General features: G+C 38.4%; 3 protein-coding genes and 1 long non-coding RNA gene across 5 annotated transcripts; 1 reads left to right on the forward strand and 3 right to left on the reverse strand.

Moving 5' to 3' along the window:
* The first annotated feature begins 514 nt into the window (after nucleotides 1-514).
* LOC104240501 (WEB family protein At3g51220-like) lies at nucleotides 515-2,598 on the forward strand. Of its 2 annotated transcripts, none has more exons than XM_009795362.2 (2): nucleotides 515-879; nucleotides 1,912-2,598. In XM_009795362.2, exons 1-2 carry the CDS (start codon nucleotides 736-738, stop codon nucleotides 2,416-2,418), a joined length of 651 nt encoding a protein of 216 aa, XP_009793664.1. In that variant the 5' UTR covers nucleotides 515-735; the 3' UTR covers nucleotides 2,419-2,598. The 2 variants fall into 2 exon arrangements, with proteins under 2 accessions (XP_009793664.1, XP_009793663.1); XM_009795361.2 differs by having other exon boundaries at nucleotides 517-879; nucleotides 1,906-2,598.
* Nucleotides 2,599-2,838: 240 nt separating this feature from the next.
* LOC138886513 (uncharacterized) lies at nucleotides 2,839-9,522 on the reverse strand. The gene is made up of 2 exons (XR_011405357.1): nucleotides 8,737-9,522; nucleotides 2,839-3,110 (listed from the first exon to the last, which is right to left on the reverse strand). It is a non-coding gene; the product is annotated as an uncharacterized lncRNA (long non-coding RNA).
* Nucleotides 9,523-37,604: 28,082 nt separating this feature from the next.
* On the reverse strand, nucleotides 37,605-37,982 carry LOC138885111 (uncharacterized). The gene has a single exon (XM_070166010.1). It carries the CDS (start codon nucleotides 37,980-37,982, stop codon nucleotides 37,605-37,607), a length of 378 nt encoding a protein of 125 aa, XP_070022111.1.
* A 2,724-nt stretch (nucleotides 37,983-40,706) lies between these two features.
* Nucleotides 40,707-41,712, reverse strand: LOC138885112 (uncharacterized). The gene is made up of 2 exons (XM_070166011.1): nucleotides 41,551-41,712; nucleotides 40,707-41,327 (listed from the first exon to the last, which is right to left on the reverse strand). The coding sequence occupies exons 1-2, from the start codon at nucleotides 41,710-41,712 to the stop codon at nucleotides 40,707-40,709; spliced, it is 783 nt and encodes a 260-aa protein (XP_070022112.1).
* Between the last annotated feature and the right edge of the window lie 30,377 nt (nucleotides 41,713-72,089).

Raw genomic sequence — 72,089 nt, forward strand, 5'->3', positions numbered from 1 at the left:
TTCTTGATGTCCCTTTCGTGAACTCCTATGATTTTGATCGGAATTAAGCATGAAAATAGACCATATACATATCTAGTTACAAACATATATACGTAGTTATATATACAGGAAACAGTTGCCGTATATAAAGACAGAAAAATACATATTGAATTGGATCATAGGAGGAAGGTCAATTTCAGAAAAAACGAAGATTGGGTCCCTTTAAAGGTCCACTTTTGGTGAGGGTGGCGGCACCAAGACTTCGGAAAATCTCTTTCACAACTACATTGATTTTTTCTTTTTCTAATTCTTATCTCTTTGTTTAGGGAAATTGTTATTGCTGTAAGATTTAGTAGGCATTTGAAATGTGATGGTGCAACCACCAAACAGATCATTATAAGCAGTAAATATCACCATCAAATAACAAACAAATCAAATATATATCTTCTAGTGAAGTGAACGCGAAGAAATGAATCCCCCCACCTCCAACACCCTTAGCTCCTTCCCTAAAATGATTTTCATGACATTCTTTATTAGGTAATCCTAGAATTATCCTACCAATTTGTAACAAACAACCTCTTTCTTCGTTCTCTCATATATAAACCTAAATTTGACAATCAAAATGACAATACAAAATTTCGTCGTCAACTTCATTAATGCAGTTGCTGAGGAGTTTCTAGTTTCCTTTTAATTAATTACCACTGCACAAATAGAAAAGAAGAAGTTCAGTTACTTTCCTGCATTCTGAAAAGGAAAATGGAAAGGGAATTAGAAGGAGTGGTGGTGAGGGGACGTGTGGAGATCGACATGCGGCAGCCTTTTCGATCGGTAAAGGAAGCAGTTATGTTGTTCGGGGAAAAGGTGTTGGCTGGAGAGATACATGCTAAGCAGCTTAAAGAGGTTCTTTTTTCCTTCATTTATAGCTTTTCTGTGTTAACCTCTTTCTCAAGTTCTGATCGTTGAAAGGCTTTGATCTTGAATAAGCCCCATATATAATTCACTAGCACTCCATCATATTATGGACTTAATTGCTATATGATGCATTACCATTATATTCCCAAGTATTTTAAGGCTGAGTTTGAGTATTCTGTATTGCGAGTTGTGACAGATATTTTCAGTCAGTCACTTGTAAATGATACGTAAATTCTGTGATAGTATATTGGTAAGTGGTAACCTAGTAAAGCAGTAGTTAACCTGTTACTTATAGGAAAAATGGCACTGTATAATCGCTGTAAAAATAATAGTCAAAAAAATGTATACAATTTGTATATATATACATTGTGTATGTTATATACAAAAATTATACAAATTTTATATATTTTTTTTGTTATCAGATGTAAATAGTTTCTGGCGCGAGCTAAAAGTGATAATACCTCTTACTTATATTATGATAAAAAATTAAAGTACAAACTGACTGTGCGCCCATTTGATTACATGGAATTATACTAACCGACTGAAATTAAACCATATATAACACGTATGGTACGGGCACTAAAATTCTGAATGTGTTTGCATGGAATATCATTACATGCTACCGGAATAATTAAGCTAGCGTTTGGATATAGATTTGATTGAAACTTAAAAAAAGAGTTTTTGAAGCTGTGTTGAAAAATAAATATTGAAAGTTGTGTTTGGACATGCATTTTACTTGAAAAAAAGTTGAAGTTTTGTGAGTAGAAGAAAAAATTTTACCCAGAAAATGTCCTAAACCAGTTTTTGGAACTTGAATTTTTTTTTTCTTTCAAAACCTGATCATATTTCATAAACAAACAATGTTTTCAAACTTTTTTTAAAAAAATTAAACCAAAATCAATGGCCAAAGAGGAGCTGATGGAATATTATAAAATATTGGCTACATGACTAGCAAAATAGGTTCTACGTAACAACTCCCTACAAATTTATCAGTATCTCAATGATCAACGTCAGGTGCAGACAAAGGCAAGTGGTGGACAAAACCAACCCAAATTTGGAGGAGCAGTAAGAGTTGAGCTTGAAGAGACAAAACAAAGCCTCCAGAAAGCTAAAGAAGAAGGAACATTTATGGCCCATTGCCTTCAATCTCTTAAAGAAGAGCTGGAACAGACAAGAAGAGAGATACAACAATTGAAGACAAGAGAACTCCAACACAAAGTACCATTAGTGATGATGGATCCAGAGATTGAAGAGCTAAAATTCATTGAGCAACCATCATCAAAAGTTGAAGCCAAAATACAAACTGTAGAGGAAGATGATGAGGAGCAGATCGAGTTCCAGAAAAAGAGATCTGTCAAGTTTGCTAGTCCCCCTCTGCTTACTAAGGTCATTGCTGTCAACAAGGAAGATGTTAAGAAAGAATGTGAGACTAGTCCTTCACAGCTCAAGAAGAAATTGAAGAGGAAGCCTTTAATCCCTTTAATTGGTGCCTTGTTTTCCAAGAAGGGAAATCAGGAAAATGCATGAAACTTAAAAGTCCTAAACCTTGTTCCCCTGAGTACCTCTGATGAGCATAGAAGAAACATGCAATGATCGATATACAGCTTCTGGCCTTGTTTTGAATAAGGAATTAAATACTGTAGTAGAGTGTACTACTATACTATTTTGTTAGCTTTAACTCAATGCCTATCATCAAATTATTAGTCATTCTCTTTTTGATTTTTTCATTCAATTATCTAGAAGTGTAGCTTCTTTTCTTTACAGTACATAAATAAATAGTAGTGAGTATCTATCATGACCCAGATTTTCGACCCTCGGGAGTCGTGATGGCGCCTACTAGTGAAAGCTAGGCAAGCGAATTATTCCAATTATTTTACCTTTTTCATTTTTAATCCCTTAACAAATGTGAGTTAACATTTTATAAACAGCAGAAATAATGCGGAAGAATGAAATATAACAATTAAAGATAATACCGATAAGAATTCATAAACATAACACACCCAGAACTCGTATCAAAATCTCACAGACTATCTAAGAATACTATAAATAGGGTCCGAACAAAATAAATACATGTCTGTCTTTGAAATAGTAAAGAACAGAAGAAAAACTAGATAGGAAGGGGACGCCAAGGCCTACGGACGCCTGCAGGACTACCTTGGATCTCCTGATGGACTGAAGGCAACAACCTCACTGTGGTCCAAAAGCTCCAGCATCGGGATCTGCACACAGTGTAGAGTGTAGTATCAGCACAACCGACCCCGTGTGCTGGTAAATGTCTAGCCTAACCTCGGCGAAGTAATGATGAGACTAGGACAAGACTACCAAATAAACCTGTGCAGTTATATCATATACAACAAGTAATAATGATAGAGATTAGCAATTAAAGATAGGAAGGGGAAACATGATCGGGGGAATATCGTGTACAAATAAAAATTCAATAAAGAAGCATGCGGAGCACCAAAATTCAACTATAAGCAAGAATAAGGAAAGCAATCGCAAGTGCACGGCATCACCCTTCGTACTTTTACTCTCGTTCTCACCATAAGAATCAATATAATCAGCACGACATCACCCTTCGTGCTTTTACCTCACATAATCATGGCACGACATTATCCTTCGTGCATTATCACTCATATCATGGCACGATATCACCCTTCGTGTTTTTACATTTACAATATCGGCACGGCATCACCCTTCGTGCATTAACACTCACTCACAAATATCACGCACGGCATCACCTTCGAGCTTTTACACTCATCCTTACCTAAGCAACAATCACAAAGCAATTCGGGCAAGGGAATCAATAAAATCACAATAGAATCCCGGCAAGGGAACAATAGTATAACAATAATATCCCGGTAAGGGAAACAATATCAAGAGCAATAACATCCCAGCAAGGAAAATAATATCAAGAGCAATAACATCTCGACAAGGGAGACAATATCATAAACCTCTTCTCTTTTCCACAATTACTTCACAACTCAATTCTCAACTTGAGTCAATGCTCTACAATGTTCAATGTTCAACACTAGAAATCATCATATTAAGTATGGACAATACAAAACGGAGTCACATCAATCATAGTATAAGACTCACGGGCATGCTTGACACTGACGTATAGATACTCATCACAACACCTATACGTCGTACTCAACAATTAACACATAGCAATTAAGACACAACTCTTAATCCCTCAAGCTAAGGTTAGACTAAACACTTACCTCAATGCCACGAACACAATCAAGCCTCAACTACCGCTTTACCCCTCGATTTCACCACCAATTCGCTTGTATCTAGCCACAATTTACTTAACGAAAATCAATAAATGCTAAATGAATCAATTCTAATGCATGAAAATAGATTTTCTTATGATTTTCCAAAAAAGTCAAAAATCGACCCCGAGCCCACATGGTCAAAACCCAAGGTTCAAACCAAAACCCAATCACCCATTCATCCACGAACTCAAATATATAATTTTTTTTGAAATCGGACCTCAAATCGAGGTCCAAATCCCCAAAATTTGAAAATCCTAAGTTCTACCCAAAAACACTCAATTTCCCTATGAAAACCCTTGATTTTGAATTGAAATCATGTGAAAGGATGTTATAGATTGAAGAAAATGAATTAGAAATGACTTACTAATGATTTGGAAGAGTAGGTGCCTTTGAAAAATCGCCCAATATGTTTTAGGGTTGAAAAGTTATAAAAATGAATGAAATCCCGTCTGAAATTCCACTTAACAGGTCTCTGATGTCGCAATTGCGACCAAGGGTTCGCAATTGTGAACCCTTAAGAAACCTGTCACCTTCGCATTTGCAATCAGGGGTTCGCAATTGCGAACCCTTGGTATTTCTACAGTCTTCGCAATTGCGAAGAAATAGTCGCAATTGCGACCCTGCCGCTTTTGTATTTGCGACCAAAATGTCGCATTTGCAATCATGGCCTGCCCAGGCTAGGTTTGCATTTTCGATGCCCGGGTCGCAATTCCCATGCCTGAGAACTTCGCAATTGCGAAGCCTGATCTCGCAATTACGAGATCAGAGGCCTGGGCAAAAATACCAGATACCAATAATTTTTTCGAAGTCCAATTTTACTCCTCAGCCTATCCAAAACCCACTCGAGCCCTCGGGGCTCCAAACCAATCACGCACGCAAGTCCAAAAATATTATACAGACTTGCTCATGTGATCAAATCATCAAAATAACATCAACAACTATGAATTAAACCTCAAATTCATTAAATCACTCAAGAACATCAAAATTTTTATTTTCTCAAATAAAGGTCTGATTTATACTAAACGAACTCCGATTCCCACCAAAATTCCCAGATTTAACTTAATTATTTTATAAGACCTCTACCGGGATCCGGAACCACAATACGGGCCCAATACTATCAATTTCAAATATCTCTACATTTCTAAAAACTCTTATAATTTTAGTTAATAATTTCTTTCGAAAATTTATTTCTCGGTCTTGGGACCTCGGAATTCGACTCCGGGCATACGCCCAAGTCCCATATTTTACTACGAACCCTACGAGACCGACGGATCACGGGTCTGGGTCCGTTTACCAAGAATATTGACCAAAGTCAACTTTAATCAATTTTACAAGCCAATTTCCTTATCTTACTTAGTTTTCACGTAAAAGCTTTCTGAAAATGCGCCCGAACTACGCATGGAAATCCAGGTGAGACAAAAAGAGATTTTTAAGGCCTCGGAACACATAATTTACTTTCAAAATGAGTGATGACCTTTTGGGTCATCACATTCTCCACCTCTAAAAATAATTGTTCGTCCTTGAACGGACAAAAGAAAAGTACCTGAGCCGGAGAAAGATGGGGATATCGGATCCGCATATCGGACTCGGACTCCCAGGTCGCTGCCTCAACAGGCTAACCCCTCCATAGAACATGAACTGAAGAAAAACTCTTTGATCTCAACTGACGAACCTGCCGGTCTAAGATAGCTACCAGCTCCTCCTCATAGGACAAGTCCTTGTCCAACTAGACAGTGCTGAAGTCTAACACGTAGGATGGATCGCTATGATACTTTCGAAGCGTGGACACATGAAATACTGGATGCACGGCTGATAAACTCGGCGACAATGCAAGTCTGTAAGCCACCTCTCCCACTCGATCAAGAATCTCAAAAGGACCAATGAATCTAGGGCTTAGCTTGCCCTTCTTTCCAAATCTCATCACGCCCTTCATAGGCGACACCCGAAGCAACACCCGCTCGCCGACCATGAATACTACATCGCGAACCTTACGGTCAACATAACTTTTTTGCCTAGACTGAGTTGTACGAAGCCTATCCTGAATAATCTTAACCTTGTCAAAGGCATCCTGTACTAGATCTGTACCCAACAACCAAGCCTCTCTTGGTTCAAACCACCCAACCGGTGACCGGCACTGCCTACCATATAAAGCCTCTTAAGGAGCCATATGGGTGCTCGACTGGTAGCTGTTGTTGTAGGCAAACTCCGTTAAAGGCAAAAACTGATCCCACGAGCCTCCAAAGTCCATAACACAGGCTCAGAAGATATCCTCCAAAAAAGTACACTCGGATTGCCCATCCGTCTGAGGATGAAATGTTGTGCTCAGCTCGACCCGTGTGCCCAACTCACTCTGAACTGCCCTCCAAAAATGTGAGGTAAATTGCGTACCTCGGTCCGAAATGATAGACACAGGCACACCATGAAGACGAATAATCTCGCGAATATAGATCTCGGCTAACCTCTCAGAAGAATAGAAAACTGTCACAGGAATGAAATGTGCTGACTTGGTCAGCCTATCAACAATAACCCATACTGCATCGAACTTCCTCTGAGTCTGTGGGAGTCCAACAATGAAGTCCATAGTGATATGCTCCCACTTCCACTCAGGAATCTCAATCTTCTGGAACAAACCACCAGGTCTCTGATGCTCATACTTTACCTATTGACAATTCAAACACCGAGCCACATATGCAACAATATCCTTCTTCATCCTTATCCACCAATAATGCAGCCGCAGGTTCTGATACATCTTAGCGGCGCCCAGATGAATAGAGTATCGGGAACTATGGGCCTCCTCTAGAATCAACTCTCGTAGTCCATCCACATTAGGCACACAAACTCGACCCCGCATCCTCAAAACTCCATCATATCCTAATGTAACCTACTTGGAATCATCGTGCCGCACTGTGTCCCTAAGGACACACAAATGAGGATCATCATATTGCCAATCTTGGATACGCTCAAATAATGAGGAACGAGCGACTGTGCAAGCTAACACACAGCTGGGCTCAGAAACATCCAACCTCACAAAATGATTGGCCAAATCCTGAACATCCAAAGCAAGCGGTCTCTCACCGATCAGAATATAAGCAAGACTGCCCATACTGGCTGACTTTATACTCAAAGCATCAGCCACCACATTGGCCTTCCCCGGATGATATAAGATATTGATATCATAGTCTTTCAACAGCTCCAACCACCTTCTCTACCTCAAATTTAGTTCCTTCTACTTGAACAAATACTGTAGACTCTTGTGATCCGTGAACACCTCACATGACACACCATACAAATAGTGCCTCCAAATCTTCAGCGCGTGAACAATGGTTGTCATACCTCCTTTTACTACCCTCGAAAGGGGTATATAGGAGTTTTTCCAAATAAAGTTACAATAATCGAAATGAGATTATTTATTTAAATTCAGAGTCGCCACTTAGGATAATTTATGGTGTCCCAAGTCACCGATTTAAAATCCCAAATTGAGGAGATTTGAATCTGTATTGATGTCTGCGAAACACAGAAATCCGAGTAAGGAATTCTGTTAATTCGGGAGAAGGTGTTAGGCGCTCTTGAGTTCCGTGGTTCTAGCACGGTCGCTTTGATCATATTCGGCTTAATCAAATTGTCTAATTACTTATTTTAGAACCTATGTGCATTTGTCTTTTTTAATTAAGAAATTATTTTGAAACGGGTCACGCGTACGTGTACCCATTTGATTGGTGCGTCAAAATCATGTCACACGAATGTGTCCACAATTAATAACGCTTTATTATTATTAAGAATATTCGGTCAAAGTTGCGCAAATGCATACTCCAATATTGTTTTTAGAATTGTAATCGTGTCACGCGAACGTGTATACAATCACGGTGATACATTAAACGTGCCTAGAGCAAACTAGGAATATTCATTTTAGAAACTGTAATCATGTCACGTAAACGTGTCCATAATTACAATAATAAATTCAAAACGCGCCTAAAGGTTCGCCTACCCAGGTGTGGTCGGCCTAAACATACATTCTAACAATGCAATTAGACAAAACCATACGAAAAATAACTCAATTTCTTTTAACTTCTAATTAATCCCCTCGACTAGAACCTTTCAAATTTTATTAACCCAAGCCTAACTCACTGTGTGCTTCTAATTTTGAGCAAGATTGTCATAACAAACCATTTACATTTAAAACCAACTTAAACCCAGATTCATTTTTCTAATTAACCAACACAATAGCTTAGGTTGAGCCATAATTTTTATCAATCAAGTTTAAGAAAATAGTGACATAAGTATCAACTAGACATGAAGGCTAACTTAAAAAAATAGCATATTATATCTGTGCGGTGCACCAAATGCCTAAATCAGTTTCAACTCAAGTCGTTTCCTTCACCATTTCATGTACCGGATAAGTTACGAAACCTTTAGTTATATAAACCTATTCACTATCACGAATCAAGGCACTTAACCAAATAATGAAACTAAGACAGCAAATGCAAACAAACCGACGTAACAGAATACCAAAAAATCCTTCACCAAACTATGAATAACGAAATGAAATAACATAAAGGTTCGGGAAATGCACCTCAACTGCAGCACACTCTTTGAAATATTGATTAAGGAGAGAACACTCAACAAATCTATAAACAAGCAGATAAACCTGCGACCGGAACCTCAATTTAAATCGACGGACTAAACCTGAAAACCTCGCCAGAACTCCATGGACCTCAAATTCGCCGAAAACTTGACAATGAACAGGCTAAAAATGAGCTATTTGTGGCTGCTTTTTACTGGTTATTGGGGTCTATTTCGAGAAAATCTCATGGTTGTTGCTAGGTGTCGATTTGATGTGCTCTGTATGTGTTTGTTGCTCATTTCTTTTGTTTATGTCCACCGGAGATGGTGATGTTGAGGAGATCTGGCCGGCGTTGGTTGTTGCAGGTTTTGTTTTAGAGAGGAAGGTCGTTGGAAGAGATCGCTGGTTAGTGTCCATTTGGTCATTTCTGGTGTTTGATTTGTGAAGACGAAGAGGAACGGCAATGGGTGTTTTGTTGAAGAAGAAAGCAGAACGGATGGGGTCCCTTTTTTGTGTTATCAGCGGCTGATTTTTTAGGCATTCTTGATTTTGTTTCAGAAGCAGGAGAATGTTCGGTGGGGGTCGTCGTTTGGTTGAAGAAGAAGCAGAAAAGTGGGGGAGGGGTCTATGTCTTCTGCGGCGGATCTTCTGATGCCTAGGGGTCTAGGTCTTTTGTTCCTTTTAGGAATGGCTAAAAGGTTTTTTGCCTTAGGTCTTTTCTGATTTTTTTTCCTCTTGTGTATTATGTCTTGTATTTTTTGTATATGTTAGTCCCCATCCAAATAAAAATGGCAGATGCTTTTTAAAGACTAGGGTTTTTTAGGTTAAGGGGTATGGGCCTAGGAATTATGAGCTTGGGAATTATGATCTAGGTCCGAAAATTAGGCTTAAAATGGGTTGTTTGAGCCCAAATTTTATTCTTTCTCTGTGTCACGACCCCGGTTTGCCCTTCGTGAACCATTGTGACGGTACCTAGTCTCTACGACTAGGTAAGCCTAAATTGCGGAAGATATCCAAAACTTGCGGAAGTAAACAATTTAAAAACAGAAATAAGGCAATAACAGTGTTTAAATGTGCCGCTCGGCATACACCATATATAAATCTCAAAACCAATATCCAAGTCCAAGACCTGAAAATCCACGAATCACAAGCTAAGAAAAGGAAATACTACATAGCTCTAACTCCAGAATTTGTCTAATAAGAACAGAAAGTACAAAAGGGCTAAATACTAAAAACCAGGAATAGAAAGGGACTCCTCGGTCTGCGGACGCGGCAGATGTACCTCGAAGTCTCTAAGTAGTCGCCTCCCTCAAGGATGGTAGGCCTGAGTAGAAGTACCTGGATCTGCACATGAAAAATATGTGCAAAAAAGGCATGAGCACACCACAACGGTACTTAGTAAGTGCCAAGCCTAACCTCGGTTGGGTAGTGACGAGGAAGGTCAGGGCCCTATTGAGATTAAATAAATATAAACATGATAGGATAAGATAAGCAGTACAATTGAAAATCTATAATAAGAATATATACAAGATAATAAGAGTATAATAACGGAAACAGAGATAAAGGTAACCACAAGGAAAGACCACTCATAGCAAGGATGATAACTGGGGATCTCTTGGTATCCCGGGGATCTCTTGGTATCCTCAATATATGCTAGGGATCTCTTGGTATCCCGAGGATCTCTTTGTATCCTCAATATATGCTAGGGATCTCTTGGTATCCTCAATATATGCTAGGGATCTCTCGGTATTCCGAGGATCTCTTGGTATCCTCAATATATGCTAGGGATCTCTTGGTATCCTGAGGATCTCTTGGTATCCTCAATATACGTGCCAAGTATCTCTTGGTATCCCGCACCTTAGTTCAGATCATAAATACGTATAGGAGATCTCCCAAGATGTCGTCCCGTAGTACCAAGGTAAAAACACACAGCAGCAACACAATAATACCCAATTAAACTAAATTTCGTACCAACTAAACAATTAATTCTAGCCTAACATGCTTCACATAATGCAATTAAGGCAGTTTAAGCAAATAGGAAATTAAGTCAACTAAACATGCTTTTCTAAACTAGCAACAGGCTAAATTCACAAGTAGAATAAAACAGAAAAAAGAACTCAATTGAAATACTTAAGGAAAAAACTGGATTTTCAACAATTAGCTCAAGTACGCGCTCGTCACCTCACGTACAAGGTGTCACACCTCCTTTTTCCGCGCCCGCGGGGGCGCAGGGGGAGTTTTTTCCAATTAAAGGACAATCGAAACGGGATTGGTTTAATTATTTCAGAGTCGCCACTTGGGAGATTTAGGGTGTCCCAAGTCACCAATTTTAATCCCGAATCGAGGAAAAGAATGACTCTATATTACAGTCTGCGTACCAGAAATCCGGATAAGGAATTCTGTTAACCCGGGAGAAGGTGTTAGGCATTCCCGAGTTCCGTGGTTCTAGCACGGTCGCTCAACTGTTATATTCGGCTTATTTATCTGATTTTTAATACAATTATGAACCATGTGCAAATTTTATCTTTTAACCGCTTTATTAATTATTATTATTAAGAAATGTGAACATCGCTTAAAACATATCTTTGGACTGTGTCACATGAAATGCACCCACAATCCGAAACATATTTTATTTGATGTTTTAGAATTTGGATTTGGGTCGCATGAAATGCGCACCCGAGTTTAAGAAAATTAAATTATTAAAGGCGCGCCTAAAGCAACTAGCGCATTATTATTTTTGGGGAGGGCCGTGAAATTTGCTAAACGACCCGTCCCGGAATTTAAGTATTTAATATATATACTTGGAGGGCCCCGCAATTTGTCCCTTTTATTTGGCGAGGCTCGTCTCATTTTACTTATTATTTTTTTTATTATTATTATTTATTTTTATTTTTTATATTTTTAAAGGGATGCCATTTTTATGCCTTTAACAGTACTAAACCTTATAGCCTATTTACAACTGAAATCTCATAACTCGTTACAATTTTAATAAAAGGAATCTAGCAAAATGAGTGTTTTGGAAGTAATAACAACAAGTAATACTAGTTTTGTCCGAATGAACTAAGCAAGGGAAAAGACGAACAAATTGACGTTAAACTGTGTCGTGGAATAACTAACCCTACTTAATTAAATGATATCAAATAAACAAAAATTCATAACACCAAAAAATGAACAAAACGCATATGGTGAAAACATAAGCAGAAAACTATCATATCAATTTATATATTGCATCTTCGAACATTTAACGTAACATTTCCTTATCTAATACTTGAGGTTTACTAACCTTTGAACCTCGGCAAACTCAGGACGACAAACACGACCCCGACGGAGTTCAAGCCGGACTTCACTGAACGAGGAACAACAACGAAACCCCGGAATAAACTCGACGAACCGGACCTCGACTCAACTTTTGGACTTTGGACTGGAACTCGACTTCAACTCGACTTCACTGACGGACTGTTTGGTCGACGACTGTGGGTTGTTGACGACGAGGGGGTGCGACGCGAAAGCATGCAGAACCAACTGCTCGGAAACGCAGCGAAGCTGAAAATGGTGGAGCAGCTCCGTCGGGGTTGTCCGGTGGTGTTCAGGCGTTAGGGGGGGGGGTTTGCGACTGGTTTTTGTTTGGTTATTGTGGTTTCACGGTGGGGAAGACGACGGGGGGTGGACTGGTTGGAGGAGTTGGTTGGTCGTTCATGGAGTGTTGATGGTGGGGGGGTTGTTCGGAGGTTGACGACGGTGGTGATGGGGCTGGTGGTTATGGCGGAGATGCTTGGTCGACGGAGGGGAATGCGTGGTCAGTAGGGTCGTTTGTTGATGGAGGGGGCTCCTTTCCTTCTTTTTTTTTTTTTTCTCGTTCCCCCCGTTTTTTTATCTTCTGCTTCTTCTTTTAAGAAGAAGATAAACAGTACATGTTCTCCTTTTTTTTTTTTTCAAAATTCTTAAAATCCCTCCTTTTTCAAATTCCCCCGTCCTTTTCGTTGGTCCCCGTGTTTTGTAACATAATGCCCATGAAAATGAGCCCCACGCGTGGTGGGGTTCGAGGCATATGTCCCCCACGCGTGGTGGGGTTCCCCACGTGTCCTGGACACGGTTTATTATGGGCTAGGTCCGAAAATTAGGCCTAAAACCGGGTAGTTTGAACCCGAATATTATTCTTTTGCCCGGACCCGAGAAATAGGAACACGTTGCTTAACTAGTCCTATGTAAGCAAAATAACTACCAAAAATAAGACTAGTATTTAAACAAAACTATATATTTTTAAATATTTTTTCAAGATTTTTAAAATAGCTACAAAATATTAATAAAACTATTTTTTTTTTTTTGTAATTTTCGTTTTAAATATTAAGATAAAATATGAGGTAATATTTTTGTATTTTTTCCAAGTTAAAAATGACTATAGAATATTAATAAAACTATTTTTTGTAATTTTCGAATTTATATAAAGTACCAAAATAAAGTACAATTTTTGTATTTTTCAAATTTATGAGAGATACATAAACTAAAATTTATATATATATTTTTTGAATTTTTTTTCTTTTTGCAACAAAATAAGGTAAAATAGTTAAAATAGCTATACTAGACCCAATTTCACATATTCACGCTAAAAATGTGAAAATTCTCGGGGAGGGTCAAAAATCACGTGCTTACAGCTGCCCCTCTTTGACTGGAAACACGAAGAGTTTTCCGACAAAGAACGACTAGACGTGTTTTTGACCCGACCATTACTTGGACGGACTACACTTAAGGAAAGGGAGGGAATGTGACCGAGCCCTGGTATCTGAGCTGCCTACATATCCTTGGTTATACAGGAATCAGGCCACGTGTAGTTCGGGAATGAGAGAGATAGTGAAGTGTACCGAGGTGGAGAGCCGATCGAGGTGCCGTTCCGTTGAGGTTCCGGTCCGCGGTCCTGTCGTTACAACAAAAATGAAAACTGAAAAAGACTAACTAAGCCTATCAGCTACTAGTTACAAGGATTCCTATCTCTTAAGTCTTCTGAAACTTGGTCTTGAGTCTTGAATGGTGCTTCATACAGACTTTGGATTTGAACCTTGATACTTGCTAGTTGTAGGCGCTAGTTCTTGAGCAGATCACATTTGCTCTCCTCATCCGTGCTTCGGATTCATTCATTTTTCTCTTTTTTCCTTTTTCTTCTTTTTTTTTCTTTTTCTTTTTGTGACTAGCTTTTGTTGACCCTCTCAGACTGTTGACTCGCATTCTTGGGGCGAGATTCTTGTTCTTCTATCTTGGATTGAGTGCTGGGGATTTTTGTTGTGGCTTTCTGCCTTCCAATGGGTTACGGCCTGAACTTTGAACGATCCCGCTGTTCTGCAGGCGGACCCCTAACTTCTTCAATCTTTGACATATAACAATCTTTTGCTCTACAGGCAGGCCCCTGACAATCAAAACAAACAAAACAAACAAAATTTCCTAACCCAGTTTTCACTGGGAAGGTTTGTGAGTCGTTAGCAAAATCGTAGCCCACTGATACTACTGATGCAGTGCTGAGAGTGAACTAAACACTAGATTATGATGTATTCTTTCTTCTTCTTTTTTCAAAATGTTTTTTTTTAGCATCTTAGGAGAAAGATTCATCGGACTAAGATTTTGATCCTAGGAGAAGGTTCATCAGACTAGGTCATTTTTTGTTTTTTGGTTATCTTAGGAGAAAGATTCATCAGACTAAGATTTTGATCCTAGGAGAAGGTTCATCAGACTAGGTCATTTTTGTTTTTGGTATCTTAGGAGAAAGATTCATCAGACTAAGATTTTGATCCTAGGAGAAGGTTCGTCAGACTAGGTCTCTATCTTAGGAGAAAAATTCATCAGACTAAGATTTTGATCCTAGGAGAAGGTTCGTCAGACTAGGTCATTTTTTGTTTTTTGGTTATCTTAGGAGAAAGATTCATCAGACTAAGATTTTGATCCTAGGAGAAGGTTCATCAGACTAGGTCATTTTTGTTTTTGGTATCTTAGGAGAAAGATTCATCAGACTAAGATTTTGATCCTAGGAGAAGGTTCGTCAGACTAGGTCTCTATCTTAGGAGAAAAATTCATCGGACTAAGATTTTGATCCTAGGAGAAGGTTCATCAGACTAGGTCATTTTTTGTTTTTTTGGTTATCTTAGGAGAAAGATTCATCAGACTAAGATTTTGATCCTAGGAGAAAGTTCATCAGACTAGGTCTCTATCTTAGGAGAAAAATTCATCGGACTAAGATTTTGATCCTAGGAGAAGGTTCATCAGACTAGGTCTTTTCTTTTTGGTATCTTAGGAGAAAGATTCATCAGACTAAGATTTTGATGTTTTTTTTTGGTATCTCAGGAGAAAGATTCATCAGACTGAGATTTTGATCCTAGGAGAAGGTTCGTCAGACTAGGTCTCTATCTTAGGAGAAAAATTCATCGGACTAAGATTTTGATCCTAGGAGAAGGTTCATCAGACTAGGTCATTTTTTGTTTTTGGGATCTCAGGAGAAAGATTCATCAGACTGAGATTTGATCCTAGGAGAAGGTTCGTCAGACTAGGTCTCTATCTTAGGAGAAAAATTCATCGGACTAAGATTTTGATCCTAGGAGAAGGTTCGTCAGACTAGGTCATTTTTTGTTTTTGGTATCTCAGGAGAAAGATTCATCAGACTGAGATTTGATCCTAGGAGAAGGTTCGTCAGACTAGGTCTCTATCTTAGGAGAAAGATTCGTCAGACTAAGATTTTGATCCTAGGAGAAAGTTCATCAGACTAGGTCATTTTTTGTTTTTGGTATCTTAGGAGAAAGATTCATCAGACTAAGATTTTGATCCTAGGAGAAAGTTCATCAGACTAGGTCATTTTTTGTTTTTTGGTTATCTTAAGAGAAAGATTCATCAGACTAAGATTTTGATCCTAGGAGAAAGTTCATCAGACTAGGTCATTTTTTGTTGTTTTTTTTTTTTAATATCTTTAACAACCACTTAGGAGGAAATGCATCTCCTATGGGTAAAACATAAACTTAGGAGGAAATGCGTCTCCTATGGGTAAAAACAAACTTAGGAGGAAATGCATCTCCTATGGGCGAAACTTAAGCTTATGAGGAAATGCGTCTCCTATGGGTAACACTTAAACTTAGGAGGAAATGCGTCTCCTATGGGTGAAACTGTAACAAACCTAGGAGGAAATGCGTCTCCTATGGGTGAAACTAAAACAAACTTAGGAGGAAATGCATCTCCTATGGGTAAAACTCAAATGAACTTAGGAGGAAATGCATCTCCTATGGGTGAACTCTAACGATTTCAAACTAGGAAGTGCGTCTCCTATTAATGAAACCTTCGCTTTCTCTTTTTTTTTTTTTTATTTTGAATTATTTACTTACCTGTGTTGTCCTCCCTCGAAATTGTTGGGGATTATTTAGATGGGGATGGATTTTTACCTTTTTTCCTTTTTTTCATTATTATCTTTTTATTCCTCTTTTTTGATTTTTTTTTCTTTAACAACCACTTAGGAGGAAATGCATCTCCTACGGGTGAAACTAAAATGAACTTAGGAGGAAATGCGTCTCCTAGGGGTAAAACTTAAACTTAGGAGGAACTGCGTCTCCTATGGGTAAAACTTAAACTTAGGAGGAAATGCATCTCCTATGGGTAAAGACACAAAATGTATTCCCTTGTTATACAGGTGGGCGCCTAAAATATGAAATGCACAGACAAAAGTATTCCTCTCGTTATTCAGGTGGGCGCCTGTCTAAACTAAGACATAGAAGTATTCCTCTCGTTATTCAGGTGGGCGCCTGGTAAAGACATGAAAAATGATATGCCCGCATTATACTGGTGGGTGACCTTGAACAGAAACGAAAAGACAGAAATTGTATTCCCGCATTATACTGGTGGGTGACCCAGAACAAAAAAATGAAAAGACAACAATGTATTCCCGCATTATACTGGTGGGTGACCCAGAACAAAAAAATGAAAAGACAGAAATGTATTCCTCTCGTTATTCAGGTGGGCGCCTGTCTAAACTAAGACATAAAAGTATTCCTCTCGTTATACAGGTGGGCGCCTGGTAAAGACATGAAAAATGATATGCCCGCATTATACTGGTGGGTGACCTTGAACAGAAACGAAAAGACAGAAAATGTATTCCCGCATTATACTGGTGGGTGACCCAGAACAAAAAAATGAAAAGACAAAAATGTATTCCCGCATTATACTGGTGGGTGACCCAGAACAAAAAAATGAAAAGACAGAAATGTATTCCTCTCGTTATTCAGGTGGGCGCCTGTTAATAAATTTAAAGACTGAAACCAACATATCCTATTTGAGGGCGGATGTACCCAACATATCCTGTTTGAGGGCGGATGAACCCAACAGATCCTATTTGAGGGCGGATGAACCCAACAGATCCTATTTGAGGGCGGATTAACCCGACAGATCCTATTTGAGGGCGGATTAACCCGACATATCCTATTCGAGGGCGGATGAACCCAACAGATCCTATTTGAGGGCGGATGAACCCGACATATCCTATTTGAGGGCGGATGAACCCAAAATATCCTTAAGACTTGAAGATGTCTTACCTCGAATACTTGCTGGGGATTGGGATGAATTTTCATTTTCTACCTTCCCCATTTTTTATTATTTATTCTTTTTTTTTAATTTATTTATTATTATTATTATTATTATTAGCTTCCTCCTTTGAAGTCTAACCGCTGAGGATACCGACTTTCCAACCTTGTGTTGGACCCCTCGCAACCGCTAGGGATAACACTGTTGAGGAATTATTTACTTACCTGCTAGGGATAACACTGTTGGGTAAAATGTTATCAGCTGGGGGTACCTGACTTCCAGAAAATTTTCTAAATGGAAGGAAAATTTTCTGGCCCCAGTTTGATAATATCCCTTGTGGCCTGCAGTTCTGGCATCAATGCCATTTCCTTTACCTGTTTCAAATCAAACAAAATTGTTAGTTTAAAACATGGTGGTTGGTTGTGATACTCCCAACGGGATGGCTTTTCCTCTTTTCCTTCCTTGCTTTGCGTTGCACAACTTGTTGGGGACGATTTTATTTGCTGGGTACAATCCCTTTCTGATGGGGATATCCCTCTTCTTTTGTGGCATAGCTCGGAAACTGGCATTTCCCCGACCTTTTAGTCTAGTATGGATTTCGCCAAATCATGCTCACTGCTTTCCTTGCTTTGTCCATGGGCCTTGGCCTTGAGGTTTATAACGCTTGTCAATCCTTCTGTCAATTCCCTTTTGCTGGGGATATCTGTATTGACACTGGCCTCGCGTTTGTTCCCTGCTGACTATACCCCTTGGATGTACTAGTCAGATCTCATTTTTGGAAAGCTGATGGCCTATTCGAAGTCACTTCATACTTGTTCTGACCAGACAGACTCTATTGGGGATTTTTCTATGAAAGAAAAAAGATAAAAGGGAATAGAATAAAAAGACAAAGGAAAAAACATGACTCTTTTAACAAAAGAAACTATAAATAAAAACCCTATCAAATGCAGATGCCGACTCTAATGGCCATGACATGCATATGGGGCCTATCCTTTACCGTCAATCCTCTTTCAAGATCTTCAATTGGCGATTCCCCATCTGATTCTCACTCTTATTCGACTTGTAGTGCCCGAAGGGTTTTCACTATCAAGCCTCTCTCATTTTGGTTTTCTCTCAGCTTTTATCGCCTTATGGTGTCTGTGAAGGTTTTCACCAATAAGACTCTCTCATTTGTATCACTTTCCAGCTGGGAATTTGGAGTGTTGCCGGCATGACTCTTTTTGTTGGAGATTAGAGTCCTTTCTGTTGTGGAAACAGAATGTTATGTTCGCCGGTAAGAATCTTATTTGTCTGACTTGGCATCTTTTGAAGACTGGTCAGAAGGTCTTTCTTTGGACCGTAATGTGGGTTTTGGATAGGGCTAGAAAGAAAGGGTATTAAAGGCTCAAAAATGAATCGATTTCGGGTTATTAATTACAACCTTCGGAATTAGATTTATTTACAACAAACGCAACTTTTGCCCCAGTTTCTTGCTTGGGGATATTTTGATTGTTTTTTTTTTCATTTTTCAAAACTATGACCGAGCCGTGAAGCGCCTACGTATCCTCTTTGAGGAATCAGGTCAAACGTAGTTCCCAATTCCTCTTTTTCATTTGACTTTCCCCTTTTTTTTTGCTTTTTGTTATCCTTTTTCTTTTCTCTTTTTCTTTTCTCATTTTCTTTTGTCGTTTTTTTTCTTTCTCTCTTTTTCTTTTATTCTTCTTTTTCCATTTTGTTGTTTTCTTTTCTTTCTTTTCTCTTACCTGCCATGCTCGCGTATTTTATTCGTTGCTACTAATTCCGAACGAGGGGTATGAAAGAAAATAAATAAGGCTCAAAAGGGTAACGAAGGATAAAGTGTTTGGGTAGCAGAACAAAATGCCTTCGTCATTCCAGTCTTCAAAACATGCCAAGTGCAAACAACACAATTTATATTTGTACTCTCTTTTGAGGGTGCTGGACTTGACAATTATATTCAACATTTGTTTGTTCATCTGTCACTTCTAAAGCACCGTTGGGCGACCCTCATGCCAATTTGGCGAATCTTGCTTTTAACGGTTTTTCTTTGTGTTTCACTTGCCCCAGTTCCATATGACTCGAGCTCTGAATAATCTCAACCGTCCTTATTTCCTTTAAATGGTCTGAATCGCCTTTCCAGGGTTTTATGATTAACTTTTAAGATTAGGCCCAAACTGGGTGCGCATGTCATGTCCCTAGAATCGGCATTGAGCGAAATGATAAAAGGACTAAACGAAAAGACGACTGGAACTAACAAAAGACCGGCTTTGTATTAGACTACCGGCGAAATGGTTTGAATAATAAAACAAACAAACAACCAGAATAAAATCCTAACACAAACTGGACAAAATTTAAACAAACTGCTATGACAAAATGGAAAGATAAGAAGGTTTGACGCCAGAAAATATTCGGATTACAACTCTAAGAATAATCCGGACAACAGAAATGACAACAAAATAAGCCACCACCAGCTTCTCTTTTGCTAATCCAAGGAACGGAGCGTGCTCCCACTTTATCAAAACTGGCATCTTAGCCACTGAGCTTCGCAGCAATACTGTCAAGACCATTACCAGCTTCAATATCATCAATCTCCGTCAACAAGTTTCCAACAGGATTCGAATGCTTCTGTCATCAGGCCTGATCCCCGCAGAGTGTGCATCATGAGGTGCAAGTAAAGGATTCTGGGTGTCATTGTCTGGCTTACCACAAACCAATCACCTTAACTTTCTTTGCAAAACAAATAGGTTAGAATGGACTCAGTCGGTCCTCATTATTAACAACATCCTTTCTCTCTTTTTTTCTTTTTTTTTCGATTTTTCTTTTTCATCTTTTTTCATTCTTTTTTTTTGTTTTTGCTTTTTTTCATTTTGCTTTTTCTTTTCTTTTTCCACTTTTTCCTTTTGTTGTGGTCGAATCTTATGGAGATTGCCTACGTATCATGACCCCGCATGAATCAGACCTTGCGTAGTTCGTGCCAATAAAAGATAAACAATAATGAACATTTTTTCTTTTCACTATTCATATTAGAACAAACTAGGTTTCAAGGATTTAAAGATGACCCGCAAACTTGAAAATCAAACAAACCGCATGTTCTAATCAAAAGATTGGTAGACTCAAAAACAAAATTCTAGCTCCCTTTCTCTGTTCGACAAATGCAACCAGATGGTTATTTTTGCAAATGTGGCCCCTTCCAAATTTCACATGAATTTTGAGGCCGGGGAGGATTATTTTATGACACTTTTACAAACTTGTCCGTTCTTTTACGAAAATAACCTTTCGACAACTGAAAGATACTCTAAGGCTATTTCGGCAAGAACGGTTTAAGACGCGGCCGAAACTAGATCGGCTTATTTTATTTTTTCATTTTTTTTTTGACTAAACATCCAAACGGCATTCACCCGACCGTTGACTCTTTGTTTTTTTTTTCAAATTATGATAAAAAACTTGGTGTTGCAAACACGGCCCTTCAGCGTCTCGGGGACGAAGCTTTTTTAAGGCTGTGTGGGTCCATATCTCAAAATGACCCAAAGATGACTGTTTATGCCAAGTCAGCCTTCCGGCGTCCCTTTCAGGAACATTCGGCTATTTATGACAAAACAGCATCACCTGACTTATTTATAACTTTTTTTTTCATCGTTTTTCAAATTAGAAAACTCAATATTACAAACACGGCCTTTCAATGTCTCGGGGACGAAGATTTTTAGGTTGTGGGGGTCAACTGGACCAAGTCTTAAAAAATGACCCAAAGGTGGCTGTTTATGCAAAGTCAGCCTTCCGGCGTCCCTTTCGGGAACATTCGGCTATGTCTTGATAAAACAGCGTCACCTGACTTCTTTATGACAAAATTAAAATTTGACATATATTTTTTATTTATTTGTTTTTTGGCTATTTTAGCAAAAGGTGGGTTGGACATCACCCGACTTACTTATGACAAGATTAAAATTTTTGATTTTTGGCTATTTCAGCAAAAGGTGGGGTTGGACCCGATGAGGGTTGCCTACGTATCTCACATCCGGTGAGAATCAAACCCGCGTAGTTCGGGCAAATAAGATATTTTTGAGAAAACCCTTTTCCATTTCTATTTTTTTTATTTATTATTATTATTATTCTTTTTCCACAACAATCATTATTAGACTATTATTTCATTATTTTCATTTATAACAAACAAACGAATTAACGAAAAACATAAAACATTCCTTCTTTTTGAGAAGGTGGGGTTGGACCCGATGAGGATTGCCTACGTATCTCACATCCGGTGAGAATCAAACCCGCGTAGTTCGGCTCAATAAGAATAAGTAGGCAAATAATAATAAGCAGATGAACTAACTCTTTTTTTTGAATTTTCGTTTAAAAGAACTACTTTAAAAGAAGCAAGGAAATATTATTTTTTGATTGATTTTCTTTTTAAAAGAAGGACTAATATTTTTTGGATTTTCGTTTTTTTTATTCCAAAGAAAAGAAGAAAATATTTTCGGAATTTTACCTTCAATATAAGAAAGGCTTCTAAAATGATTTTTTTTTGAATTTTGAATTTCTAAAGAAGAATCAAAATGTTTTCGGATTTTTATTTATCTATTTTATCTTTTTGAATTTTGAACTTTCTTTTGAATTTTTTTTTCGGATTATATATATACTTATTTTTGGAACAAATAATAAAATCACATTAAACGCCAGACTCCTTTTTTATTTTTATTTCTGGCATTTTCATAGACAAACAAAATAAAATAAAATAAAATATTTTTTTTTTTTAAAAAAAACAAACTCTTTTTCATTTTCATTTAATGGCAAAACAAACTATTTTCTTTGATATTTTTAAAAAAACCAGACAGAACAATGATGATTTTTTTTTTATTTTTTTTTTCCTTTGCTTTTACAAGACATTTTTTCATTTTCAAAATTTCGGCAGAGTTTCAACTCTACTCGGACTTCTATACTGTTATTTTCTCCTTTTTTCACGATTTTCTCATATGTGGAAAATGATGACAACATACAAAATCTTTTTTGAATTTTCATGCTTTGTTTTTATTTGCATTTTTATTTTTTTATATTTATTATTTCTTTCAAAAATGTGGCATGGGAGACATAATGATTTCCAAGACTTCTTGGATTCCGCAAATGCTCCCCATGCGCTTTTCCCAACATATGAAGCGTGGGGGACATATGGGAATTCCAAGACTTCTTGGATTCCACAAATGTTCCCCATGTGCTTTCCCAAAAAGCAAGCGTGGGGGACATAGGGAATTCCAAGGCTTCTTGGATTCCACAAATGTTCCCCATGCTTTGATTAAAATAACATCATGCTGGAAATGACCAAATGACCCATACGCCCTTGACTAAATACAACATGTAGCACATAGGATGCCGAAAGATTGTCTATTATTTTCAGGTTGCTTGTCCTAGACGGACCCAACCCCTATGTTGAGTCCCCTAAGTCAAATGCACATGATGCAAATAAACGTTCCTACTAGGGATCCGGCATGTGGCTTTGTTATACTAGGTTCAAAAACCTGGGTCGGTGTTCTAGACAGTGTACCCGAGCGGACAACTCGAGCTGAGGAAGGAGCTCCTTTCCGGGAACCAAAAGGCCAGCCGGCTTAGAAACTTTCCGAGCCTCTTTTATTTAGGGTATGACACTAACAGAATAGGGAGTCTCAACCAGTAAGCACATCCCCGGAGGTAAGAAGAGAAAGGTTTCGGCACAATTTATATACAGTTCAAATAATATCAAAGCGGTAAAAGCAGCATTTAGCACATTAGGCTCAAAACATGTAATAATCAGATAATAAATAAAGCCAAATAATAACAATTATTCTAAGCTCGAATTCTTAACCCTGAACTAGTGGTTCTGGGTTAAAAATTTCCCCAACAGAGTCGCCAGAGCTGTCACACCTCCTTTTTCCGCGCCCGCGGGGGCGCAGGGGGAGTTTTTTCCAATTAAAGGACAATCGAAACGGGATTGGTTTAATTATTTCAGAGTCGCCACTTGGGAGATTTAGGGTGTCCCAAGTCACCAATTTTAATCCCGAATCGAGGAAAAGAATGACTCTATATTACAGTCTGCGTACCAGAAATCCGGATAAGGAATTCTGTTAACCCGGGAGAAGGTGTTAGGCATTCCCGAGTTTCCGTGGTTCTAGCACGGTCGCTCAACTGTTATATTCGGCTTATTTATCTGATTTTTAATACAATTATGAACCATGTGCAAATTTTATCTTTTAACCGCTTTATTAATTATTATTATTAAGAAATGTGAACATCGCTTAAAACATATCTTTGGACTGTGTCACATGAAATGCACCCACAATCCGAAACATATTTTATTTGATGTTTTAGAATTTGGATTTGGGTCGCATGAAATGCGCACCCGAGTTTAAGAAAATTAAATTATTAAAGGCGCGCCTAAAGCAACTAGCGCATTATTATTTTTGGGGAGGGCCGTGAAATTTGCTAAACGACCCGTCCCGGAATTTAAGTATTTAATATATATACTTGGAGGGCCCCGCAATTTGTCCCTTTTATTTGGCGAGGCTCGTCTCATTTTACTTATTATTTTTTTTATTATTATTATTTATTTTTATTTTTTATATTTTTAAAGGGATGCCATTTTTATGCCTTTAACAGTACTAAACCTTATAGCCTATTTACAACTGAAATCTCATAACTCGTTACAATTTTAATAAAAGGAATCTAGCAAAATGAGTGTTTTGGAAGTAATAACAACAAGTAATACTAGTTTTGTCCGAATGAACTAAGCAAGGGAAAAGACGAACAAATTGACGTTAAACTGTGTCGTGGAATAACTAACCCTACTTAATTAAATGATATCAAATAAACAAAAATTCATAACACCAAAAAATGAACAAAACGCATATGGTGAAAACATAAGCAGAAAATTATCATATCAATTTATATATTGCATCTTCGAACATTTAACGTAACATTTCCTTATCTAATACTTGAGGTTTACTAACCTTTGAACCTCGGCAAACTCAGGACGACAAACACGACCCCGACGGAGTTCAAGCCGGACTTCACTGAACGAGGAACAACAACGAAACCCCGGAATAAACTCGACGAACCGGACCTCGACTCAACTTTTGGACTTTGGACTGGAACTCGACTTCAACTCGACTTCACTGACGGACTGTTTGGTCGACGACTGTGGGTTGTTGACGACGAGGGGGTGCGACGCGAAAGCATGCAGAACCAACTGCTCGGAAACGCAGCGAAGCTGAAAATGGTGGAGCAGCTCCGTCGGGGTTGTCCGGTGGTGTTCAGGCGTTAGGGGGGGGGGTTTGCGACTGGTTTTTGTTTGGTTATTGTGGTTTCACGGTGGGGAAGACGACGGGGGGTGGACTGGTTGGAGGAGTTGGTTGGTCGTTCATGGAGTGTTGATGGTGGGGGGGTTGTTCGGAGGTTGACGACGGTGGTGATGGGGCTGGTGGTTATGGCGGAGATGCTTGGTCGACGGAGGGGAATGCGTGGTCAGTAGGGTCGTTTGTTGATGGAGGGGGCTCCTTTCCTTCTTTTTTTTTTCTCGTTCCCCCCGTTTTTTTATCTTCTGCTTCTTCTTTTAAGAAGAAGATAAACAGTACATGTTCTCCTTTTTTTTTTTTCAAAATTCTTAAAATCCCTCCTTTTTCAAATTCCCCCCGTCCTTTTCGTTGGTCCCCGTGTTTTGTAACATAATGCCCATGAAAATGAGCCCCACGCGTGGTGGGGTTCGAGGCATATGTCCCCCACGCGTGGTGGGGTTCCCCACGTGTCCTGGACACGGTTTATTATGGGCTAGGTCCGAAAATTAGGCCTAAAACCGGGTAGTTTGAACCCGAATATTATTCTTTTGCCCGGACCCGAGAAATAGGAACACGTTGCTTAACTAGTCCTATGTAAGCAAAATAACTACCAAAAATAAGACTAGTATTTAAACAAAACTATATAGTTTTAAATATTTTTTCAAGATTTTTAAAATAGCTACAAAATATTAATAAAACTATTTTTTTTTCTTTGTAATTTTCGTTTTAAATATTAAGATAAAATATGAGGTAATATTTTTGTATTTTTTCCAAGTTAAAAATGACTATAGAATATTAATAAAACTATTTTTTGTAATTTTCGAATTTATATAAAGTACCAAAATAAAGTACAATTTTTGTATTTTTCAAATTTATGAGAGATACATAAACTAAAATTTATATATATATTTTTTGAATTTTTTCTTTTTTTGCAACGAAATAAAGTAAAATAGTTAAAATAGCCATACTGGACCCAATTTCACATATTCATGCTAAAAATGTGAAAATTCTCGGGGAGGGTCAAAAATCACGTGCTTACACAAGGCATCTATCAAATATATCATATCCTAAGGGGAAGGTCCCCCACACAAGGTTAGACAAGCCACTTACCTCGAACCGGCTCAAAGTCAACTTGAAACCACGCTTTTGCCAAGAGTACTCGACTCCAAATGGCCCAAATCTATTCAATTCAATTGCATAATGTAAATAACACTTCAAGTAATTGATTTTACAATTAAAGTCTAAGCTAATACATGAAATTAGGAAAATTACCAAAATGCCCCTCGGGTCCACGCCTCGGAATCGGGTGAAATTTATATTTTCGGGAACCTCGTACTCTCACGAGTTTATACATAATAAGAATACTGAAATTGGAGTCCAAATGACCCCTCAAATCCTCATTTAAAGGCCTCTTAAACTCAAGCCCTAATTAACCATTTTTTTTCCAATTTCTCACCACTAATTAGGTCTGTAATTACATAAAAGCAAGTTATGAAATCAAGGATGTTACCTCCAAGTGATTCCCTTTTGTTTTTCATCAAAAATCTCTCTCAAAAGCTTCAAACCAGGATGAAAATGGTGAAAGAATCCCTCGAATTCGTGAAGGCAACTATTTATATGTTATGCCCAGCGATTTTCGCATTGTAGCCCTGGGACCGCATATGCGGTCCCGCTTCTGTGGAACAAGTGTCGCATCTATGACTTTCACTTAAGGGCCCAGCTTTCGCATCAACGGAACTCTAACCGCAGGAGCGGTTCCGCTTCTGCGGATATTTCACCGCATCTACGGTTCCTGAGGAAAATCCCAAATTTCACTTTTGCGGTCCTCTACGCCGCTTATGCGGCTCCGCATCTGCGGTCCCCAAACCGCAGATGCGAAAATACCAGAAGCAGCAAAAAATACAGCAGCTGCAACATTTTCTCAACTTTCCATTAACCATCCGAAATCACCCCGAGGCCCTCGGGACCTCAACCAAAGGCATCAACATATCCTAAAACCTTATTCAAACTTGTACCAATCTTCAAAACACTTCAAACAACATCAAACAACCAAAACACATCGGATTCAAGCCTAAGTTTCTAAAATCTTCCAAATTCCGCTTTTGATCAGAAACCCAACCAAACCACGTCCGAATGACCTAAAATTTTGCACACACATCCCAAATGATACAACGGAACTATTACAACTCTCAGAATTCCATTCCGACCCTCGGATCAAAATCTTGCTATCGGACCGGAAACTTCAAAAATTTAACCTTCGGCATTTCAAGCCTAAATTAGCTACAGACCTCCAAATCATAATCTGAACACGCTCCTAACCCCAAAATCACCCAACGGAGCTAACGTAACTATCAAATTTCCATTCTGATGTCGTCTTCATACTATTCCGACTACGGTCAACTTTCTAATATTTAAGCTCTCATTTAGGGACTGAGTGTCCCAAAACTCTCCGTAACTTAAAACCGAACATCCCGGCAAATCAAAATAGCAGAAATAGACTCGGGGAAAGCAGTTAATAGGCTATCGGGGTGTAAATTAGTAAGACGACCGGCCGGGTCGTCACATTCCGTGAATAAGACTAAAATTACGACCTCATTTACCAAATAATCCTACTTAAGTAAAATAACTATTAAGATAAGACTAATCATTAAAACAAATCTATTTTTTTGGTATTATCAAAAATAAAAATAAGGTACTATTTTTTGTATTTTTTTTAGTTTTACGAAAGGTATATAAACTAACAACAACTAAAAAGAAGAAATATTTTTGTAATTTTCATTTTTTGATAAAATAAAGTAAAAAGGGTCAAAACTAGTTAAAATAACTATATTAGACCTAAAAATAAATATTTAAATGCTAAAATGGGTGAAATCTTGGGGAGGGTCAAAAATCACATGTCTACAGCTGCCCCTCTTTGACTGGAAACACGAAGTATTTTCAGACAAAGAACGACTAGATAGGTTTTTTGACCCGACCCTTATGTAGAAAGACCAAAAACTAAGAGAAAGGAGAATGTGACCGAGCCCTGGTATCTAAGCTGCTTACATATCCTTGGCTATAAAGGAATCAGGCCACGTGTAGTTCAGAAGTAGGAAGGGTGACGGAGTTTACCGAGGTGGAGAGCCAGTCGAGGTGCCGTTCCGCCGAGGTTCCGGTCCGCGGTCTTGTATTACATCAAAAATCAAAAAATGAAAAAAGACTAGCTAAATCTGTCAACTATGAATTACAAGATTCCTATCTATAAGTCTTTTGAAGCTTGATCTTGAGTCTTGAATGGTTCTTCATGCAGACAATAGATTTGAACCTCGATGCTTGCTAGCTGCAGGTGTTAGTTCATTCTTCTTCAGATCAAAACCGGACATGCAATGCTCGTGATTTCAGCCATCATGTCTTGAGTAGTTCACAACGTTCTCCACTTCTACATTTGGATTCACTTCTTGCCTTTTTTTTTTATTCTGGATTGTGGCTAACTTCCGTTGATTATCTCGGACTGTTGACTCACATTCTTGCCGCGAGCTTCTTTTGTTGCTGACTTGAATTGCATTCTGAAGTGAATTACCTTGTGTTCCAGGTGGGTGCCTGATTGCCAAAACTTGAACTATCTTCTTTCGAAACTTGAACCGTTTTCCCTTGTTCTCCAAGTGGGCGCCTGATTGCTGAACTTGAACTGTCCTCCTTCAAAATTGCTTTCCCTTGAAACTTGAACTTTCTTCCCTTGTTCTCTAGGTGGGCACCTGATTGCTGAACTTGAACTGCCTTCCTTCGAAACTACTTTTCCTTGAAACTTGAACTGTCTTCCCTTGTTCTCCATGTGGGCGCCTGATTGCTGAACTTGAACTGTCTTCCTTCGGAACTGCTTCCCTTGAAACTTGAACTGTTTTCCCTTGTTCTCCAGGTGGGTGCCTGATTGTTGAAACTTTCTGTGTTCCCTTTTTCCATGTGGGTGCCTGCAATCAAAACAAATAAAACAAACAGAATTTTCTGCCCCATTTTGCACTATGAAGTTTTGTGAGTTGTTAGCAATATTGTAAACCACTTATACTATTGATGCAATGATGATAGTAAACTAAAGACTAGACTAGGATATGCGACTCCTATGAGTAAAACCAAAAAACTTTGACTAGAAAATGCATCTGCTAAAAATAAAACCTGAATGAACCAAACTAGTAAGTGCGTCTCCTAGGGGTGAAACTTGAATAAACCAAACTAGGAAGTGCGTCTCCTATGAATGAACTCTCAATTTAGGAAGTGCGTCTCCCAAAACAGAAATATATCCTGAAAAACCCAGACTAGGAAGTGCGTCTCCTAGGGGTAGAACTTCAATGACTCAAACTAGGAAGTGCGTCTCCTAATGAACTTGAATAAACCAAACTAGGAAGTGCGTCTCCTAGTGGTAGAATCTCAATTTAGAAAGTGCATCTCCTAAAAGTATATCCTGAAAGACCTAGACTAGGAAGTGTGTCTCCTAGGGGTGAAATTTAATTTAGGAAATGCGTCTCCTAAAATAAAATATAACATGAAAGACCCAGACTAGGAAGTGCGTCTCCTAGGGGTGGAACTTCAATGACTTAAACTAGGAAGTGCGTCTCCTAGAGATGAATTTAAATGACCAAAGCTAGGAAGTGCATCTCCTAGAGATGAATTTAAATGACCAAAGCTAGGAAGTGCGTCTCCTAATAAGTATAATCTGAAAGACCCCTACTAGGAAGTGCGTCTCCTAACGGGTAAAATTTTAATGACTCCAACTAGGACGTGCATCTCCTAGGGATGAAATTAAATGACCAAGACTAGGAAGTGCGACTCCTAGAGGTGAAAACTTCAGTAACTAAAACTCATATGATCCAAACTAGGAAGTGCATCTCCTAATGGTAAAACATCTCAATTTATGAAGTGCGTCTCCTAAAACAAGAATATAATCTTAAAGACCCAAACTAGGAAGTGCGTCTCTTAAGGGTGAAACCTCAATTTAGGAAGTGCATCTCCTACAACAAAATATAACTTGAAAACCCAGACTAGGAAGTGTTTCTCCTAGGGGTGATGTGTGATCTTCTCAATAGCCTTTGCATAAGCAAAATTGGGGCATTACACCTGAAAAATTCAAGCTTCCAAGCTTTGATATGAACATAGCTTTCATCCCTGTTTCAGACAAAGAAAACTTGTGAGTTTAAATATGATGGTTGGTTTGTGGCCTTGACTTTGCGGGCGATTGCTCCTTCACTTGCCATGATAACCTTGATTTTAACTTGAAATACCTTTCCTGTTTATTGACTAACCACTTTCTCTATTACCCTTATCACATAAAATACCTCTAATCCGTTCAAACCCAATATCCTTTATCTGTTGCATTGCTCATGAATTGACCTATATCGAACCTTTATATTCTACATGAATCCCAAAACACGTTGATGGTTGCCAACTCAGTGCGCCTGTTGTTCTTTCCTGACTTATGCCACTTTGATGTGCAAGACAGATTCCGTTTTGCGCAATTGGAAAAATGGTAGAAAAATTTTGAAGTCATTTCTCACTTTTTTTGACCAAACAGACTCAAGAAAAGGAAGTAAACAAGACAAAAGGAACAGAGTAAGGGACAATGGAAAGAGATGATACCTAGCAAGAAAATTACAAAGTAGAAACTTATCAGATGTGGACACCAACTCTAATGACCATGACATGCACCTTTTGATTAAGTGGCCTAATCAGTCAAGCAAATCCAATGTTCAACTCTTATTGTACCTCTGAGTCGTGAAATTGGGCTTCAATGCTCCGATTATCCCATCTGATTCACGGTGCCTGTGAAGGTTTTCACCATCAAGCCTCTCTCATTTTGTTCTTTCTCTCAACTTATCGTCGCCTTATGGTGCCTGTGAAGGTTTTCACCAATAAGACTCCCTCATTTTTTTGTTTTCCTTGTGTAGAACGGAGTGTTGCCCCTGATGAGAATCATACCTCTAACTCGCTTGACTTGGCACTACTCAAAGATTGATCGGAAGGTCTTTCTTTGGACCGTAATGTAGCTTTTGGATAGGATTAGAAACAAAGGGTATCATAAAGGCTCAAAAACAAGTTAAAAGGGCTCAAAATTACAACTTTTGGAATCAGATCTCTTACAACACCCACAACTTCTGCCCCAGTTTCTTTGCTTGGGGACTTTTGAAATTTTATTTTGATGGGACCGAACCGTGAGACTGCCTACGTATCCTTAAAAGGAATCAGGTCGAACGCAGTTCATGACATAGGAATTGCTTTGTTTTTGTACTTTTCTCTCTAATTTTTCTTTTTCTCCCTTTTTTCTTTTTTTTACTCTTTTTCCATTTTTTTCTTTCCCCTTTTCTCTTCTTTTTCTTCTTCTTTATTTACCTTTTGTGTCCGTGCTTCTGAATTTTGCTACCGCTTCTAAAAAGATGGGTATGAAAGAAAACAAATAAGGCTCAAAGGGGTAACAAAGGATAAAATATTTAGATAGCAGAATAAAATGCCTTTTTCATTCCAATTTTCAAAACATGCCAAATACAAACAACAATTATACAAACCAAAGAAATTATACATAATATCTATTGACTGCATCATAATTGATAGTCATATCTACATATTTACCTTCTATATTTGTTAAATACAAAGCACTATTGGACAACACTCTTGTTACCACGAATGGCCCCTGCCAATTTGGGGCAAACTTGCCTTTAGCTTCAACCTGATGCGGCGGGATGTGTTTCAATAGTGTTTCTTTAAGTTTTATCTGCCCCAGTTTCACACAATTCGAGCTTGAAGTGATCTCAAAATGCCTTTACTTATTTCCCTCAAATGTCCCTATCATCTTCAAAATTGTTTCATTGCTTCATGACTGAACTAACTTTTATGACCAGGCTGAGAATTACGCGTGCATGTCATGTCACTAGAGTCAGCAGGAAAGGAACTATAAAAGGGAAAGAGAACTAAACAAACACTGACTAGATATAACAGAAAGCAGAAAATTGCATTAGATAGATGGTGAAAGGGTTTGAACAACAAAACAAGTAAAATAAGCTGGGGTTACAACCCTGGAACAAAACCAGACAACACTAAGCGAGCTACTACGACTAAACAAACTAGGCAAAATAAAAGGATAGAAGGGTTTGAGTCACAAGACAATATCCGGATTACAACCCTGAAAATAACCCGGGCAACAGAAATGACAACAAAATAAACCACCAAAACTCCTCTCCGGCTAACCAAGAAATGGAGCGTCTTTCCAATTACCAAGCACGGCATCTTAGCCACTGAGTTTCGCATCAATATTTCAAAGACCATTACCAACTTCAATATCATCAACTTTAGTCCACAAGTTCTTAAGAGGATCCGCATTCTCCCTGTCACTGTCATTGATCACAATTAACCCTTCTTGAATCATTCTTTCTATTTCCCTTTTCAAAGAGAGACAATCTTCAATGCTATATGGGTCTGGAGTATAGTCGAGGAGCGGCTCAATTAGGCCAGAATGCTTTAACTTTTCAAACAAGCTTGTATAGGATTCTCCGATGGGCGTGAAAGCATTTCTTTGCCTTTGTTTCCCTCCCTGCCCATGTTTTCTAGGGTTGTTGGGCGCTCGAAAATGTTGTGAAGGCAAGAGTGCATTATGCGGTGCTGGCACTCACCATAAGGAGTGACCCGATGGTTGGACAGATGACCGGACATTGTTCGGAGGATAATACTGAGGTGGATTATTGTTGCGACCAAAAACACTCACGCAAGTGCACGTGATCATCAAGTAATAGAGTAGAGAGTAGAGAATCATTCCCACGAAGACTTATGATTAACTGTTGACTAATTCAAACTCAATTAATTTGTCTATCCAAGAGGTTTTTTTTCACAAAAATAGAGTTGTAATTGTTTTACTACCTAAACTACCAAGCAATAATCTAACTAGAGCAATTAACCAAAAAAATAATAATTTCGAGTAACAAACAGTAGGAGAGGATATTCTAGGGTCACAGGCTAGTTAACAATCGTGTTATGTTCTTGACTTAAAATGACTAATCGATGTACCTGGACTGTTGATTGACAGGGTTAATGTTACTCATAAGAATCTGTCGAGTTCTTACTCGCCTATTCAAGTTAACTCAATGCCTATATGTCTATGGAATTAAGATTAACAAGAATACATTTACAATTCCTGTATTTCAACCAAACAAGGCAATTGAGTATATGTCTATCCCAATTGCTAATCTGTTCCCCGAGGCCCGGGTTCAAAAATCTGCTCTATTTAATTCTATATGCAATCTAAAGTTCTCACTTTCGAGTTCAACTAAAGATTCGTAGATAGTATTTCACTGTTAGCTACTCAGCAAAATAATTAAAAGCAGAATTAAATAAACAACCCAATATGATAAACCAACTTTGTCAAATTAAACTTCAAACAACCACATTCATGTTTCACCTATGACCCTAGAACAATGAGTTTTAGCTACTCATGCTAGTGTTCATCACAAATAGATTCAATTTCATCCCAAATAGCAAAAACCAAGATAAGAAAAGAAGAACTTGATGGTCAAATCTCCTCCTTGCCTCTTGTCTCTCTATTTCTTGCACTAGACTATGAAAAAACTCTCCTCTCTTCCTTGGGCGAGCTTGACTTTATATAGGTTAAGTGAGTTTTCCTCCAGATTTCCAATTCTGCCCCTAAATAACTCTTCCCGGATTTTGGACTAGCGCGATCGCGCACCTGGACGCGCATCTGGCCATGCTAATTGACTGAGATTCTGTCATGGACACGCTAAAAGTAGCGTGATCGTGCACCTGGGCGCGCATGTCCAGTTCTGTGTTTCATCACTTATGTTCCTCGTCTTCAAGCGTACTCAGCTATGAGGGGTCTTTCTTGCTCCAAAATGGTTCCAATCACAACTGTTTAAGGCATCACCTAGGCTCCTCATCCTGCAATATATACAATTCACAATTAGAGCCTATTTTTCATCAATTAACCATATTATGATATTGGAATATAATCAAGTGGGAGCATAAACAATCGCAAAATTACCTAGATTTAACGTATTATCAACTCCCCACACTTACTTCATTGCTAGTTCTCGAGCAATCAAACTATACATTTTAAAGGTTCCTTCACTCAACCATTTCCCCTAATGCCCTACACCCAGAACAATTTACATACATTACGCCTAGCAGTGAACAATCCTAGCCTCAAAAGTCGACTCTTCAAGTGCCATACAATATTCATACTTCCTCAACGTACTCTACACAGAAGTCAAGACTTGCTTTTCCGTCACAAATCATATGCCCTCACAATCACATCGACGAAAATTGAATTCAATCCACACATTCGCATCATATGCTCACATATATCAAAGAAATCACTCACCCTCATAAAGAAGTCACATGCATGCAATTGGTACCATAAGCTTGCCCTTAATGTAAATCTTTACTAATGTAGGCTTGCTCGACCCAAAATCAATTAGGACTTTTTCCCGGTTGTAATGTGGGCTAAGGGATGGGTAGGATATATTTCGGAATATGCACTAACCCTCCTAAGCACTTTAATACATCACATGAGCAACTTTAGTGCAAATTCTTCAACCCACTTCACTTCCATAAACAATATCACCCTACAAATACTCCCTTCTTCTTTAAGCACTATATTAATTCATACCCACTAGCTGGAACAAGACACAATGTATTCCTCTCTCTTTTTTTTCAGTTTATTTTTTCTTTTCACTCAATTTTCGCTAGTGGTGTATTAGTTTACAAAACAAGTGCACATTTCTTCCTTTTATTGGTTCCACTCAAAATCCACCCCACACTTAGTTCCTTCTTACTTCTTTTAGCGCTCATCTCACAATTAAAGTTCTTTAAGAGGTAAAAGGATCAAAACAATATCAATTAAGAACAAAAAGGGTATAGGCTCGTAATGCGGGTGCCAAACGAAAGTCCATAGGCTCAAAAGGGTTAACTAGGGACAAATTTTATTTGTGACAAGCAATTAAGCTCAAAAAGATCAAAGAAAGCCTAAAATCATTTTCCAAACCGAGCATCACCTAAAATTCCGCTTCAACTCACATACCGGGCAAGTTCTAGACACAAGTACAATACATGGACTACACAAAAACCTCACCACACATGGCATAAAACTCATTCCAGATCAGCTCATCAAGACACTCCGTTACGAGCATTCAATTCAGCAACAAACATAAAAATTAAGGCACTTTAGTGAGATTCAACAAATAAGACTAAGCATTTAGGGTCTATTGTGTTCAGGTGTGTCAACGCTATGGGTTCTCTTTTGATTCTCTAGCTCGTAGCCCATTAACCTAGTCTACAAAATAAAAAGAAAACTACATATACCCAGTTCAAGTTAAACCCTTAGAAAAGAACCGTGGCCTAAAGAAAAACCAAGGGGGAGTTGCTACACTATCTAAGAAAAAAATAAAAAATCTTTTTGGTGTTTTCTCTAGACTAACTTCCCTCAAGAAAATTGTCTACAGGATCCATCATCAGGAGGAGTCTACGTCTTTTTTTTGTCTCGACTCAGTCCTTCAAGAACCCCGTCGACAGGGATCCATCGTCGGGACGAGCCATATATCTATTTTAAACTAACGATTCCTACTTAACAGCATCAAAATTATCAAAGCAAAATGAAACAAAACAAAACCAACAGTCAATTGATACAATCACATACATACAATGAAGGAATCCCCACCCCACACTTAAAAATGAATACATGTCCCCATGGCTTAAAATTTGAAAGAGTAGTAAGGTAAAAGAACTTCCCCGAAGGCTCACTCCTGGTCGGAGACGGTGTCTGGGTTGACGTGGCACGCACGGCCCAGAGCTCGCAGCCAGCCCATGAATTTCTTTTCCGACTTCACTTGTTGGTCAGCTACAGCGTCTACTCGAGTGCCCAAATTAGTTGTGGAGGTTCGCAAACCAGCCATCTCTGCCTCCATCGCAGTAAAACGGGACACCCGGGCAGCTCCTGAAGATGTTGTCGTCCCAGATGGTCCTGTTGCTGCCACATTTTGCTCCTGAGCGTGCGGTGTTGTCCCCATGTTCTCCTCAGCATCCTCTCCTTCATGAGAATCATCAGAGCTACTACTCGCAGACCGGCCACCGCTCGCCTCCTCCTCTACTACTCCCGAGTCCTTGCCCGTGGTCACCTTATCAGCACGGAATTGGCCTTCCCTTTTCACCAACCCATCCACAGCTTAATTTTCGGGCACCTGAGCATCCCTGCATAGTTGAGTAAGTAAAGAAGGGAAAAAGAACCCATACCTTTTGACTTGGTTGTGGACGAATATCTCTTCATGCATCACTTTGGCCACGTCGAAGTCGTGACCATTTACAAAGCACCAAATCAGCACGGGGCCCATTGACCTCTGTAGTATTATGAGACGGAATCAAGCGGTTGTTTATGAGGTACAGCCAGCACTTCCCTTCAAAGGTGAGTGCTGAGGAGTGAAACTTCTCCCCATAGTCCATCCAGACCACTTCTTTCCCGGGTGCACAAATTGTCTCAAAGAATCGCGCCCATTTTTCGTTCGTTGGGTTGCGGCCGTATTCATAGAAGTCATCATAACCAACCGGAGGTGGAGGCAGTTGGTAGGCCGTTCGTATCACATCAACAGAAGCATTCACTGCCCTTCGGCGCACCGTGACTACTCCATTATCATGCTCCGCCACATTCGCATAAAATTCCCGCACAACCATTGCATTGCCCTCACCGGGCTCATTGATGAATGTGTGCAACCCCCGCCTCACCAACTCCTCGTACATGTGAGGGCAGTGTCTCTGGAGCTGTCTGACATGAATACCTCTCTCCGGAATTGGCTTTTTACGAGCCTTTTACGCAAAGCGGGACTGAGCATTGGCCGAAACAAATTTGGAACTATCAAAGGAGCGTATAGGTGCAGCCCCTCATGACCTAGATGAACCAGCCTGGCTGCTCGACGAGGCAACTATGGCGCGTCGTTTCCTAGATGGAGTCATGATGCCTGGAAAACGGAGACACATTAGCACAGCCCAATAGAAATTTTGTGACTCAATACGGTTACTCAGACTTCACACGCATAAGGGGTCATAAATTATATAATCACGATCATTGGGACCTTTCCACAAACACATTGTGGGCATTAGGCCTTCACAACCCCTTTTTAAACTTTTTAGAACAAGAATCACCCACTTACACTCACCAACATCACATATCAAGTGGGATTCCACCCCACACTTATCATCCACCAACACTACAACATCTTGCACCAATTTCTCTACAAAATCTAAGTACAACTACTACAACATAGGCATAAGAATACAACCAAAAATCTGAAAAAATAGAGAGAGAAATAAAAAGGAAGAAAGAAACTAGGTCTCATACCTGTGGTGAAGGAGAATGGGGAAGATACTAGTGAACTCGGGGGGGGGGGGTCATGAGATGGGGGACGGCTGGTTTTGGGATTTGGGAGTGTTTGGAGGAAGGGTTTGTTTGTGTTTGAGTTGGAATGGGGGAGGGGTTTTCTTTTGTTGAATGGAAGGTTCAGGTACGGGGGGGGGCATTTATTAGATGGGGGAAAGGGGTAATTGAGTCTAAAGAATAAACAAAATAAAAAAAATGAAAAAAAACTGAAAATACACTTGAAAACGCCGGAACTAGCACGCTCAGATGCGCGAGCGCGCTAGATTTAGCGCGTCCAATACAGAACCCAAGAGCTACTAGCGTGCCTAGATGCGCCTCCGGTAGCGCGGCCGCGCTAGTAGCGCGATCAGGTGCGCGGCCAAGGCAGAAACTTTGCAGTTTAGCGCGTCCAGTAGCGCGGGCGCGCACCTGGGCGATTTTTTTCTTTAACTTTTCACCTGTTCTTACCCCGTTCGATGGCCTTAGCACCTGCCCTTTGTCACCTGCATTGGTTAGCTCTTCCTAAAACACAAAATTAACACTACTACTATCGTTGGGTTGCCTCCCAACCAGCGTCTTATTTAATGTCGTGGCATGACGGTTACAACAATTCAATGGGTTGCCTCCCATCTAGCGCCTGATTTAACGTCGCAGCACGACTCAACACGTTCTCAAGCATCCGTCAAGTCCACCGAGGTCTTGTGACGTGCAAAGTCACCACCCCAGTAATGTTTTATCCTTTGACCATTCACCAAGAAAGTACCAGCTGAACTCATATCCCGCAACTCCACAGCTCCATGAGGCTTCACACTTACTACAACAAAAGGGCCTGACCAACGAGATTTAAGCTTTCCTGGGAAAAGCTTCAACCTTGAATTGAACAAAAGAACTTCTTGCCCTGTCTCAAACTCTTGATGTTGGATGTGCTTGTCATGCCACCTCTTAGTCTTCTCTTTATACAATTTGGCATTTTCATATGCGTGCAAACGAAACTCATCAAGCTCGTTGAGTTGCAGCAACCTCTTCTCGCCAGCCAAGTCCCCATTCATATTCAGCTTTTTAATTGCCCAATAGGCTTGTGTTCAAGTTCGACGGGCAAGTGACATGCCTTCCCATAAACTAACTTATACGGAGAAGTACCTATGGGAGTTTTGTATGCAGTTCGATATGCCCACAATGCGTCATCTAACTTCCCTGCCTAGTCTTTTCTATTTGCACTCACTGTTTTCTCAAGAATCTGCTTTACCTCTCTATTTGACACTTCCACTTGACCGCTCGTCTGGGGGTGATAGGCAGTGGAAATTTTGTGCTTGACTCCGTACTTTGCAAGAACATTATTCAGCAGTTTGTTGCAGAAATGCGTTCCTCCATCACTGATCAACACTCTGGGAGTTCCAAAGCGTGTGAAGATGTGCTTCTTAACAAAGCTTACCACCACCTTTGCATCATTAGTGGGAATACCAATGGCCTCCACCCACTTAGACACATAATCGACTACCACCAAGATGTACCTATGACCATTGGAGTACGGAAACGGTCCCATGAAGTCAATTCCCCAAACATCAAAAAGCTCCACTACCAGAATGTTTTGCAGCGGCATCTCGTGCTTTTTTGTGATCGTTCCGGTTCTTTGGCACCTGTCACACTTTTTAACAAAGGTGTGTGCATCCCTAAATAATTTTGGCCAATAGAAACTTGATTGTAGCACTTTCTGGGTGGTCATGTCTCCACCATGATGACCTCCGTATAGCGAGGCGTGACAACTATGAAGTATGGCATTCATCTCCTCCTCAGGAACACATCTTCGCACCAACTGATCTGCATAGAGCCTGTATAATAATGGCTCATCCCACATGTAAAGCCTCACATCATGCAGGAACCTTCTTCTATTATCGGGTGTCAATTCTGGTGGTGTCACCCCGCTTGCAATAAAGTTCACATAATCTGCATACCACGGGGTTGTGCTTGAGGTGATTGCCAATAACTGCTCATCAGGGAATGTTTCTTTGATTGCACCCCCTTCACCTACATGGTTCCGATTTTCTAATCTGGACAAGTGATCAGCCACTTGATTCTCTGTTCCTTTGTGATCTCGGATCTCTAGGTCAAACTCTTGCAAGAGAAGGACCCACCGAATCAGTCTCAGCTTGGCGTCTTTCTTCTCAAATAGGTATCTGATAGCTGAATGATCTGTGTAGACGATGACTTTGGTCCCCACTAGATATGACCTGAACTTGTCAAACGCCCACACCACGGCAAGCAACTCTTTTTCAATGACTGTGTAGTTCATCTGAGCTGGATTCAGAGTTTTGCTCGCATAGTAGATGGAGTGGAAGATTTTATTTCTCCTTTGCCCCAAAACAGCTCCAATAGTCAAGTCACTCGCATTGCACATCAACTCAAATGGCTGCTCCCAATCCGAAGCAATTATGATTGGTGCAGTCACCAACCTTCCCTTCAGCTCCTCAAATACCTTCAGACATGCAGCATCAAATTTGAAGGCGACATCCTTCTCAAGCAACCTGCACAAGGGAGAGGAAATTTTTGAGAAATCTTTAATGAAACGATGATAAAAACCTGCATGGCCCAAGAAACTACGAATGCCTTTGACAGATATCGGTGGGGGCACTTTTTCAATCGCTTCCACCTTTGCTTTGTCCACCTGCAAACCATCTTTGGATACCTTGTGCCCCAAAACTATACCTTTACGTACCATGAAATGGCACTTTTCCCAGTTTAACACCAAGTTAGTTTCTTCACACCTAACAAGTACTTATCAAGGTTCATTAAGCAGTTATCAAAAGAACATCCAAACACAGAAAAATCATCTATGAACACTTCCACAAACCTCTCAACCATGTCAGTAAAAATGGCCATCGTACACCTTTGAAAAGTCGCAAGTGCATTACAAAGACCGAAGGGCATTCTCTTGAACGCATACGTGCCATAAGGACACGTAAATGTGGTCTTCTCTTGGTCCTTTAGGGCTATAGCAATCTGATTATACCCCGAGTAACCATCTAAGAAGCAGTAGTACTCCTGGCCAGTTAATCTATCAAGCATTTGGTCAATAAAGGGGAGGGGAAAGTGATCCTTCCGGGTGACATTGTTCAATTTTCTATAATCAATGCAAATTCTCCACCAGGTGACAGTTCTTGTAGGGATTAAATCATTATTCTCATTAACTACTACAGTCATCCCCCTTTCTTGGGTACACATTGAACTGGGCTTACCCATTTGCTGTCTGAGATAGGAAATACAATACCTGCATTAAGCCACTTAATCACTTCTTTTCTTACCACCTCTTTCATGATTGGATTGAGTCGGCGTTGTTGCTCTACACTGGGCTTATGTCCGTCCTCCATAAGGATTTTGTGCATGCAAAAGGCTGGGCTAATGCCCTTAATGTCAGACATCGTCCACCCAAGTGATCGCTTGTGCTCACGTAGCACTCTCAACAACTTTTCTTCCTGCAATTTAGACAAGTCAGAAGAAACAATAACGGGTAAAGTGTTAGAGTCACCCAAATAAGCATATTGCAGGTGAGGTGGAAGAGGTTTAAGCTCCAATTTTGGGGCTTCCTCAAATGACGGCTTTGGAGGAGGTCCCTCTGGCCTATTCAAAGGCTCAAAGGGGTGTATCCCTTGCATGTACGCACAAGATGTATCTAGGATGTGCATCATATTCTCAACCTCCTCATCAGCCCTCAGGCTATCAAGCAACATAAGTGCTTTCTCTAGAGAATCATCTAGATATACACTCGGATAATGAATCTACTCATCAGCCTCAATAATAGATATCATTGAGAGCTCCTCATAGTGGCGGGGAAGTTGGATTGCTTTGTAGACATTAAAAACTGCTTCCTCGTCATCTACCCGCAAAATCATTTTTCCTTCTCTCACTTTGATAATTGCATCACCAGTAGCTAAGAGAGGTCTCCCCAATATGATTGGAACCAGTTCATCAGCCTTATAATCGAGGATAATGAAATCAGCATGGAAGATGAATTTCCCAATCTGCAGCAACACATCTTCAATTACCCCTTTAGGGTGTGCTATCGATCTATCAGCTAGCTGCAACATCACAGTAGTGGGCCTTGGAGCTCCCAGGCCTAATTGTTTGAACAAAGACAGGGGCATCAGATTTATGCTCGCCCCCAAATCGCAAAGAGCACGACCCACATCAATATTACCAATGCGCACAGGAATCGTGAAGCTGCCAGGATCCTTAAGCTTTTGAGGGAGCTTATTTTGGACCCTTGAAGTGCACTCCTCAGTAAGTGCCACTGTCTTAAATTCAGTTAATCTTCTCTTATGAGCCACTATATCTTTTATGTACTTAGCATACTTTGGAATTTCATGAAGCACATCAACAAGTGGGATATTCAACTGAACCTGGATCAACATAGAGAGAAATTTTGTGAACATGCGATCATCATTCTTTTTCTGCAATCTCTGGGGAAAGGTGGTGGTGGCCTTGGGGCCTCCACTGGCTCTGGAATTTCAGCAACATTCTTTGGCTCGTGAGTCACTTTAGGGATCAACTCTCCCTCAGGTATGGGCTTGTCTTTCTTTTTCTTTGGCACTTCCTCCCGTTTCTAAGTGTAACTGCATTCACTTGAGGGTTCTTTTCTGTATCACTGGGGAGAGCGCCTACAGGTCTAGTATTTTGATTTGTTGCTAACTCCCCCATTTGCCTCTCAAGATTTCTGAAGTCGGTCATGAGTTGCTGATTGTCAATCAACAACTTTTTTAGCAAATCATTGGTACTTTCTTCCATTTGTTGGGGTGGTCTCTGAGGCTGATTGAAACTCCCTTGGGGTCTATGCTGATTCTGATTCTACTGATTTCCACCCCATGAGAAATTGGGATGATTGCTCCAATTTGGATTGAAATAATTCCCGTATTGTGCATGCTGATTCGGTGGACCTCTGTTCTGTTGCCCCACATAATAGATGGACTCTGGATTTGTGGGGCACATATCACTCATATGACTGTCACCACACAGTTAGCAGCAAATAGTCATTTGTTGTACATGTTGCATTGTCTGTGGCTGCCATTGTCATCTTAGTCATCTGATTGGCCAGCTTTGCAATATCGGCTCTCATGGCTGACACTTCGTCGAGATCAAGTAACCCAGCTGATTTTTGCTTAACTGCCTTTCGTGAATCACCATCACCTTGCCAGTTATTATCATTAGCAGTGAAGTTATTCAGCAAGACTTGGATTTTACTGTACGGTCTGGCCATGCAACTACCCCCACAAGATGAATCAAGATTCATCTTTGAAGCATCATCTAACCCTTCAACAAAAGTGTGACCCAATACCTCGTCCGTCTGGCAATGATGAGGACAGTCTCTGAGCATTTTCTTGTACCTTTCCCATGCTTGACGAAGTGTCTCACTAGCTCGTTGTTCAAACACAAGAATTTGACTCCTCAATATCTTTATTTTCTTAGTGGGGAAAAACTTGATTAAGAATTTCCTTGCCAGATCATCCCAAGTACGGATTGAATTCGTTGGCTCCTTATTCAACCGCTCCTTAGCCTCCCCGATCAGTGAAAAGGGGAAAAGTGTCAGCCTGACATAGTCCTTGGAAACGTTCAGATAATTGTAAGTGTCCGTAATTTCCAAGAAATTCTGAATGTGCCTCTGCGGGTCTTCATGAGGTAAGCCCACAAATAGCCCTGTGGATTGGATCAGCTGCACCATGTATTGTTTTAGCTCAAAGTGCCCAGTGATATCAGGCTTCACAATAGCCTGAGTCATATTAGCCAGACTGGGCCTTGCGGCTTCAATCACCGCGCGTTCCTCATAACCTGCCATCTCAATTGGCTGTGGTTGAACTATGATGTCCAACTCTCTTTCAATTCTAGTTCTATCGTCCACCTCCCTCCTCAATCTGTGAAGTTTTCATTCAATTTCGGGATCAAGAGGAAGGAGATTGTTTGCGCTTCTACTTCTTCGCATTCAAGAAAAGAAAACCTGTATTCGCACAAACAAAGTGAACTGAAAATTAAAACTTGAATAAATAAATAATAAAAGCTCAACTCAGTCAAGTAGCTAATTTCTAAGTCCCCGGCAATGGCGCCAAAAACTTGTTACGACCAAAAACACTCACGCAAGTGCACGTGATCGTCAAGTAATAGAGTAGAGAGTAGAGTATCGTTCCCACGAAGATTTATGATTAACTGTTGACTAATTCAAACTCAATTAATTTGTCTATCCAAGAGGTTTTTTTTCACAAAATAGAGATGTAATTGTTTTACTACCTAAACTACCCAGCAATAATCTAACTAGAGCAATAAACCAAACAAATAACAATTTCGAGTAACAAACAGTAGGAGAGGATATTCTGGGGTCACAGGCTAGTTAACAATCGTGTTATGTTCTTGACTTAAAATGACTAATCGATTTACCTGGACTGTTGATTGACAGGGTTAATGTTACTTATAAGAATCTGTCGAGTTCTTACTCGCCTATCCAAGTTAACTCAATGCCTATATGTCTATGGAATTAAGATTAACAAGAATGCATTTACAATTCCTGTATTTCAACCAAGCAAGGCAATTGAGTATATGTCTATCCCAATTGCTAATCAGTTCCCCGAGGCCTGGGTTCAAGAACTTGCTCTATTTAATTCTATATGCAATCTAAAGTTCCCACTTTCGAGTTCAACTAAAGATTCGTAGATAGTATTTTACTGTTAGCTACTCAGCAAAATAATTAAAAGCAGAATTAAATAAACAACCCAATATGATAAACCAACTTTGTCAAATTAAACTTCAAACAACCACATTCATGTTTCACCTATGACCCTAGAACAATGGGTTTTAGCTACTCATGCTAGTGTTCATCACAAATAGATTCAATTTCATCCCAAATAGCAAAAACCAAGAGAAGAAAAGAAGAACTTGATGGTCAAATCTCCTCCGTGCCTCTTGTCTCTCTATTTCTTGCACTAGACTATGAAAAAACGCTACTCTCTTCCTTGGGCGAGCTTGACTTTATATAGGTTAAGTGAGTTTTCCTCCAGATTTCCAATTCTGCCCCTAAATAACTCTTCCCGGATTTTGGACTAGCACGACCGCGCACCTGGACGCACATCTGGCCGCGCTAATTGGCTGAGATTCTGTCATGGACGCGCTAAAAGTAGTGCGGTCGCGCACCTGGGTGCGCATGTCCAGTTCTGTGTTTCATCACTTCTGTTCCTCGTCTTCAAGCGTACTCAGGTCTGAGGGGTCTTTCTTGCTCCAAAATGGTTTCAATCACAACTATTTAAGGCATCACCTAGGCTCGTCATCCTGCAATATATACAATTCACAATTAGAGCCTAGTTTTCATCAATTAACCATATTATGATATTGGAATATAATCAAGTGGGAGCATAAACAATCGCCAAATTACCTAGATTTAACCTATTATCAATTATGTGGAGATCGGGGATAGGTTTGGGGTTGGGGTTGAGGTTGCGTATATTGGTGAGGCGGACCCGTTGAACCATGTCCTAATCCTGAGACAACCATGGCAACACCATCATGCTCCTTCTGACCCAACAAGCTTCCTGTGTCGTTCTGAATTTCTTGTGTTGTGGATTTTAAAGCAGAATAACTCATGATCTTGCTAGACTTCAGCCCATATTCTACCATTTCTCCCATTTTTACCACATGATTAAAAGGCCTACCCACAGCCGTGATCAAATGCCCAAAGTAAGTTGGCTCTTGAGCTTGAAGAAAGTACTCGACCATCTCTTTTTCTTCCATCGGGGGATTGACTCTGGCAGCTTGCTCTCTCCATCAAGCCCATATTCCCTAAAACTTTAATTAGGCTTCTTTTCTATCTTGGTGAGGGACATGCGATCAGGGACGATCTTTATATTGTACTGGAAGTGCCGGGCAAAGGCCTGAGCCATATCATCCCATGTGTACCACCTGCTAGCGTCTTGGCGGGTGTACCACTCCAGAGCTACCCCACTCAGACTCTGACTGAAATATGCCATCAATAATTTGTCTTTCCCACCGCCTCCTCTCATCTTACTGCAGTAGCCTCTCAAATGGGCCACGGGATCTCCATGTCCGTCATACAAATCAAACTTTGGCATCTTAAACCCAGCAGGTAGTTGGATGTCAGAAAATAAGCACAAATCTTTGTAAGCCACGCTCATCTGGCTCCCTATCCCTTGCATGTTTCTTAAAGACTACTCTAAGATTTTCACCTTCCTGCATATCTTATCTTGCTCCACTATCTTAGCAGGCTTTTCAGTTTCACCAGGAGCCTCAAAATGAGGAGCGTGAGAGTATGGATCCGAGACTTTGAAAGTTGGTTCTGGAGCATAGTGTTGGGCATTGGGGACTTTGAATACAGTCTCGTTAGAGGATCGAGGAAAAGTAGCTGGAGGAGGAGCTACAAGAGCATGAGTGGCCAAATGAGAGGGATATGAGGTGGTTTAGGCTAGTAGAGTGTGAAAAGGTTGTGAGTGATATCAGTAGCAGTTGGAATCTAGATTTGTGATGGTGGTGGGATACTTGCATGGTTTTCAGTGTAGTTAGCAGGGAATGAAGGTGGAGGATGCCCCCTAATCCAAGACTGATACATTTCTGTCATCAGTTGTTTCAACATTTGGACCTCCCCTTTCGTTTAAGACTCCGACTCCACAAACTCCCTCGACGGGTCAACAACTCTTGTGCCCAAGTCTTTGCTAGCCATGGCTACCTTGCTCTTTGACCTTGCGTTGTATGGAAGAGTTACCAGTTTAAGAACCACAAACCAACCACCCTTCTGCTATAATGAGGATAACAAAGAGGAACAAAATGAAGACATCATGTTAGCATTAGGGCATTTAACAGCTAAAAATATCACATTACGTGCAATGCATCTAGCAACAATTAATGATTCAAGAATGACTTCGAGGGTCATAAGGTCACTTGGCATCATCCCATTTTGTTCATTTCAATCTTCTCTTTCTTTTCTGTTCTGGCACTTCTTGGCTTGCTCACTTTCTTTCTTCTTTTTTTTTCTTCTAATTATTACTCTTTCCTTTCCTCTCATTTCTCACATCCCCTAATTTCACCTCTCATTTTTTTCTTTTTTTTTTCTTTTTTTTTCTTTTAATTCTTTCTTTTCTTTTTTTCCTTTTTTCCTTTTTTCTTTTAATAAAAAAAATGATTCGATCGAACCCTATGTAGGTTGCCTACGTATCATGACGCCGCATGAATCAGATCTTTGCATAGTTCGGGAAGAACGGGAATAAAGTAAACAAAGTAATGTTCTCATTATCTTTTTCTTTTTTTTCTTTTCTTTTTACCTTAATGACTACTCTGATGAGAAAAGAGAAAAAAAAGAAGCAAATCCTTTTTTTTTTTAATTTTCTAGACTTAGTGTTCTATAACCTATTCCAAACTCAAGCTTAACGGGCATATTTTTTTTTTTTTTTGAAACAAATACTCTATGGGAAATTATTAAGGAAAAAAACCTAGAAGAAAAAAAAATATTTTTTGATTCTTTTTGTTTTAGGAAGAAAATCTAAAGAACGAACCAAAGAAAATATTTTGAATTTTCACTTGATATCATGAAGAAAGATTTCGATACAAGCAATGAAAAAGGTAAACAATATTTTGGATTTCAATTTTTGATATTCTAAAGATAAACAAAAGATAAAATACGTTTTTTAGTTTCTTCTATGTACAATGTCTTAAAGTTCTAGTGAAAATAAAATTTGTTTTTTCTTTATTTTATATTTCCCAAAGAGGAACCTCAAAAGAAAATCTTTTTTGGATTTTCAAATTAATATCTTAAAGAAAACTTTTAAAGAAGTGCTAAAGGAATTTTATTTTATTTTGAATTTTTAGTCTTAATGTACTAAAAGAAAATTTTTCTTTATTTTGAGTTCTAGATATTAATATTCTAAAGAAAATTTCTAATGGAAATATAAAACGCAAAATCTCTTTTTTTTGGATTTTTGAGTTATAACAACTTTTCCAAATACAAAATAGAAAATACAATAACAAAAGACTCGACATTACTGTACAAACTAGAAGGTAAAAGATGACATAAAAATTACAACAGACTCATAAAAGAAATCTCCTTAAGCAAACTCCTGAATGAGCGACTCTGACTGGATGGTCCTAGGGCGTCTGTCATGCCCAAACTCCGGTAAGTAGATCCACACATGTATGAGAAAATTAAGACCAAATAAAGTTAAAGACCTAGAACATTATGTGAGACAATAACACTTCCTGTTGGACAACATGCAAGATATGATTGAGGCTATTTTTGCAAAATGGCTTATGCAGCCTAAAGATGGCTAGAAGTGCAAAATTTGGCTAAGACCCCGGAAAGCCAAGAACCTAAGATTTACTAGGAAGACCGAACCCTATGTGAGTTGCCTACATATCACGCCCTGAAAGACGAGAATCAGGTATGCGTAGTTCGGGCAGATTGGATACGGGCGAGAAAAAAACAACCGATTTAGAGAAAATATATTTTTTTGTCTTTTTTTTTTTTGAAAAATAATGAAACATATAAACTCTTTTTAGATTTTCCTTTCCCCCTTTTTGATTTTCGGAAAATGATGAAAAAGTGCAAAATCTTTTTTTTTGAATTTTTTATTTTCTTTTTCTTAACAAAAATGTGAAAGAAAATATAACTGGGCCCTACTTGATTTATTTTCACACTTCACCCTCTTTTTTTTTCATTTGTCCTCAACTATCATTGATTCGCCAAATGACCCTTTTACCCTTGAAGATTTTAACATGTAGCACATAGGATGCATCAGGATGATCTTTTATTTTTGGGTACACCTGTCCTAGATGGACTCAACCCCTGTGTTGAGTCCCCAAAGTCAAATGCACATGATGCAAACAAACGTGCCTACTAGGGATCCGTCATGAGGTTATATTATTCTAAGTTTAACCTTGGGGTTGTGTTATTGATCTGGCTTACCCGAGCGGACTACTCAAGTCGAAGAGGGGGCAACATACCAGGAGCACGAAAGTCTATCCGGCCTTGTTGCTGGCCCAGCCTCGTTCTATTTGGCATGACTTCTACAGAAAAAGCGGGCCACGCGAACGTGTGCGCCATTTTTAGAAGACTTAGAGGGGTGGCGTAAGAAGACAGTTATATACAATTCAAATAATATCAAAGCGGTAAATAGACATCAATTAGCACAAAAGGTTCAGAAAATACAGTAATATCAACAATAAATAAAGCCAAGTAAAAATCATATTAATAAGCTCAAATTCTTGAACCCTGAACCAAAAGTTCTGGGTTCTTCTCCCCAGCAGAGTCGCCAGAGCTGTCACATCTCCTTTTACTACCCCCGGAAGGGGTATATAGGAGTTTTTTAATTAAAGTGACAATAATCGAAACGGTTATTTATTTAAATTCAGAGTCTCCACTTGGGATAATTTATGGTGTCCCAATTCACCGGTTTAAAATCCGGAATCGAGGAGATTTGGCTTTGTATTAATGTCTGTGAAACACAGAAATTCGGGTAAGGAATTCTGTTAACCCGGGAGAAGGTGTTAGGCACTTCCGAGTTCCGTGGTTCTAGCACGGTCGCTTTGATCATACTTGGTTTAATCAAATTGTCTAATTACTTATTTTAGAACCTATGTGCATTTGCCTTTTTTAATTAAGAAATTATCTTGAAACGGGTCACGCGTACATGTACCCATTTGTTTGGCACGTCAAAATCATGTCATGCGAACATGTCCACAATTAATAATGCTTTATTATTATTAAGAATATTTGATCGAAGTTGTGCGAACGCATACTCCAATTATGTTTTTAGAATCGTAATTGTGTCATGCGAACGTGTACACAATCACGGTGATACATTAAACGTGCCTAGAGCAAACTACGAATATTCATTTTAGAAACCGTAATCATGTCACACGAACATGTCCATAATCACGATAATAAATTCAAAACGCGCCTAAAGGTTTGCCTACCCAGGTGTGGTCGGTCTAAACATACATTCTAACAACGCGATTAGACAAAACCATAAGAAAAATAACTCAATTTCTTTTAACTTCAAATTAATCCCCTCGACCAGAACCTTTCAATTTTTATAAACCCAAGCCTAACTCACTGTGTGCTTCTAATTGTAAGCAAGATTGTCACAACAAACCATTTACATTTAAAACCAACTTAAACCCAGATTCTTTTCCTAATTAACCAACACAATAGCTTAGGTTGAGCCATGATTTTTATCAAGCAAGTTCAAGAAAATAGTGACATAAGTATCAACTAGACATGAAGGCTAACTTAAAAAAACAACAGCATATTATATCCCTATAGCGCACCAAATGCCTAAATCAGTTTCAACTCAAGTCGTTTCCTTCACCATTTCATATACCTAATAAGTTACGAAACTTTTAGTTATATAAGTCAAGGTAGCGTTGAAATATTAATTCATCCTATTCACTATCACGAATCAAGGCACTTAACCAAATAATGAAACTAAGCCAGCAAATGCAAACAAACCAACGTAACAGAATACCAAAAATCCTTCACCAAACTATGAATAACGAAATGAAATAACATATAGGTTCGAGAAATGTACCTCTACTGCAGCACACTCTTTGAAATATTGATTAAGGAGAGAACACTCAACAAATCTTTAAACAAGCAGATGAACCTGCAACCGGAACCTCAATTTGAATCGACATACTAAACCTGAAAACCTCGCCAAAACTCCATGGACCTCAAATTCGCCGGAAACTTGACAACGAACAGGCTGAAAACGAGCTATTTGTGGCTGCTTTTTACTGGTTATTGGGGTCGATTTCGAGCAAATCTCATGGTTGTTGCTGGATGTCGATTTGATGTGCTTTGTATGTGTTTGTTGCTCGTTTTTTTTTTGTTTATGTCCGCCGGAGATGGTGATGTTGAGGAGATCTGGCCGGCGTTGGTTGTTACAGGTTTTGTTAGAGAGGAAGGTCGTTGGAGGAGATCGCTGGTTGGTGTCCGTTTGGCCGTTTCTGGTGTTTGATTTGTGAAGACGAAGAGGAACAGTGGTAGGTATTTTGTTGAAGAAGAAAGTAGAATGGATGGGGTCCCTTTTTTGTGTTATCAGCGGCTGATTTTTTAGGCGTTCTTGATTTTGTTTCAGAAGCTGGAAAATGTTCAGGGGGGTCGTTGTTTGGTTGAAGAAGAAGCAGAACGGTGGGGGGGGGGGGGGGTCTATGTCTTCTGCGACGGATCTTCTGATGCCTAGGGTCTAGGTCTTTTGTTCCTTTTAGGAACGGCTGAAAGGTTTTTTGCCTTAGGTCTTTTCTGATTTTTTTTCCTCTTGTGTATTAGGTCTTGTATTTTTCGTATATGTTAGTCCCTATCCAAAGAAAAACGGCTGATGCCTTTTTAAAGATTAGAGTTTTTTAGGTTAAGGGGTATGAACCTCGGAATTATGGGCTAGGTCCGAAAATTAGGCTTTAAATGAGTTATTTGAGCCAAATTTCATTCTTTCTCTGTGAATAAGACAAAAAATACGACCTCATTTACCAAATAATCCTACTTAAGTAAAATAACTATTAAGATAAGACTAATCATTAAAACAAACCTATTTTTTTGGTATTTTCAAAAATAAAAATAAGGTACTATTTTTTTGTATTTTTTTTAGTTTTACGAAAGGTATATAAACTAACAGTAACTAAAAATAAGAAATATTTTTGTAATTTTTATTTTTGATAAAATAAAGAAAAAGGGTCAAAACTAGTTAAAATAACTAGATTAGACCTAAACTAAACATTTAAATGCTAAAATGGGTTAAATCTCGGGGAGGGTCAAAAATCACATGTCTACAATGGCATCCTCCAAATCATGAACTGGATAATTCTTCTCCTGAATCTTCAACTGTCGCGAAGCATAAGCAATGACCTTGCCATCCTGCATCAATACTGCACCAAGTCCAATACGAGATGCGTCACAATAAACTGTATATGGCCATGAACCTGTAGGCAATACCAACACCGGCGCCGTAGTCAAAGCTATCTTGAGCTTCTGAAAGCTCGCCTCATACTCGTCCAACCACCTAAACTAGGCACCCTTCTGGGTCAACCTAGTCATCGGGGATACAATAGACGAAAACCTATCCACAAACCAACGGTAATAGCCCGCCAAACCCAAGAAACTCCGGATCTCTGTAGTTGACGCGAGTCTAGGCCAGTCCTTGACTGCCTCTATCTTCTTCGGATCCACCTGAATACCCTCTACTGATACAACGTGACCCAAGAATACAACTGAACTCAACTAGAACTCACACTTCGAAAACTTAGCATACAATTGACTATCTCTCAAAGTCTGAAGAACAACCCTCATATGTTGCTCATAATCCTCCCGGCTGCAGGAATAGATCAAAATATCATCAATGAAGACTATCACAAATGAAACCAAGTAAGGCTTGAAAACTCCGTTCATCAAATCCATGAAAGTTGTTGGGGCATTTGTCAATCCAAATGACATCATCAAGAACTCATAATGCCCGTACCGAGTACGGAAAGCTGTCTTAGGGACATCGGATGCCCTAATCCTCAACTGATGGTAGCTAGATCTCAAGTCAATCTTCGAAAATACCTTGGCACCCTGAAGCTGATCAAACAAATCATCAATCCTCGGCAATGGATACTTGTTCTTGATTGTTACCTTGTTCAACTGCTGATAATCTATACACATCCTCATCGATCCGTCCTTCTTCTTAACGAACAACACCGGCGCACACCAAGGCGAGATACTAGGTCTAATAAAGCCCTTATCAAGCAAGTCTTGCAACTGCTCCTTCAATTCCTTCAACTCTGGCGGGGCCATACGATACGGCAGAATAGAAATGAGCTGAGTGCTCGGAGCCAAATCAATGCAGAAGTCAATATCCCTATCGGCTGGCATACCTGGAGGTCTGAAGGAAATACCTCAGGAAACTCACGAACAACAGGCACAAAATCCATAGAAAGAACCTCGGCACTAGAATCACGAACATACGCCAAATAGGCCAAACATCCCTTATCAACCATACGCCGAGCCTTCATATATGAGATAACCCTATAGATAGAATGAACAGGAGTCCTTCTCCACTCTAGACGAGGTAAACTCGGCAAGGCTAAGGTCATAGTCTTGGCGTGACAATCCAAGATAGTGTGGTAAGGTGATAACCAGTCCATCCTCAATCACAACTATACATGAACGATGGACACGATCTACCATAATAGAATCACCCACCGGTGCAGACACATATACAGGAGTACTCAAAGAATTACTAGGCATGACCAGATACGGTGCAAAATAAGATGACACATAAGAGTATGTAGATCCTGGATCAAATAGGACTTAAGCATCTCGAGTACAAACCAGAATAGTACCTGTGATAACTGCATCGGAGGCCTCAACCTCAGCCCTACCCTTCGTGCTTTTACTCTCGTTCTTACCATAAAAATTAATATAATTGGCACAGCATCACCCTTCGTGCTTTTATCTCACATAATTATGGCACAACATTATCCTTCGTGCATTATCACTCATATCATGGCATGGCATCACCCTTCGTGCTATTATATTTACAATATCGGCACGGTATCACCCTTTGTGCATTAACACTCACTCACAAATATCACGCACAACATCACCCTTCGTACTTTTACATTCATCCTTACCCAAGCAACAATCACAAAGCAATTCGGGTGGGGGAATCAATAAAATCACAATAGAATCCTAGCAAGGGAACAATAGTATAACAATAATATCCCGGCAAGGGAAACAATATCAAGAGAAATAACATCCCGGCAAGGGAAACAAAATCAAGAGCAATAACATCCCGGCAAGGGAGACAATATCATAAACCTCTTCTCTTTTCCACAATTACTTCACAACTCAATTCTCAACTTGAGCCAATGCTCTACAATGTTCAATTACCAAGAATACTTCCATAAGCCTTGTTCAACATTAGAAATCATCATATTAAGCATGGACAATACGAAACTGAGTCACATCAATCATAGTATAAGACTCACGGGCATGTTTGACATCGACGTATAGATACTCGTCACCACACCTATACGTAGTACTCAACAATTAAGACATAGCAATTAATACATAACTCTTAATCCCTCAAGCTATGGTTAGACCAAATACTTATCTCAATGCCACGAACACAATCAAGCCTCAACTACCGCTTTACCCCACGATTCAACCACCACTTCACTTGTATCTAGCCACAATTTACTTAACGATATCAATAAATGCTAAATGAATCAATTCTAGTGCATGAAAATAGGTTTTCTATGATTTCCCCAAAAAGTCAAAAATTGATCCCGGGCCCACATGGTCAAAACCCGAAGTACGAACCAAAACTCGATCACCTATTCACCCACTAACTCAAATATATAATTTATTTTGAAATCAAACCTCAAATCGAGGGCCAAATCCCCAAAATTTGAAAATCATAAGTTCTACCAAAAAACACCAAATTTCCCCATGAAAACCCTTTTTTGAATTGAAATCATGTGAAAAGATGTTATAGATTAAAGAAAATGAGTTAGAAATGACTTACTAATTATTTGGAAGAGTAGGTGCCTTTGAAAAATTGCCCAAGATGTTTTAGGGTTTGAAAAGTTGTAAAAATGAATGAAATCCCGTTTGAAATTCCACTTAACAGGTCTTTGATGTCGCAATTGCGACCAGGGGTTCGCAATTGCGAACACTTAAGAAACCCGTCACCTTCGCATTTGCGATCAGGGGTTTGCAATTGCGAACCCTGGGAATTTCTACAGTCTTCACAACCGCGAAGAAATGGTCGCAATTGCGACCCTGCCCCTTTTGCATTTGCGACCAAAATGTCGCATTTGCGATCATGACCTGCCCAGGCTTGGTTTGCATTTGCGACACCTGGGTGTCAATTCCCATTCCTGAGAACATCACAATTGCTAATCCTGATCTTGCAATTGCGAGATCAGAGGCCTATGCAAAAATACCAGATACCAGCAATCTTTCCTAAGTCCAATTTCACTCCGCGGCCTATCCAAAACTCACCCGAGCCCTCGGGGCTCCAAACCAAACATGCACGCAAGCCCAAAAACATCATACAGACTTGCTCGTGCGATCAAATCATCAAAATGACATCAACAACAATGAATTAAACCTCAAATTCATGAAATCACTCAAGAACATCAAAATTTTCATTTTCTCAAATAAAGGTTTGATTTATACTAAACGAACTCCGATTCTCACCAAACTTCCCAAATTCAACTTAAATTTTTTATAAGACCTATATCGGGCTCCGGAACCACAATACGGGCCCGATACCATCAATTTCAAACATCTTTACATTTCCAAAAACTCTTATAATTTCAGTTAAACAATTTCTTTCGAAAATTTATTTCTCGGGCTTGGGACCTCGAAATTTGATTTTGGGCATACACCCAAGTCCCATATTTTACTACGAACCCTACGAGACTGACGGATCACGGGTCTGGGTCCGTTTACCAAGTATGTTGGCCAAAGTCAACTTTAATCAATTTTAAAAGTCAATTTCCTTATCTTACTTAGTTTTCACATAAAAGCTTTCCAGAAATGCGCTCGGACTATGCACGCAAATTGAGGTAAGACAAAAAAGGTTTTTAAGGTCTCGAAACATAGAATTTACTTTCAAAACGAGTGATGACCTCATCATAGTATCTTTTGGATATATGAGTGAGAAACTGGTACTTCAACGAATCTTGATTGATCTTGTTCTTTTTTTTACTTTTTAGGTGTCAGTTGATTCATAGATTTAATTTAGAGAAATACTTTTTTTTCAGTTTTCTCATCTGAAGAAACATCAGACTAGCTAGCTAAAGTGAAAGGGGCATGCATATGCAGAATTAACTTAATGTTGTTGACTGCATATTTGACCAAAGACATCTTATAGAGTTATAGTATATTAATGGAGGCAACTAACAATTGGTGCCTTCATCACTTCGAGGCCATTGACAATTAATTAATTAAGATAGAGCATTATATAAAATGAAGGGCTTTAATCCTTTTTTTTGTGGAGGTGTAATAATTTGAGATTTACAGTGAGGATATACCTTTAATGCAAGAACAAGCTAAGATAGACGAAGCAGTAGAGAGAGATGTCATGAGGAAGAAGAAAAGAGGAAATCCATTTCATTAACTTAGCTGAAATTTGGTACACATGGTTAGTTATATACTAGTCCCTAATACTGGTAGATTTAACATTTAAAAATTATCTAAACTACCCTTCTAAACTTTCTTTGCTAATTAGCTCACATCTCTCAACACTTCCCTTAAGCTAGGTAATATAAATATGTTAAGAACTCCTAGCTTGGAGCATAGCCATTCATGTTGTGCCTTGTTAAGTTCCTTAGTTCGGATGTTTGCTGGTTGATTCTTAGTGGAAATGTATTTTGTTGTAATCAATCATTGTAAGATCTTTTCTCTTATAAAGTGGCAGACGATCTTGATATGTTTAGTTCTCTCATGATATACGAGATTTGTAGCAATTTGCATGGTTGTTTTACTATCACTGAATAGCTCAACTAGTGTTTGAATCTCAATTCCAATTTCTTTCAGCAGTCCTACTAACCAGATCAGTTCTGCAACTATTGAAGCAATGCTTTTATATTCAGCTTCTGTTGAAATTCTTGAGACTACAGTTTGTTTCTTTGACTTCCAAATGATAAGAGAATCTCCAAGCTTGATAAGATACCTTGTTACTAATTTTTCTAGAGAAAGAACAGGCAGTCTAGTCAGCCTCATAATATACTGTGATGTTATTTTTGTAACTGCTTAACAGAAGAACTCCTTGTCATGGCTGGTATTTTAAGAATCTGACAATTCAAATTACAACTTCCAATTGATAAGTGACTATTTTGGTTGCTGTAGGAACTGACTCAGAGTTTGGACACTATAAGATATATCATGTCTTGTCATGATTAGATATAGGAGCTTCCAATTAGTCTCTGATAGGCACTCTGATCTGCAGGTTTATCATCTGAAGAGGTTGTTTTAACATGTTCATCATACTATTTGTTAGTTAATTTGACATTAGTATCCATAGGCATGATAGCAGGTTTGACAATACTCAATCTAGTCTTAGAACTCAATCTAGTCTTAGAGATTAACTCCAGAGTATATTTTCTTTGGTGCATTAGAATCCCTTTGTTGGACCTAGCAAATTCTATTCCAAGGAAGTATTTTAGTTCACCTAAGTCTTTCATTTTGAATGCATGTTGTAGTATAGTTTTGGTCTCTTCAATCAACTTTAGATTATCTCTTGTTATGAGCATATCATAAACATATACAAGTACTATAGTTGTACCCTCATTTGTCTTTTTGATAAACAATGAATGATCATACTGGCTCTGTTGAAACTTGAATCTCAATAAAACTTTAGTTAATTTGGCATTCCATTGCCTTGGGGCTTGTTTTAGCCCATGCAAGTATTTTATGAGTCTGCAAACGGGGTTCTTCTTCCCCTGACTCTTGAATCCTTGTGGTAATTGCATGTAGATTTCATCATGTAAGTCTCCCTATAGAAAGGGATTATATACATCCATTTTATGTATATGCTATTACTTTCCAGCAACAATAAATAGTACCGTCCTAACTGTTTTCATTTTTACTACCGGGAAAAAAGTTTTCTACTAATCAATACCTTCTTTTTGACTATAATCTTTTGCTACCAACCTAGTTTTAAAACTCTCAATTTCTCATGGTACCTTATACTCAGAGGTGGATCTAAGATTTTTATAACATGGGTGCACCACTAAAGAAAGGAGAAAAACAGTATTAAGTGAGAATTGATACCTATTCCTCTGTATAAATAATTCAGCATTCAATCAAGTGCACCATTTAGTCTCTTTGAAGCATGGGTGCCAGCAGTTAATATTATATCAATTTTAGAAAATGTGTATGTAAAATACTTAATTTGGCAGAAAGACCATGGGTTCACATGCCCTATATGTTGAGCTATAAATCCGCCGCTGCTTATACTTTACCCTATATATCCACTTGCAACCTATTGGAGTTTTTTCCTCTGGTAGAGATACAAAATCCCAAGTATGGTTGCTTTCTAAGGCTTCAATTTCAGACTTCATGGCATTCACCCACCTTGGATCTTTGACTACTTCATTATAGTTAGAAGGTTCAATAGTAGAAGTAGAAGAAACTGATAGATAGGCTTGATAGGTAGGTGACAGGTTGTTGTAGGAAATGTATTTTAGCAAGGCATAAGGAACTTCTTGGGGGGATGTTTAGAGACACTAAGTCATTCATCTATATAGGAGGTCTTTTTTCCCTTCCTAACCTTTTATTACTAGTTTATTCTTCTTGTGACAAATTTGGTTCAGGTGCATGTTGAATATCAGTACGAGGAATGTGATTTTGATCATTTTGCGGTTGTTGAAACTCTTCAACCCCCTCATCTAAACTTTGAATATCACTACTGTGAGGAACATGATGCACTATAGGTGTTGAGACATTTGTAGTATCAGTAGATGGTGTTGTACTTTGAGGAATTAGTCAAGCCCTTGCTGGATCTTCATATAGATTATAATGTAGACTTGTAGTTGATGAATTTTGAAATATAGTTTGAATGCCTTCTTCGTTGTTCTTGAAGGGAAATACATCTTCCCTAAACACAACATCTCTATTTACAAAGAATATTTTTTTCAGTTGTGTCATATAGTAGGCAACTTTTTATATTTCAACATATCCCATATGAACTGCTTCTCTGGTTCTTGATATTAGTTTGTCATGATGTTGTTCTATCTTAGTATAACATAAGCACCCTAATATTTTCAGGTGATTGTAGGATGGTCTTCTTTTGTAAAGTTTTCATATGGAGTTATGTTACCAATCACATAACTAGGTAGTCTGTTTATGAGATATATAGTTGCTAGCATACAGTGGCCCCAGAGCTTTATAGGAATCCCTTCTTGATGTTTAATAGCTCTAGTAACCTCTAATATGTGTCTATGCTTCCTCTCAGCAGCTCCATTTTGCTGAAGAGTGTAGGTACATGTTTTCTGATGAACAATCAAATTTCTGAAATAAATTGCTATAGAATGAATTATTCTCATTATCAGTCCTAATGACTCTCACAGTCTTATCAAATTGTGTTTTAACAAAGGTAATGCACTATTGTAATATAATACATACATCAATCTTTTGTTTGAGAAGAAACAACCAAGTCATTCTTGAAAAATCATCAATAACTGTCAAAAATATCTGTTTCCATCAATAATAGCTATTTTATAAGGTCCCCATAGATCCATAGTATTAGATAAAACATGGAAAGGTAACCTTTTCTGCTTTGTACATGGACACACAGTGCATTTATTCACTTTAGAAGCTATAGTTTCTATATTCACATGTATTAATTTCTTAAGTATTGTAGTAGGCACATGTCCAAACCTCGTGTGCCACAATTCAATATCTATATGTTGTCTTGCTTAAGTGTTTTCATGTTCTCCTCTAACTGATAGTGAAACATTCTGTTAAGCAAGCTTTTGATTTTGTAGAATGTAAAGTCCACACAACTTTTTATCAATCTCCTTCACCCTCCGATTGAAGAGCTCCTAGAATATACATAAATTAGGAAAGAAGGTGGTTGAGCATCTAAGTTCCTTAGTTATTTAGATACTGAGAGCAAATTGAACTTAAACAGAGGCACATAAAGCACATTAGTAATGATGCTATTGTTTGGCAGATTGCTAGCTCGTGTATGTGTAACATATGACACATTTCCATTTGGTAGGAATACTTTCTTTGGATTCTGAGGTTGTTTATATTGAACTATTTAGTAGATCCATGTCTGCTACCACATATTTTTAGCACATGTGTTTATTATTCACTCCTTTGGATTTTCAGAAGACACTAAACCATTACATGAATCTCTATTTTCCTGTTGCTGATAAGCTATTAAAGCATGTGATGTACCTGTTGCATTAACTGCAGATGTTGAGGTAGAGTTTGTTTGTTGAGTAGTGTTCTTGTTGAATAACTGAAGAATATAATCATATAGTTCTCTGGTGAGCATCCCCATCTGTGGTAGTTGACTCAATTCATACCTGTTATCCATATTGGAAGAAGTTGCAGTAGTTGGAGCAAGGTACTGATTTGGCGATATTAGTTGTGTTTCACTATATGTATAGTTATCACTGCCTATACTGTAGGCATTTTGGGTGTGATTCTGCTGATAGTTTTCACCAACCATATTATATGTTGTATTGTTTCTTGCTCCCCCTCCCCTTTTATGTTTGTAATTAGTATGATAGCCTACAATTTATAGCAATTTTCTTTGTTATATCCCTTTAGTCTGCAGAATTCACATTGAATATTGTGGTTTCTTTTAAATCTCTGATTTTCACTGCCTTATAATTTTCTGAATTTAAGCAGGATTAGAACCTAGTAAGCCAGAAGTTGCAGCAACAGACTTTTGTCCTTCATCACTTATAATCATAGCATATGCTTGATTGACATTAGGTAATGGACTTCTCACGAGGATCTAACTCCTGACTCGTGCATATGAATCATTCAATCCTATGAGAATTGATACAACTTCAATTTCTGCAGATAAACTACAAATTCTTTGAATTTTTCACAATCGCGGCCTGGAGCTGGTACCAATGATTCAAACTCTTTCCATTAATCTTTGAGTCTTGAAAAATATACATTAACAAAGGATGTCCCTTGAGTAAGAGTAGCAATTTCTTTGTGAAGATTGAAGGTTCTTGAGCAATCTACTTTGTTGAATCTTTCTGACAAATCCTCTCATATAGCCTGAGCACTAGGGGCATACATTATACCTCCAAAAAGGCCTAAAGGCTACTGAATTCATAATCCAAAATAACACAATCGTATTAACCTTTCCCAGCGATTCCACATCTATTTCAGGCAGTTTTCTTTCTTGCATGTACAATATATCATCCCTAATTTATTTCTCCCCAATAAAGCCACATACATGGATCGGAACACAATAGAATAATTCTCAACGCCATTAAGTTAAAAAGAAATGATTTGAATACCTCTTACATCAGCTGGTAAAAGAAATAGGGGATGATTGGAGTCAATGCTTGTAGTCACATTTCCAGATCCTTCTCCTGTAGCTGGAATTCCATTGCCAACATGGGATCTGGTTCCAGTTTGAAGTACAGTATCTTTAATTTGTTTTCTAATTGAACCCATTTTGTATAAACTTTTAGAATCAACAAATTTCCAAAAAAATGTTCAAGAAGAAATGAATCAATGTGTGATTCAAAGATCAGAATGATTTTGAACTTGAAAATGTGCGGAATATAATCGCGAATAGAAAATAGCTAGAATATCTAACTCGATTGCTCTGATACCATGTAATAATCTGAGATTTACAATGAGGACATACCTTTAATACGAGAACAAGATAAACGAAGCAGTAGAGAGAAATGTGAGGAAGAAGAAGAGAAGAAATTCATTTCATTAACTTAGCTGAACTTATTAGGTACAAATGGTTAGTTATATACTAGTCCCTAATACCGGTATATTTAACATTTAAGAATTGTCTAAACTACCTTTCTTAACTTTCTTTGTTAATTAGCTCACATATCTTAGGGGGGTAGGGGTGGGGTACTGTCAACGCGAGAAAGTCCCTGCAGTGCTCTTAAACGGGCAAGCCTAATATATGATCAACAAACTACACTTTATCCAGTCATCCTTGACATCACAAATATGCAGTTTCCACTGTTTCTGAAATCATATTTCTCTCAACTTCTTTCAGATTTTTCAGGAAATTCTTTGTTCTTTTTTGAACTTTTAAAGGAAATATTTTAGGAACTAGTGCCTGCAAGTTATTGGAAGTTTTGTTGTATCCAGTAAGATTCATCATAATTTCTAAGAATAATCATTTATAGTAAAGAGAATTAATACCTTTAAGAATTTAAAGGGTTTTACATGCTTCAAAGCATAAATACTACCTACTGATCTAACAAAAAGTACCACCAAGTATTTTCCTAACAGGATACATTGGAATAACCCCTTCGCTACTAGTTCATCCGGTTCACAATAAGTAATTTTTTGGTTGTTTTCACAAAGATTAAGAAATTTACCTTTTAATATTAATTAGCAATAAAATTGACCATATTAACTTTTACTATCTCTTCACATAAACACTCCTAACACATACTCCAATACTATTTCCTCCAGGGGCAATGTAAGAAAAAAATAATTAATTCATTCTTGAAATCTAGAAAAATCAGATATTTTGGACTAAAAAAAGGCCAAAAAATTACCTATTATGGACCGGAAGGAGTAGTTCTTTTCTGCCTTTTTCTTTTTCTGTTTTCGTTGTTTTTCATTTTCACCTAGACACATAAATAGAATTGGAGAATCACATGGTTTATGAATGTTCTTCCGACGACCTTAGGCGTATAGACAATGAGATGGCTCTTCTATATTAGTGGTTAAAATGTGATATATAACTAATGCTTGTGCCAGTGGCGGATACATTAATTGTTTGGATATGCCCATTATTTGTCCATAGTCTTTGTCTAATTATGTTAATTAAATAACTGCTTATAACTTGATAGGGAATGGTAGTTGATGTAATACTATATATTTCACCCACCCGACTTATATTTTAAACTTGCATTTGACTTATGGTTGATTTTTTGAGATGAAAAGACCGAACATACATCGATCGTATCCGTGTTTGATTTGTTACCTCTTTTGCCTCAAAGACAGTAGCGTGCATATTGTTAGGTGTTTGCCATAATTTTCTTACCATATTTGGTTTTCCTATTTGTTAAAGGAAATGGCAATATAATTACCTTAATTGGATTTTCCTTTTTGTAGAAGGAAATCATAATTCTTCTATACTTGGCTAGTCCTTTTTCTTGTAGGAAAAGGTTTGGACTTCTATAAATTGAGGATCCTTCCTTCTCATTCAGTAGCATCCACAATGTAGCCATATGGGGTTTGAGAGTCATGTTTAGGGGGAGAACTTTACGGGACAAGTGTTAGAGTGTCACTTGTGTTTGCCTCTTCGTGAGGTTGTTTTCTCGATATTTTGTACTCTCTTTTTATATAATGGATAGCTCATCTCTGTTGTGGATGTAGGTTAGTTGACCGAACCACGTTAAATATTTGTGTCTCTCTTGGTATATTTCTATTGTTGTATGATTTATCGTCGTTCAAGGTTGCTTTACTAGCTTCCGCATGACACCCGGTATTTTCGGTCCTAACAAGTGGTATCAGATCCTTGGTTATTTATCCGGGTTGTTACGGAATGGAGGCGAATATGAGCAAAATGGTATGTTTAAATAGGAGAAATTATAATATTTGGAGAAGCAAGATGAAAGACTTGTTGTTCGTGAAGAAGATGCATCTACCCGTTTTTTCAGCTCATAAACCCGAGAGTATATCCTATGAAGATTGGGATTTCGAGCACCAACAAGTATGTGGATATATACGACAATGGGTTGAAGATAATGTTCGCAACCATATTGTGAATGAGATACATGCGAGATCATTGTGGGAAAAGCTAGAGACTCTTTATGCTTTAAAAACCGGGAACAACAAATTGTTTCTGCTAAAGCAATTGATGACCTTTAAATACAAGAAAATCAGCCCTATCCTTGATCACATAAATGATTTTTAGGGCGTCCTTGATCAACTATCTGGAATGGGAGTTAATTTTGATGATAAGATACAAGGATTTTGGCTTCTTAATATTCTGCCAAGCTTTTGGGAAACTCTTCGTGTTTCTTTGACAAATTCAGTTCCTGGAGGTAAGGTGACCATGGAATATGCCAAGAGTGGTATGTTGAACGAGGAAGTAAAGAGAAAATCTCAGCGTTCGTCCTCACAAGCAGATATCTTGGTTACTGAAGACCGGGGGAGAGATAGAACAAGAGGCTCAAGGAATAGAGGTAAAAGTAGAAGTAAGTCAAATTCCAAATACTATAATATTACATGCAACCACTGTGGCAAGAAAGGACCATCAAAAGGTTTTGCCGCAAGTTGAATCAAGACACTAGAGAAGGAAAGAAAGCTAAAAATAACGAGAACAATGTTGTTGCTATTATTCGAGATGACTTTCTTTTTGCTTATAATGAAAATGTCATCAATTTGGTATCCCATGAGACAAGCTGGATAGTAGATTCTGGAGCTACCTCACATGTCACACCAAGAAAAGACTTTTTCTCATCTTATACTCATGTTGATTCTGGAGTGTTAAAAATGGGCAATGCCAGTGAAGTTAAGGTGTTTGGTGTTGGCACAGTTTGTTTGAAAACTAATAATGGTTCAACGTTAGTTCTTCAAGATGTCAAGCATGCTCCAGACTTTCCTTTCAATTTGATCTTCGCAGGAAGATTACACGATGAAGGTTACCATAATGCCCTCTTTAATGGCAAATGGAAGCCCACCAAGGGCTCGTTAGTAGTGGCTCGAGGAGTCAAGTCTAGTTATTTATATGTGACACATGGCTCTATTCTTAATGACTCAATAAATCTGGTGGAAAGTGATACTTTGTCAGAATTGTGGCATCGAAGATTGAGTCATATGAGTGAGAGGGGGATTACGTGTTTGGCCAAGAAAAGTTTGCTTTCTAGAGTGAAACAAGCAAAGCTGAAAATGTGCATACACTGTTTAGCTGGCAAACAGAAAAGGGTTTCCTTTCATAGCCATCCTCCCTCAAGAAAGCCCGATTTATTGGAGCTAGTACACTCTGATTTGTGTGGTCCTTTTAAAGTAAAGTCAAAAGGTGGTGCACTTTACTTTGTGACCTTCATTGATGATCATTCTCGTAAGCTTTAGGTGTATCCTTTGAAATTTAAAGATCAAGCACTTAGCGTGTTTAAGGAATTTCAGGCCTTAGCTGAGAGATAAACGGGGAAGAAATTAAAATGTATTCGCATTGACAATGGTGGTGAATATTGTGGTCCCTTTGATAACTATTGCAAGGAAAAAAGAATTCGTCATCAGAAAACTCCGCCTAAGATACCTCAATTGAATGGTTTGGCAGAGAGGATGAATAGAACTCTAGTAGAGAGAGTTAGATGCTTACTTTCAGAGGCTAAACTTCAAAATACATTTTGGGTGGAAGCACTTAATACTGTTGCCTATGTTATCAATTTGTCTCCTGCAGTTGCTTTAGATGGTGATGTCCCAGACAGAGTTTGGTTTGCCAAAGATGTTTCTTATGATCACTTGAGAATTTTTGGGTGTAAAGCTTGTGTGCATGTTCCTAAAGATGAGAGATCGAAACTGGATGTCAAAACTAAGAAGTGCATCTTTATCGGTTATGGTCAAGATGGGTTGGGCATCGTTTTTATGATCCAGTTGACAATAAACTTATTAGAAGTCGTGATGCAATATTCTTTGAAAATCAAACTATTGAAGATATTGACAAAGTTGAGAAGATAGATTCTCAGAATGATGAGAGCTTAGTTGATATTGATCCAGTTTCAATTGCTAAGGCACCTATTGCACATGAAGGAACCCAAGACAATGATGGAGATCGTGATCAAGATCAAAATGATCACCATGGTGTAGATGTTATGGATGCTCCAGTTGATGAAGTTGTGGTTGATCAGCAACCAATTCCTACACAGGTAACTACTTTGAATGCTCCTGAAACCTCTCTTAGAAGATCTACAAGGGAGAAACAAAAATCCATGCGCTATCCTCCTGATGAATATGTACTTTTTACTGACATGGGAGAACCTAACAATTATGATAAAGCCATGCAAGATACTCACAAAGATTAGTGGATCGAAACGATGGAAGATGAGATGAAGTCACTCCATGAGAATGGCACATATGAGTTAGTGAAATTGCTGAAAGGTAAGAGAGCTTTATCTAACAAATGAATATTCAGAATAAAGCAAGATAACCATACCTCTACGCCTAGATACAAGGCGAGGTTAGTTGTTAAAGGTTTTGGTCAAAAGAAGGGAGTTGACTTTGATGAAATTTTCTCCCTTGTTGTGAAGATGTCTTCTATTCGTGTGGTTCTAGGCTTAGTTGCAAGTCTAGATTTAGAGGTTGAGTAGATAGATGTCAAGACTGCTTTTCTTCATGGTGATTTAGATGAGAAGATTTATATGGAGAAACCTGAGGGTTTTGTAACTAAGGGAAAAGAAAATTATGTCTGCAAATTGAAAAAAAAACTGTATGGATTGAAACAAGCTCCAAGGCAATGGTATTTGAAGTTTGAATCTGTCATAGAAAAACAAGGGTACAAGAAAACTTCTTCAAACCACCGTGTATTCTTCCAGAAGTTCTCTAATGATGATTTTATTATTTTATTACTTTATGTGGATGACATGCTTATTGTTGGCAAGAATAAATCCAGAATTGCAGTCCTTAAGAAGTAGTTGAGCAAATCGTTTGCGATGAAGGACTTGGGGCCAGCAAAGAAAATCTTGGGCATTCAAATCCACCGACACAGAGACAGAAAGGAGTTATTTTTGTCCCAAAAGAAATACATTGAGAAGGTACTCAAGAGGTTCAATATGACAGATGCAAAAGTGGTTAGTATTCATCTTGCTAAACACTTCAAATTGAGTATTAGTCAGAGTCCATCTACTGATGAAGAGAAAAGGGAGATGTCTCGTATTCCTTACTCTTCTGTCGTTGGTAGCTTGATGTATGTTATGGTTTGCACTAGACCAGATATTTCACATGTCGTTGGTACTGTTAGTAGATTCCTTTCTAATCCTGGAAAAGAACATTGGGATGCAGTAAAATGGATATTAAGGTATTTGAAATGTACTGCAGATTTGAAGCTGTGCTTTGGCAATGGCAAGCCTGAACTTGTTTGTTACATAGACTCTGATTTAGGAGGCAATCTTGATAATTCAAGATCCACTTCCGGTTATTTGATCACTTTTGCAGGGGGAGCTGTTTCTTGGCAATCTAGACTACAGAAGTGCATAGCTCTATCCACCACAGAAGCTAAATATATTGATGCCACAGAAAGTGTCAAAGAACTATTATGGATGAAGAAGTTTATTAATGATCTTGGCTTTGAGAAGCCAAGGTATATCTTATTTTGTGATAATCAGAGTGCTATCTGTCTCACCAAGCACTCTACTTTTCATTCTAAGACCAAACATATAAAAGAAAGTACCATTGGATAAGAATGGTCGTGGAAGAGAAATTATTTGAGGTTGAGAAGATACACACTGATAAAAATCGTTCGGATATGCTGACAAAGGCGGTGGTTGCAGATAAACATGAATTTTGTAGAAAATTGGCAGGCATGAAGCCTGTCAATTGTTCCTCTACTTAAAGACACATTTGGCCCCTTGGCTGGAGGGAGAGTTTGTTGGGCTCATGCCCATGTTGTCCAGCCAAAGGCCCAATGGCCTAATCCTATCCTCTTTTGGTTTCCATTCCTATTTGGAATTGGATTCGGTTTATTCTTATTTTGAGTGAGTTTTGACTTTAAGAGAAAGCATCACTCATGATCTATAAATAGGACAACCTTGGAGAATTATTCTATGCTCATTGATACAAGTCTTTGAAAAACTTAAGCATGTAAGAGTGGTTTTTGAGAGAGCTTTCGTCAAGAGAGAAGAGAGAAGAAAAATATTTGTTTTGCTGCAGATTTTTATTCCGACCAGCCAACATTCAAATCACATTTTCGATTCGTTAACCATTAGATCGGGCTGAAAATTTGACTGAGTGTTTAACATCTTGGTCTTGGATTTGAACGGTGGAGATCGGATTTGGTGGCTCGTAGCATCTGATTTCGAGCCTCAAACAGCTGCTTCGTTTTGTGGATTATACTCTTTCTTCAATTGATTAGTTGTTGCTCTTGTTACAGTTGTTGCTCCGTATTTGGCACTTGTTGTGTATCCAATTTGGAGAACTTTTGTAACCTTCTTATTGTTATAGTGGAGCTTTTTGGATCTTTGTGATCCCGTGGTTTTTACCTTCGATTTGAAGGGTTTTCCACGTTAAAATTTGGTGTTCTTTATCTTCTTTATTTTCGGGTTTGCCTCTTCCTCGTCATAACAGTGGTATCAGAGCAAGGTTCAAGACAGGTTCATCTTGGCGGGTTTAGTTCTTGCTGTAACATATTTGACGATAATCGTGATTTTTGTCTGAGAAATTTGACCGGTGTGCTACGCACGCTGAGACAAACTTTGTGGTGGAGATTTGGAGATGCGGCCTGTTGAAGGCTATGTGAAGAAGGTGGATCAAGTTTATTTTGTTAGAAAATTCCGGCCAAAGGGGAGAATTGTTAGGTGTTTGCCATAATTTTCTTACCATATTTGGTTTTCCTATTTGTTGAAGGAAAGGGCAATATAATTACCTTAATTGGGTTTTCCTTTTCGTAGAAGGAAATTATAATTCTTCTATACTTGGCTAGTCATTTTTCTTGTAAGAAAAGGTTTGGACTTAAATTGAGGATCCTTACTTCTCATTCAGTAGCATCCACAATGTAGTCATATGGGGTTTGAGAGTCATGTTTAGGGGGAGAACTTTACGGGACAAGTGTTATAGTGTCACTTGTGTTTGCCTCTTCGTGAGGTTGTTTTCTCGATATTTCGTAGTCTCTTTTTATAGTTGATTGCTCATCTCCGCTGTGGACGTAGGTTAGTTGACCAAACCACGTTAAATGTTTGTGTCTCTTTTGGTATATTTTTATTGTTGTATGATTTATCGTCGTTCAAGGTTTGCTTTACTAGCTTCCGCATGACACTCGATATTTTCGGTCCTAACACATATAACTGGGAACCCTAAACGTGCATGATCTGATCGTGCAATTGATATATGATGCAGGAAGATTTTATTACCATATCTTTGTTAATTTGATCTCACGAAACGCATACACTTGATCCAGAGCGACAATTTGCCATGTTCATGAATGTTTCAAACTGTAACACAAAAGATAAAGCTGCAACTTCTAGATTATCCTATTAGTTTTATACTCAGAGCCTCTCGGGACTAATCACAAAACAATCACTCCTTAAAATAAGCACTCCTTTCTGCGAGAACATGTACTACAATTAATTATTGGAAAGCCCGACAAAGAATCTAATTCAGAAACGAATAGAGATTTTCGTTTATTGGTGTACAAATCTTTTGTAATTTTCAAATTCTCATTGTTCAAGAGCCACTCATTTCAAAGTTATAATCTATTCCTGAAAATTTTGTTTTTTCTGGTCACCATCTTGGTATACGTTAGAGAATGGTTGAATAACATCGAACGTATAATGGCCGGTAAGTCGGTTATATTGAATTGAATATGGACGTAATGGTAAAGGAATAAATATTTATTCTCATTTATAAGAAAAACTGCTATTGGTGGTACTACTAGTATTCTCTCCAATCAAACTAGGCTCACATGTATGCATGTGAAACTCTCCACACAAGACAAGGATTTTATTAGCTCGATCCCATTTTTGTCTCAATATTTTAAAACCACGAAACGATTATTGGAAAACAGTTAAAATAATATTTTGTGAATATTTTTAATTTACTCAATACGAGCATTTCCCTAACTTAGACAATGAGTGAGACCATGCATTAGTTTAATTAGTTGTCATTTCGCTAAGAAATAATACATAATTAAAATTTAAGTTGCTAGATTTCTGGAGGAGTCTCTGGCTTTGAGTGTTGACTTCAATGTGATTCGCAGTATTTCCAGCAAGATGTTCGGCCTTAATAATGGCCCTTTCATATATTTTTCATTACCAGTGTTTTTTTTCACAAACAAGCTAATAAAATTGATTCTTTTACGTTTTTATGTAAGAATTTTCTTAGAAGTTAACTGAAGTGTTCTACACTAAACATGAGTCAACGACCGAAATACATGGGTAATCTTGAATGTGTTTTAATTTATATATATACTCTCATGCTTTTGAGTTTTGATAACAACCAGTTGATCTATCAGTTGCAGTATTCTAATTAGTGATAGAAAGTGATTACAAAATTATAATTCTACTTTTTTACCAAAGAAATAAAATAACTCTAATTTATGTGACACAATATATGCATACCATTTATATTTTTGTGAAGTTTATCATGTCTTATATATTAGAGTATGTAAAATTAAGTAATAATTTGTCTTTCACCTTTTAATTTCTTCAAAAATTATTTGTCGGCCTAGCATGCCTCGTAACGATTTCTTAATTATTAGTATGAGTTAAAAAAGTTCTAACCATCTTTCTTGCGTAATCTTGTTCTAATTTTGTGCCATCGTGATATTGAAGAAAAATCTTTGAGATTATTTGCCTTTGCGTTAATAAAAGTTTGTGCAGTTATTGCACTTGATGGCTGCTAATTAATGATGATGCAACTTTGTCGTTAAGCAAAATGCAAATTGGTTGCTATTTAATTGAACAATCATGTCTTGAAAAAGCAAAAACGGAACAATCATGTTAACCACAAATTTCATATTCACTCTATCTTTTTAAACTAATAGTATAATCTATTATCATTTCCTTCAAAATGATTCGGCACTTAGCTTGCCCATTAGATAAACTTCAAAAGTTGCCTAAACAACAATAAAAGATTCGTTTTGCTCGAACTTTAACATTAGCACATTCTTGGTACGTATATATTAAACACCATGTGGTTGGAACTTTGCTACTAGATTCCCACACAATTACACAAAGAAAACCTTAGACCAATCATCCAAAAAGCCTTGACCAACAGAGCTGATCATCCAATATTCATCAATGGAGAAATCAAAAGGAAGAAGAAGAAGAATGAAGAATCCTTTTTGCATGCCAAAACTGAGAGGCAGCAACTGCACCAGAAAAAGTAACCGGCTAACGCCGATGTCGGTGCTCGATCGTTTCCGGCAAGCTGTTTTCCGGTTGATCATGCTATCTGCTATGTCCAAAGCCAACCAACAGGATCCGCAGCGATCTTCATCGCCTATTTCACATAGGTGTTATTATTCCGGCCATGAACCTCATCACAGTGAAGCTGTCGCCGACTGTATAGAGTTCATTAAGAAGTCCGCCACCACTGATGACGGCGGTGATGGTGATTCCTCCGCCGGTAGTTTTATGTTGATAGATGGTTCCTCGGAGGTTGTCTTTCCTGTGCCAGTTATGTGAAATTTTTTTCTATTTAAATACTGGAGTATATCAATTAGGCTTTACCTTTTTCGTTTTTAAACAATTTTTTTATTTATTTTGGGTTTGTACCTTCAAGGTCGAAAATTCGATCTGACACATAGCTTGTAAATTGTTGTGTAACGAAAAACTACAGAGTGAATGTTGGGTTTCTTGTTCTTTATTCTTTCCCTAGCTTTTTACCTTTTCTTTTTTGCGGGTAATTGACTACACCGACTTACTGACTTCATGTTGGATTACTTATTTTCTGTTTACATAAACTTTAAGACTAAACTCTGAGGGAACAAGTGTTCAGCTCCTTTTTGTCTTCTTCTTTTGTGTGGACAACTGGACATGAATACTCATCAAGAGGCTTGCCATGGCGTTTCTTATGCATCTAGATCGATAAACAAAATACAATCACACACTGTAATTTTATCGGTCTAATACAATTTAGTTCTCAGTGTTGTCTCTTAATCGTTTGCCTCCGATTTACGGGAAGGGTCCGTCCTAGGCCCAAGTCCGGACGAGGTCGAGTTCGAAGACCGGCGGACCAGACTCGAGCTCGAAGATAAAATACAATGCCCGAAGACAGGAGTACGAGAAACACCGGAGTTAAGTGTGCTCGACGTACCCGAAATAGTACCGTTATGGATTTATAACAGAATGAGCTAGATTCCTGCCACGTCCCCAAGATCATGGCGCAAATCCCGGAATAGGATTGTATGATTCCATACTAGGCGGTTAGACAGTTGTACCAAGAATATTCCTTACTGTAAATAGAAATATTCCTTATTTAGGGTTCTCCTATTATATAAAAGGGACCCCAATCATTTGTGAGATCATCTAATCATTGAGAAAAGAATATATTCTCTACTTTTTGCCTACTCTTTAGAATTGTTCTTGCTTTACTTTTCTTACTTAATTGTTCTTATTGTTCTAAGCCCACCTCGAGGTCACTGGGCTCGAGGTCACCGCAACTGAGTAACATTGGTTTGATTCACTTGTCTCTTTTATTTTCACTTCATATTTCTTAATTATTAATTGGTATTGAACTAAATCATGTATCTTTAAAACCATAAATCAAGTTTAATTGTTACTCGTATTTTCAAGGTAAACAATTTGGCGCCCACCGTGGGGCTAAAGATAATAGTGATTATTTCTTTACTGATTCTCATAGCACACGTTGTTTTTACACTTTTTCTTGCCAAGATTTTTTTATTCTCAGGCTGAAACATGTCTAGCACACAAAACGCACCTATTCATGACTGTTGATACCCAATTTTTCCCTATAATAGTTTTAAAATGCATATATATCTTCAAAGTCATGCATTAGCATCAGTTGATATTTTTCCACAATTTCTACATTTGTTAAATTAATTTGCTTAGTATTTTACCTTTAATAAATAATTGTAAAATTGCATCACAATTGAATTTAGAACGTGTCTTGATTTAATCTTACTATTATTGTCCTATTGAAACCAAACTATTTCATAAATAGCCAAATTGACATCTTTTGGCCATAATTGCAATAACTTTGCAATTATAGCCCATGCGTACATTTTTGTATTATTTTACCAGAAATTAGTCTTTTGTATTTTTAAATACTAAATAACTATTTCTAAAACATTTCTATGCATGAAATTCATTTTCATAATTAATAATTATTTTACAAATTATTTTTTAATCAATTGTTTGGAGGTATTTAACAAATAGCCTTTTATATTTCAATTTTTAGCCTAAAATCTACCAGCCCAATACCCCTTATAAAATTAGCCCAAGCCTTAGGCCCAATTCCCTACTTGCCCGACCCAAACCCCTTGGCCAATCCTGGCCGTTGATCATTCTTGATAAACGGTCTAGGACTCCTCTACCATAATTAAACCAAAAGACCCCCCTCCCCCCACCCCCAATCCTAATCATTTTCCCACCATACCCCCTGTCACATGTTCCCATCTCTCTTAAACGCTCTCTACCTAAACCCTAGTCTTCAGGCATCGTCACCGGCTTAGCCTTCCGTTCTACGATGTTTCTCTGTCGTCTCAGGCCTATATTGGCCTCCTACTTGCTATGGTTTCTCCATTTCTTGGATCCTTGAGGAGATTCTCAAG

The sequence above is a fragment of the Nicotiana sylvestris genome, chromosome 2 (assembly GCF_000393655.2).
Source record: "Nicotiana sylvestris chromosome 2, ASM39365v2, whole genome shotgun sequence".
Lineage (NCBI taxonomy): Eukaryota > Viridiplantae > Streptophyta > Magnoliopsida > Solanales > Solanaceae > Nicotiana > Nicotiana sylvestris.

Coding starts and splice junctions, on each gene's coding strand:
- LOC104240501 (XM_009795361.2), top strand. CDS start 736: ATGGAAAGGGAATTAGAAGGAGTGGTGGTGAGGGGACGTGTGGAGATC. Junction 880..1,905: donor ATGCTAAGCAGCTTAAAGAG/GTTCTTTTTTCC, acceptor GATCAACGTCAG/GTGCAGACAAAGGCAAGTGG.
- LOC138885111 (XM_070166010.1), bottom strand. CDS start 37,982: ATGAATGGGGACTTGGCTGGCGAGAAGAGGTTGCTGCAACTCAACGAG.
- LOC138885112 (XM_070166011.1), bottom strand. CDS start 41,712: ATGGAAGAAAGTACCAATGATTTGCTAAAAAAGTTGTTGATTGACAAT. Junction 41,328..41,550: donor ATACAGAAAAGAACCCTCAA/GTGAATGCAGTT, acceptor ATGTTGATCCAG/GTTCAGTTGAATATCCCACT.